At 44.3% G+C, this 71,486-nt stretch overlaps 3 protein-coding genes and 1 long non-coding RNA gene across 6 annotated transcripts; 1 reads left to right on the top strand and 3 right to left on the bottom strand.

The window, feature by feature from the left end:
* Positions 1-30,538: 30,538 nt before the first annotated feature.
* LOC125529464 (ABC transporter C family member 2-like) lies at positions 30,539-48,651 on the top strand. 3 transcript variants are annotated; one of them, XM_048693893.1, is made up of 29 exons: positions 30,539-30,661; positions 36,603-36,993; positions 37,365-37,546; positions 37,649-37,688; positions 37,992-38,151; positions 38,262-38,376; positions 38,453-38,533; positions 38,636-38,660; positions 38,788-38,844; positions 39,144-39,209; positions 39,338-39,412; positions 39,789-39,896; positions 40,024-40,158; positions 40,914-41,020; positions 41,111-41,204; positions 41,506-41,673; positions 41,896-42,036; positions 42,417-42,623; positions 42,707-42,805; positions 43,019-43,171; positions 43,827-44,221; positions 44,485-44,665; positions 44,808-45,131; positions 45,218-45,974; positions 46,125-46,246; positions 46,753-46,998; positions 47,457-47,558; positions 47,783-48,110; positions 48,242-48,651. In XM_048693893.1, exons 2-29 carry the CDS (start codon positions 36,661-36,663, stop codon positions 48,340-48,342), a joined length of 4,902 nt encoding a protein of 1,633 aa, XP_048549850.1. In that variant the 5' UTR covers positions 30,539-30,661; positions 36,603-36,660; the 3' UTR covers positions 48,343-48,651. The 3 variants fall into 3 exon arrangements, with proteins under 3 accessions (XP_048549850.1, XP_048549836.1, XP_048549842.1); XM_048693879.1 differs by lacking the exon at positions 30,539-30,661 and adding an exon at positions 35,886-36,413; XM_048693885.1 differs by lacking the exon at positions 30,539-30,661 and adding an exon at positions 35,886-36,447.
* LOC125529484 lies at positions 32,668-35,935 on the bottom strand. The gene is made up of 3 exons (XM_048693903.1): positions 35,809-35,935; positions 34,973-35,593; positions 32,668-33,152 (listed from the first exon to the last, which is right to left on the bottom strand). Exons 2-3 carry the CDS (start codon positions 35,436-35,438, stop codon positions 32,836-32,838), a joined length of 783 nt encoding a protein of 260 aa, XP_048549860.1. The 5' UTR covers positions 35,439-35,593; positions 35,809-35,935; the 3' UTR covers positions 32,668-32,835.
* A 4,142-nt stretch (positions 48,652-52,793) lies between the features above and the next one.
* LOC125539169 lies at positions 52,794-54,137 on the bottom strand. Its single transcript, XR_007296699.1, has 2 exons — positions 53,556-54,137; positions 52,794-53,474 (listed from the first exon to the last, which is right to left on the bottom strand). It is a non-coding gene; the product is annotated as an uncharacterized LOC125539169 (long non-coding RNA).
* Positions 54,138-55,896: 1,759 nt separating this feature from the next.
* Positions 55,897-57,959, bottom strand: LOC125539159 (putative F-box/FBD/LRR-repeat protein At5g56810). Its single transcript, XM_048702534.1, has 3 exons — positions 57,068-57,959; positions 56,846-56,980; positions 55,897-56,712 (listed from the first exon to the last, which is right to left on the bottom strand). The coding sequence occupies exons 1-3, from the start codon at positions 57,926-57,928 to the stop codon at positions 56,308-56,310; spliced, it is 1,401 nt and encodes a 466-aa protein (XP_048558491.1). The 5' UTR covers positions 57,929-57,959; the 3' UTR covers positions 55,897-56,307.
* Between the last annotated feature and the right edge of the window lie 13,527 nt (positions 57,960-71,486).

Here is a 71,486-nt window from a genome sequence, read left to right as displayed (position 1 = left end):
TTGAGTTGAGACATTGACGGACGATAACATCTAGCAACTCGCGCCGTGTGTACGTGTAGTCGATGTATTGGCTGATTCTTGCTTGGATTTTGACATTAGTTAAGTGTCCACATGATGATGAAACTAGTCAGTGTTGTTTGTATCATTCCCTATATAGAACCTTGGAGCGGAGTGGTCCAACTACTCAAAATCTGCCTCGGGGCTTTCCGATCAATAGTCAACACACTCACTTTTTTATCAAGCCACTGGACGAGCAAGTGGTACTCTATTTTGCAAAGGCTTCAAGAGACAAGCTGCTTCTGTAGACATTTTGCTTGTGTGTTGGTTACATTGCGATCTCTTTTCATGGCTCTTGATGGGCCAACTTTTTCATAATTTTCTTGTGCATCTTATGGTCTTCAGCTATGATCTTGTGTCCATGTGTTGACCCCAGATGGCAGAAATATGGTTACTAAGGATGAATGGTACGTGTAGGCTCTTTCTGCGACAAGCTTTGTTAGCTCATAGGGTTTGGTGCTTGGGACTTGAGGTGCTTTACATGAGCTGTCTTTGTTAGGGCATCTCCAATTTTTATGTAAGTATGTATGTATAGACATGCATATCATCAAACAATGGTATTTATACCCTTCGCAAAAAAACAATGGTATTTATACATCTACTCTAATTGTTCAGATGTACCACTAGTCCATAGTTATATATTTCATGTTATTCTTCTTCTCTTATGTTTCCTTCACTCTATTTTTTTGTTGTCTTGTGTGAAGACATGGCATGAAGTTTTACCAACAACAAACCATCGCTCTCCTATTTATTACCCTGCGCATAGGATTTAGATTATGTGGCAAGAGCCAATTGACATTACATGTCATTGTTGGAGATGTTGTCGAAGATGCAAGACGCGAACTACTTGTGTTACTAACTAGGCCATTTAGTATAATAATTGCCATAACCTGGAAAATGGGAGGTTTTATTAGGGATTTTTTTCTCCTGCGGGAGTTCCCGCCAGCAATGAGTTTATTTCTTCCTATTACTGCCAGAGTTTAATCTGCGGGGTTCACCAGGGTTAGTAAAGGAAGGCCCGAGTACCGATGCCCGTCATTGGCCTCTCAACAGCAATCTATCTTAGCGCTGATTCCACATCCTCATAGCAATCTTGGGTTCCATGGTGGACAACTAGGGCATGGGATCCAAAGGATGCAAATCCGGCATTCCCACATAAATTCATCATAACACAATGTCCCCGCCCCATAAAGGTGAAGTGACTTGTAGTCAACGGTCACACATTATAGGAAGTTACAACACAACATATAATAAAAAATTCAATTATTAATGTAATATATCAACTAGTTTTCTCCCATGTCCTTAAGAAGGTTATAGAACTACTCACAAGTCACAAACATGGGAAACACTTCCTATCTTTAGTGTGATAAGAAACAAACGCCAGACCACCCAATTTGTCGTTATCCCCTCACCATCCCACGACTGCTAGCTCGGGAAAAGAACTGGTCCAGACCACCCAATTACTACGCTTCCTCCTCCATTCCCAAATCACACACTTTTCCCGTTCCTCTGTCCTTCTCACCTCATCAACAAGATGACTACGGATCCATCTACGCACGCCGCCATGGTTATCCTCCGCCAGTGTCCGAACCCCCCCCCTTTCAAGCTCATTGTCCATGTCTTGCTTCCGACACACTGCACCGTCGACCTCGCAATCCTCCTCGCCTCCATCTAATTTGTCTGCTGAACTACCAAGGATTGGATTCCCTGCCCCACACCACAAGACGATGCGTCCTCCGATCCAGCCCCTCCCCCGGTGCTCCAATCCGATATTAGACGGCCATGCCCTCCATCACCAGGGCATTGCTAGTCTGACCTACCTTCGTGGAGGATAACTAGGCGGACAATAGTAGGTGGAGGCCAGAATCTTTCTCCGCTCATCTTCGCATCTTCACAAGCCCGGTTGGAAATGAAGCCAATACGGATGGAGGATTTTCACCAATCGCCTCCTGCACCATCATCAGTCGACCTAGGTTTTGGTTCACCTTGTTTTGATAACTTCTAATTTTTGCATAGCTAGTTGATCTGTAACATATTTTTTTGTGTGCTGAGTATTGATTGATAAGTATGTTGGGTGTGATTATTAGCATCCACTGCCTATTGGATCACTAAACTATCCCTGTGTTGGCCGCAACATATTCTTTTTGTTCCATTTTCACATTTACATGTTTCCAAGTAATACTAGTTATGTTTCCATAGAATCTTTTCTGTGATTCGTACTTATCTTGCTTCTTAATTGTAATATATATATGCTTCTGTCGACGAAAAGGTTTGCTTCCATTGGGCAAAAATAAGACATGGTGAATTGTGTACGTTGGTGACACGAAACAGCAAACATACACATGTTGGCTGCAAATTACTTTGTTTCCATTTTTAATGTTCCAAGCTTCCACTTTGATACCAACAAAAGTTTGCTTCAGAGCCTCTGTACTTCCTAGGTCCATATATGTGCTTCTTATGTATTGATCGATTGCCGCACTATAACTGAGAATTCTTCGATATTTGGCAGCTCCCATGGGCCTTGAACTCGACCCTTCATGCCCATACTCCATCCATTGAAACTGGACAAACTCCGAGGAATTCTCCACCAAATCATCCTACCAGATGTAGTTCTCTGGTCATCTTTTGCCTTTCGGCCCTACTAAGGTTAGGAAATCCAAGATCACCCTAAGTGCAAGCTCTTTGCTTGTCTTGCATGATAGAAACCTCATAACTGAGAATTTGGCAATTCATGGACGGCTTCATTACCCTATCTACCGCCTATGCGTTGCGTCCAATGAGATAGTTGCACATACTCTCGAAACAACCCTTTGTCACAGGAAAATTTGAAGGACCGCCAATGCCGCTGATGGGATGCCTTACCCGAGCCCGCCCGATCTTGGCATATCCATTAACCTGTGGTGGGAGGGTTATCTTGCTGCTACCTCGGATAGGAGCGTAGTGGCGTCACGATATATTCATTTTGGAACATACGTAAGGAAAGAAACCGCCTTGTCTTCACTAGCAAGAGGATAACGTACCGCGAGGTGGCACAACCTTGCATTAGAGGATATTTGTATGCACATATCAAGTTTTTTTCACGTTCGTGAGTAGTCTGTATGTTGTTGTATTTGGGGTCCTCTTGGCTTACCTCTCAAAAAAATGCCTCGTGTAAATTTTTTTGAACATAGTACAAGCATAGACGCTCATGTATACGCACATACAATCACACTTATGAACACACGCACACACACCCAACCCATATGAGCCTCTCTGAGAGACTGGGCCAGCACATCGTCTTAAGATTGAGAAAGTTCCCACAGGCACCTCGTAGTTGATGAGAACGTCTCCTCCCACTAAACGAATAAATTGAGGGCGAATAGCTCCTGTGCGACGTTTTTTATGTGAATTGGAAGGTGTGCGACGTTGTTGGAATGAATGGCTGTGATGTGACACATTTGAGCGTGTAAATAGCCCAGGGCCACATGGGGTGTTAAATGTGGTTAAATTGGTCGTCAACCAAGCCCGCCCGTTTATGTTAGGACATGTGGGTCCAACTTAATTATTCCTCAAAAAAGCTGACCGTGCCCTGCCGCCCGATCGTGCCGGGCCCGCCACTCTGCCCCCCCCTCCCTTCTTCTCCGGTGGCAGCGGATCTTGCGTTCTCGGTGGCGGCGGCGGAGCCCTCGTTCTCAACGGCGGCGGAGCCTTCGTCCTCAGAAAATGGTGAGTGAATTCGAACCCTGGTCGCCCTCCTGTTCCTCTCTCGGGCCCGTTGATACGTCTCCAACGTATCTATAATTTTTGATTGCTCCATGCTATATTATCTACTATTTTGGACTATCTTCGGCTTTATTTTCCACTTTTATATTACTTTTGGGACTAACCTATTAACCGGAGGCCCGGCCCAGAATTGATGTTTTTTGTCTATTTCAGTGTTTCGAAGAAAAGGAATATCAAACGGAGTCCAAAAGACCTGAAACTCCACGGAACCTGTTTTTGGACCAGAAGAAGCCCATGGAGTACCGGAAGCTCACCAGGGGAGTCCCGGGCTGGCCACGAGGGTGGGGGCGCGCCCACCCCCCTAGGGCGCGCCCCCCTACCTCGTGGCCAGCCCGGAAGTCCACCGACGTACCTCCTGCACCCATATGTACTCTCGTGACCTAAAACTTCCAAAACAGAGATTGGATCAGAAGTTCCGCCGCCGCAAGCCTCTGTAGCCACGAAAAACCAATCGGGGCCCTCTCCGGCACCCTGCCGGAGGGAGCCATCATCACCGGTGGCCATGGAGGAGTATCACGAAGGGGTCTTCATCACCATGAAGGCCAAGGACCAGAAGGTGGAGGCCATGGAGGAAGAAGCACAAGGGGGAGAACCTCTCCTCCTCTCATCCGGTGGCGCCGGAGTGCCATCGGGAGGGGAATCATCACCACGGTGATCGTCTTCATCAACATCACCATCCTCATCTGTTTTACGCGGTCCACTCTCCCGCACACCGTTGTAATCCCCTACTTGAACATGGTGCTTTATGCCACATATTATGATCCAATGATGTGTTGCCATCCTATGATGTTTTGAGTAGACATCTTTTGTCTTTGGGTTGATTGATGATCTAGATTGGTATGAGTTGTATGTTTTACTTTGGTGATGTCCTATGGTGCCCTCCGTGTCGCGTAAGCGTGAGGGATTCCCGCTGTAGGGTGTTGCAATACGTTCATGATTCGCTTATAGTGGGTTGGTGAGTGACTGAAACACAAACCTGAGTAAGAGGGATTGTTGCGTATGGGAATAAAGAGGACTTGATGCTTTAATGCTATGGTTGGGTTTTACCTTAATGATTTTTAGTAGTTGCAGATGCTTGCTAGAGTTCCAATCATAAGTGCATATGATCCAAGTAGAGAAACTATGTTAGCTTATGCCTCTCCCTCATATGAAACTGCAATAGTGATCACCGGTCTTGTTAACAATTGCCTAGGACAATTCCGCACACCGATCCACCATTATTCCACACTTGCTATTTATAATACTAAGTAATATATTCTAACTTTATGATAACAGCACCTACTTTTATGTTCTAGCTCTCCGTTACCTTGCAAAGTTATCCCCTTCATACCCACAACGTAGTTTTATTTCTCGTTGCTAGTTGGAAGCAAACGTCCGGTGCACGTAGAGTCGTATCAGTGGCAGATAGGGCTTGAGAGAATATTGATCTTACCTTTAGCTCCTTGTGGGTTCGACACTCCATACTTATCACTTCCACCTTTGGAAATTGCTACGATGATTCCTTGCACTTGGGGATTATCAAGCTCTTTTCTGGCGCCGTTGCCGGGGAGCAATAGCGTGGGGTTGATATTCTCGTGTGTGCTTATTTGCTTTCTTCACTTAGTAGATTTTGTTTTTCCTTTTTGTTTATGTTTAGTTGTGGGTGAAACATACAAAAAAAATTAAAAATGAAAATACAAAAAAATTATTACTTGCCTTTCATGCCTAAAAAGTTTTTCAAAAAGAGAAGTGATTGGAAGGTTTTGCATTGAAGAAGTGAGGGTCGACCTTGAGCACTTGTGCTCATGCTCACGGAAACAATGTAGAATTTTTCATGGAAGTTTCTCTGTAAATAATTATCCCCTTGTATATATTCATTGTATTATAAAAATAATGTGCCAAGCTTGGTTTTAGAATGATTAGATTGCTTGTTTGCTATGTGCAGAACAGAAAACAGAAACTTTGGCTGTAGTGCATGAATTTACATTTTTAACTGGAAAGTCAAATGGTTCTGATTCTTTTTTCACATTACTTTTGTACAAATTGTTCAAATTGTAAAATGTATTTTATATTTTTAGGAGTTACAGAAGTTTGCCAAACTTCCAGATTACTACAGACTGTTCTGTTTTTAACAGATTCTATTTTACATGTGTTGTTTGCTTATTTCGATGAATCTATGGCTAGTATCGGAGGGTATGAACCATAGAGAACTTGGAATACAGTAGGTTTAACACCAATAAAAATAAAGAATGAGTTCATTACAGTACCTAAAGGTAGTGATTTGCTTTATTACACTAACGGATCTCACAAGTTTTTGTTAAAGTTTTGTGTGTCCGAAGGTCGAGGAGCTATCAATATGAGAAGAATAAAGAGAGGCAAGAGTTCAAGCTTGGGGATTCCCAAGGCACCCCAAGTAAATATTTCAAAGTATACTCAAGCATCTAAGCTTGGGGATGCCCCGGTTTGCATCCCATCTTTCTTCTTCAACGATTATCGGTATACCTCGGTTTTTGTTTTGTTCACATGATTTGTGTCCTTTGTGTTTTTCTTTTTCTTCAAGAACCATGCTAGCATGAGATAGCCCTTCATTGGTTTATAAAATACTTCATGTGCTTCACTTAAATCTTTTAAGTATGATCTTATAGAATTGCTCCTTGTGCTTCACTTAAATCTTTTGAGTATAGTTTTATAGAATGCTTCATGTGCTTCACTTATATATTTTAAGCTTGAATATTAGTTAGTTGTAGAATGCTCCATGAACTTCACTTATATCTTTCGAAGTATGAATAATACTATCATTTAAAGTAGGTTGGAAGAGTGTCAACTTTAGGAATTAGTGATCCCACTATTTTGGAAGAGGTTGAATCTTAGTGTGATATTTATGAAAGTGGATTTGGAAGAGTGTCAACTTTATCTAGTAATAATTCCACTATTTCGGAAGAGGTTCCAATTGAGTATGAGAACAAAGTTGCTATCCATGATGCCTCTGAAAATTATTATGAGGGAGGAATACGTGCTTGTAGGAGTTGTATTAATATCAAGTTTCATCCCTATGTGCTTAAAGTTTTGAAGTTATACTTGTGTTGCCTTCCTATGCTAGTTGATTCTTGCTCCCATAAGTGTGTATACTCACAAAATCCCTAGGCATAGGAAGAAGGTTATATTTAAATGTGCTAGTCATATTCTTCAAGATGCTCTCTTTGTGTTTCAATTGTTATCTTTTATGTGAGCATCATTGAAATCATCATGCCTAGCTAAAAGGCATTAAAGAAAAGCGCTTGTTGGGAGACAACCAATATTTACCCTTACTGTTTTTGTGTGTATACATGATTAAGCTACTGTAGTAATCATGTTTGATAGCTTTTGTTTCAATAAAGTGCCAAGTAAGACCTTTGGGAAGACTTGGGTGAAAGTTAATGTGATCTTGCTGTAAAAAACAGAAACTTTGCACTCACGAGAATAGATGTCATTTTTTACAGAAGAGTGCTTTTGAGCTGATTCTTTTTGCAGAAGATTAATAGACAAATTCCTCACGTCCACCAATTTATTTCATAATTTTTGGAGTAGCAGAAGTACGGTTATTGTTCAGATCATTACAGATTGTTCTGTTTCTGACAGATTCTGTTTTCATTGCATAGTTTGCTTGTTTCTAGTTTCTACGACTTATATTCCTCAATATAATTTGTAGAAATGATATGGTACAGTAGGCATTGTGTGAAAACAATTATGAACCTTGTCTTTGTCAGTACCAAAGTGAATGGTTTGCTCTTTATCATACTAACCTATCTCACAAAGTTTGGCTAAGTTTTGTGTGATTGAAGTTTTCAAGTTTTGGGTGAGATATCGACATGAGGAGAATAAGGAGTGGAAGGACCCTAAGATTGGGGATGCCCAAGGCACCCCAAGGTAATATTCGAGGAAGACTCAAGCGCCTAAGCTTGGGGATTCCCCGGAAGGCATCCCCTCTTTCGTCTTCAAAACTATCGGTATACTTTACTCGGAGCTATATTTTTATTCATCACATGATATGTGTTTTACTCGGAGCGTGTTTGAAATTTTAATTGCTGTTTGAATAAAATCATTGGATCTGAATTACTAAATGAAAAAATAATCCTCCCATGGCTAGTTAATTATTTGACTACTCAATGTTCTTCACTCATATCTTTTGGAGTAGTTTGTCATTCGCCCATGTGCTTCATGTATATCCTATGAGTAAATGGTTGAATAAATTGAATATCATAAATCTGAATTTTTATAAGTTTCGTATGCTTATAACATGGGGAGTAATGGCTTCACACATAATAAGTATAGGTAGTAAACTTATTGGAAGTTAGCAAACGTAGAATTGGTTACTTGAACAATTCATGAAAGAATATTGAAGGAAGAGAGGTTTCACATATAGATATACTATTATTGACATCTTTTATGATTGGGAGCACTCATTAAAATATGACATGCTAAAGAGTTGATGTTGGACAAGGAAGACAACGTAATGAGTTATGTTTTCTTATATCTGAGATAAAGTATGTTGTCATGGATCCTCTAACGTGTTGAGCTTGCCTTTCCCCCTCATGCTAGCCAAAATTCTCAGTACCAAGTAGAGATACTACTTGTGCTTCCAAAATCCTTAAACTTGTTTTGCTATGAGAGTCCACCATATCTACCTATGGATTGAGTAAGATCCTTCAAGTAAGTTGTCATCGGCGCAAAGCAATAAAAATTGCTCTAAATATGTATGATTGATTGGTGTGGGAGAAAAAAGCTTTGTACGATCTTGTGATGTGGAAGTAATAAAAGCGACGGACTGCATAATAAAGGTTCATATCACAAGGGGCAATATAAAGTGACGTTCTTTCACATTGAGATTTTATGCATCCAACCATAAAAAGCGCATGGCAACCTCTGCTTCCCTCTGCGAAGGGCCTATCTTTTATTATTATCTTCTACCTTATGCAAGAGTCATGGTGATCTTCACCTTTCCTTTTTCATTTTATCCTTTGGCAAGCCCAGCATGTTGGAAAGAACATGATATCTAATTGGATGTAGGGGAGCATGAGTTATTATTGTTGACATTACCCTGGAGGTAAAAGGTTGTGGGGTAAAACTATAAGCCCCTATCTTTCTCTTTGTCCGATTAAAACTCCATAACCACAAGTATTGCGTGAGTGTTAGAAATTGTGAAAGATTAAATGATAGTTGAGTATGTGAAGTTTGTTGAATCAAAGCTCTGACATAGACTCTTCCCGAAATAGGATGAATTGCAATTGTTTGATGACTGATAATATTGTTTGTTAGTTTTCAAGAAAGTTTATGATCCATACTTTAAACTTGTGACTTGCTTGTTACTTGATCATGAAAAGTTTTATGAGATGAGCTATTGTTATGATATGTAATGATGCTAGAAAAAGTGATGAGAATTATCATTGATCAAACTTAAGCACTTACTAGCATTCCACATCAAAAATTATCTTTTTTATCATTTACCTACTCGAGGACGAGCAGGAATTAAGCTTGGGGATGCCTGATACGTCTCCAACGTATCTATAATTTTTTATTTCTCCATGCTATATTATCTACTGTTTTGGACTATCTTCGGCTTTATTTTCCACTTTTATATTACTTTTGGGACTAACCTATTAACCGGAGGCCTAGCCCAGAATTGCTGTTTTTTGTCTATTTCAGTGTTTCAAAGAAAAGGAATATCAAACAGAGTCCAAAAGACTTGAAACTCCACGGAACCTGTTTTTGGACCAGAAGAAGCCCATGGAGTACCGGAAGCTCACCAAGGGAGTCCCGGGCTGCCCACGAGGGTGGGGGCGCGCCCACCCCCTGGGGCGCGCCACCCTACCTTGTGGCCAGCCCGGAAGTCTACCGACGTACCTCCTGCACCCATATAAACTCTCGTGACCTAAAACTTCAAGAACAGAGATTGGGTCAGAAGTTCCACCGCCGCAAGCCTCTGTAGCCATGAAAAACCAATCGGGGCCCTCTCCGGCACCCTGCCGGAGGGGGCCATCATCACCGGTGGCCATGGAGGAGTATCCCGGAGGGGTCTTCATCACCATGAAGGCCAAGGACCATAAGGTGGAGGCCATGGAGGAAGAAGCACAAGGGGGAGAACCTCTCATCCTCTCTTCCGGTGGCGCCGGAGTGCCATCGGGAGGGGAATCATCGCCATGGTGATCGTCTTCATCAACATCAACATCATCATCACCATCCTCATATGTTTTACGCGGTCCACTCTCCCGCACACCGCTGTAATCCCCTACTTGAACATGGTGCTTTATGCCACATATTATGATCCAATGATGTGTTGCCATCCTATGATGTTTTGAGTAGACATCTTTTGTCTTTGGGTTGATTGATGATATAGATTGGTATGAGTTGTATGTTTTACTTTGGTGCTGTCCTATGGTGCCCTCCGTGTGGCGCAAGCGTGAGGGATTCCCGCTGTAGGGTGTTGCAATACATTCATGATTCGCTTATAGTGGGTTGGTGAGTGACTGAAACACAAACCCGAGTAAGAGGGATTGTTGCGTATGGGAATAAAGAGGACTTGATGCTTTAATGCTATGGTTGGGTTTTACCTTAATGATCTTTAGTAGTTGCGGATGCTTGCTAGAGTTCCAATCATAAGTGCATATGATCCAAGTAGAGAAAGTATGTTAGCTTATGCCTCTCCCTCATATGAAACTGCAATAGTGATCACCGGTCTTGTTAACAATTGCCTAGGACAATTCCGCACACCGATCCACCATTATTCCACACTCGCTATTTATAATACTAAGTAATATATTCTAACTTTATGATAACTGCACCTACTTTTATGTTCTAGCTCTCCGTTACCTTGCAAAGTTATCCCCTTCATACCCACAACATAGTTTTATTTCTCGTTGCTAGTTGGAAGCAAACGTCCGGTGCACGTAGAGTCGTATCAGTGGCAGATAGGGCTTGAGAGAATATTGATCTTACCTTTAGCTCCTTGTGGGTTCGACACTCCATACTTATCACTTCCACCTTTGGAAAGTGCTACGATGATTCCTTGCACTTGGGGATTATCACCCGTAGATCTCAGCTCGTTTCCTCTGTTTTCGCTTGTTGAATCGATAGGTTGTGAGGGGAGCCCGTGGACATACTAAGATGGAGCTGCCAGATTCAACTTCGAATAGGTAATGCGCCTCTCTCCGATCCAATTTTGCATGCAATTAGGGCCTCTTCTGCTCTTTCTCACGGGCTCACACTGTCAGCCACTGACAAAGGGGATGCTGCCGCTCGGACCTTCGAATTGACAGTCAATTTCTTTCCATCAAAGGCAAAATTAGTTGATGGTAGCATACAGAACATTGAGAGAGACACAATTGTTAAATGGGAGGTTGAGTTTACAGAGATTGATCCATAAGTTCTACAGAACATGGGAGAGACGACAGTGAAGAAATGGGTGGAAAAAATTGGGGAGAATATTGTTTGGGGTCCAGAGCAAGAAGTATCACTGTTGCGGTTTGATGATTGGAAAGGAGAGTATGTGAGAATAGAAGATGGTGAACAGATTGTTGAAGAAATCGATCGGCAAAACGGCTGGACAAGCAAACGGGCTAATTTTTTTGCTGATCTCGTTGATCTGAACATTTTTTCGAAGGTTGGATATGTGCCATCACAATTGGCTGCTCAGATGGTAGATGATGATTGGGCTACACAGAGGCCATTGATTCCCATGTGTATTGAACTTACAGTAATAGCCGAAGAGGGACAGGTGACTGGAACTGAAACTAAAACTGCAGCAACTGTTGATTGGAATGTAGTTGAATTAGATGAGCCTACTGATTTGGTCATTGCACCAATGCCTGACATTGAGATGGCCAAACTTTTTGGCATTCCAGTCGATGACAGAGATAAGCAGGAGAGGGGCGAATCTAGTTTGCCTGCTAATGCTGATGAAGAAGTAGATGGACAGTTGATGGAACAAGCTGCGGATGAAGTAGATGATGCACATGATGATGAGCTGATGTATGTGTATGACAAAGAAAACCCTGTCATTGAAGTAGGCAAGTTGTTCCCAAGCATGAAGGAGTTTAGGATGTGTTTCAAGATTTATGCAGTGAAACATGAGTTTGATGCCCAGACTGTTTGGACTGATAGAAAGAAGTTTTATGCGAGGTGTAGAGGATTTGATGGTAGTGTGAAGCCTTGCAAGTGGTACATATCTGCTAGACTGCAACCTGATGGAAGTACTGTCAGGGTTAACCAAATCCCCAATCAACATACTTGTATTACAAGTTCACAGAGAGTATCAACCATGACATCACAACTTTGGGTTGCAGAAAAGATCACCCCAATTTTAGCCAAAACACCAAACACTACTGCCAAGAAACTCAAAGTAGACTTGGAAAAGATGTACCCCATTAAACTGAAATATACCACAGTGTGGAAGGCAAAACAAAGGGCAATGAAAAATTTATATGGTGATTGGGCAAATACATTTAGGATGCTTTACAACTTCAAAGCATAGGTGGAAAAGAGGTCACCTAGCAGTGTTGTGGAGATAGATACAAAGGTATAAGCCGAAGGTGAAGTCAAGTTCTCCAAGTTTTTTATGGCTTTGAAGCCTTGCATTGATGGGTTCAAAGCAGGGTGCCGTCCATATTTGAGCATAGACTCATCATTTTTGACAGGCAAGTGGAATGGTCAGTTGGCAGCATGCAATGCTCTAGATGGACACAACTGGATGTTTCCTATTGCTGTTGGCTTGTTTTAGTCAGAAACAGAGGCTTCATGGACATGGTTCATGATCCAGTTGAAAAGATGCCTAGGGCCAGTGTCACCTTTGGCTATACACACAGATGCATGTAAGGGGCTTGAAAATTCAGTGAAAAATGTTTTCCCACATGCTGAGCAGAGGGAGTTCTTTGGTCATTTGTGGATGAATTTGATCAAAAAAATTAGAGGAGAAGAATTTGGGCGCATGTGGCCAGCAGCAAGATCTTACACTAGACAGACACACAAATATCATCTTGATAAGATAATGGCAGCATGTGATGAGTTTGGTCCATGGCTGAACACCTACCATTCTTTGTTATGGTACAGGTCAGCATTCAACACTGCCATCAAGTGTGACCACATCAACAACAATTTGGCAGAGAGTTTCAACAAGGTGAAGGAGTTAAAAGATTTGCATGTGCATGACATGGTTGACCAAATCAGGATCATGCTCATGCGGTTGTGGGAATTGAGAAGAAGGATAGGTGATTGTCTGCAAGGTGATAAGCTTCCAGCAGTGGTACAACAGGTGTTCGATAGGAGCAGATGTCTTTCACATTTGTTTGTTGAAAAATCTTCACCTTGGGGTGCTGAAGTTAGAGATAACAAAACTGGAAGGAGACATGTTGTTAACACTGAATTGCATGATTGCACTTGCCTCGAGTGGCAACACACTGGTAAACCATGTGAGCATGCCATTCTTTTCTTAGCATCCCAACCGAAGATAAACATGCACCCATATTTGCATGAATATTATTCGGTAGCAAGATTCAAAGCTGCATATGCTACTCCAATTCCAGCACTTACAGATCAGTCTCAGTGGCCTGAAGTGGACATTGAATTTTCCATGTGTCCTCCCTTGACGAAAAGAAAGGCTGGCAGGCCTAAACAGAGTAGATTCAAGGCATTGTTTGAGAAAGGTGGGAGTAGTAAGAAGGGAAAGAAAGATGGAAAGCCAAAAAAGGGCCCAAAAAGGTAACAAAAACAGATGCAAGTTGTGCCAGGAACTTGGCATAGAGTGGGATCTGTCAAATACTGTTACACTCCTGATAAGCCAAAGTATGTTCTTATTTATTTGTCTGTGTTTTGATTTGGTGCTTTTTTCCGATTACTATATCTATAACATTTTCCCAATGGCCAGGAGGAAGCGAGAAAGTCAGCCCCTTGTTGTTGAAAAGTGTTGGCCAACAAAAAAAGCAAGAGTCAATGGCGGTAGAAAGAAGAGAAGTGTGCCTGATCCTGAGCAGACTGAAGAAAATCCTGCTGCAGTCAACATTCAGACTGAAGAAACTGATGTGGAGGTGCACACCGAAGAAACTGAAATTGCAGCCAACATTCAGACTGAAGAAACTGCTCTCGAGGTTGAAACTGAACCTGAGCGTGTCGAGGTTCAGACTGAAGAAACCCATGTTGAGGTACACACCGAAGAAACTGAAACTGCTGTCAACATTGAGACTGAAGACACTGATCACGAGGGTGTTAGCGAGGTGTTGAAAAGACCAGTGAAGAAAACCAAGATGATCAGTGAACGTGTGTGTGTAGTAGAACCAAAAATAAGAAGTGCTAAGGCGAAGAAGGGCACACGACGTGGTAGGAAGAGGTAGAACAGAGAACAGTTTGAAAATTTGGGGCATGTAATAATATTTGTAACTTGGTGCATACTGGTAGTCACTATGTATCCCTGTATTTCTATTCGAACTTGTTTGTTGGTACCTTGTCTAAACCAGCCAAATAAAATTCAAATTTGGGCTCAAATTTGAATTAGGGATGGGGTATTGATGTTTTAATGCTATCTAAAGTACCTCAACTGAAATATGTTTGCTTGCTGATCATTCCGAGCCCTTTTGGTAAGTTGAACTCATAGTCATGAAAAGTGTGTCTCAAATGACCTCCAAAGGTAAGGTAATGTAACACCCCGGATATGACTTTCCCAATTTGTACTCCAACTCTTGCCGTTTCCGGCGTTAAGTTATTTTATTTTCTCGGGTTCGGGTTTTTGTCTCCGTGTGTGTTATCGTTGTCATGCATCTCATATCATGTCATCATGTGCATTGCATTTGCATTCGTGTTCATCTCATGCATTCGAGCATTTTCCCCGTTGTCCGTTTTGCATTCCGGCGCTTCGTTCTCCTCCGGTGGTCTTTTCTACCTTTCTTTTGTGTGTGGGGATTAAACATTTCCGGATTGGACCGAGACTTGCCAAGTGTCCTTGGTTTACTGCTGGTAGACCGCCTGTCAAGTTTCGTACCATTTGGACTTCGTTTGATACTCCAACGGTTAACCGAGGGACCGAAAAGGCCTCGTGTGTGTTGCAGCCCAACACCCCTCCAATTTGGCCCAAAACCCTCTCCATCATATAGAGAGTTCGATCATGATCGCGTGGCCGAAAACCGCACCTCATTTGGACTCTCCTAGCTCCCCCTATGCCTATAAATAGGTCCTCCTCGAAAAATCCGGATCCCCCTCGTCCAAAACCCTAAAAATCGTCTCCGCGCCGGCCGGACACGTCCGTCCGGGCCAGACATCGCCGCCGCCCCAACCAGGAGCTGCCACGTGGCGCCCCCGTGACCACATCGTCGCCCCGCGCCGCCAGGCCCGCTCGGGCCCGTTCCCGGCCCCCGCGGCCCACGTCGCCCCGCCGCCTCCTTCCCGCACCGCGCCGCCTCTCCCCCGCGACCGGCCGCCGGCGCCGCCGCGCGCCATCGTCGGGTCCTCGCCGCTCCGCCACTCCGGCCGCCGCCACCATCGCCGGGGCCGCCCCGCCCGGCCACTGCACCGGTCCCGCGCCGCCCGCTACCACCGGCGCCGCCCCGGCCTCTCCTCCCCTCGGCCTCCTCTTCCTCCCTCTACTCTGGCCGCCGCACGGCCATCGACGCCGGCAAGACTCCGGCGAACCTCGGGATCCGCGCCGGCTGGATCTAGATCTGGATCTGACGCGGTTGACTTTTGCCCCGAAACCCTAATTATCTTGTCATGTTCATCGCATCGTAACTTTGCATCCGTAGCTCCGTTCTGGGAATATAGCATATCAAAATGTTCATCTCAGAGAGTACATCATTTCATCTCATTGCATCATTTTCATTTGAGTTCATCTTGTTGCCTGAAATGCTGTTAGAAGAGGGCTACTTGAGATATTTGTCAGATCTGCTACTCCATTTGCATATTTGTCATTTTTGCCATGATTATTGTGTGCATGATATGCCCATGAGCTCTACATATGTTTTGTTAAGGGTTTTGTCATCTTTCCATATGTGCAACCCATGTATTTTTGTGATGTGTGTGGTGACTAGCACGAGCTTGCAAAGTGGTGCACTTGGTAATGCTGATTTCAGGGACTTAGCATTTCCACCAAGTCCTTGACCTGTTTATCTCATGATGCCATATGTTCATGTTGTTTCCTAGTGATCCGTGCCTCTTTTGAGGATGATCAGTAAGGATGTTTTGTTAATCTTGTAGTGCTCTATCCATCCATGTCTTTGTTTGCAATTATGGAGCACCCTAGCTTGAGTCAATCGAGCTCTACTTTTGCTACTTCGTGAATCTGGGCAGATTGTCTACTTGTTAGCGATTTTGCCGATGATGTTGTAGTTGATCCGTGCATGCTATGCTATTGTTCTTGCCATGTCTAGCTTGCATTTTGTGTATTCTTGATGGGAGTATGCTTAGCTTGTCATGACTCGCTCCGTAGTGAGTGCATCGAGCTCGTAAACATGCCTACTTGATATCTGTTTCAGCATGTGCCAGTTTTCACTAAGTCTAAGAACTGATTATGTTTTTGCCATGTTCACATGCTTGCAATTGTATTTTCTGATCCCTTTTGACTCAAGGTCACTAAGGGACTTTTGTTAAGCTCTTTGAGTAGCTCCATGCCATGCTTTACTTTGCCATGTTCAGGTCCTGTAGCATGTAGTTTTGTTGCTCCGAAGAGTGCTACCTGATCTGAAATTCCGGACAAGTGTTAATTTCACTAAGTCTGAGATATGTTTGTCATATGCATTTTTTGCCATGCTTGTTTGAACCTGTTAATGGATGAATTGGCCGTAGCTCAGTGCTAGACTTTTGTTAATGTCCGGACATGGGCTAAGTTGGGACTCCCCTGCAGGGATTTGAACTTTCTAAAGCCGTGCCCGCGGTTATGGGCAGATGGGAATTTGTTAATGTCCGGTTGTAGATAACTTGAACCTTAACTTTTTTAAAATGAATCAACTGAGTGTGTTACCGTGATGGCCTCTTCTCGGCGGAGTCCGGGAAGTGGACACGGTGTTGGAGTAATGCTTGCGCAGGTTGTTCTCTAGTTTCTCGCTCGCGCTTTGCCTCCTCTTCTCGCTCTCTTTTGCAAACAGGATAGCCACCATATATGCTAGTCGCTTGCTGCAGCTCCACTTATTATTTACCTTGCCTTACCTATAAGCTTAAATAGTCTTGATCGCGAGGGTGCGAGATTGCTGAGTCCCTGTGGCTCACAGATTACTATTACACCAGATGCAGGGCCTGATGATTCCGCTCCAGGTGACGCGCTCGAGCTCAAGTGGGAGTTCGACAAGGACTCTCAACGATACTATGTTTCCTTTCCTGATGATCAGTAGTGGTGCCCAGTTGGGGGTGATCGGGACCGTGTCGCATGTTGGGTTATCTTTTATTTTGGCGCCGTAGTCGGGCCATGTGTGTTTGGTTGATGTAATGTTTTATGTACCTTGATTGACGTGGCGAGTGTAAGCCAACTATGTTATCTCCCCTTTATTATTATATTACATGGGATGTTGTAAAGATTACCTTACTTGCAACATATGCCTTCAATGTGATTATGTCTCTAAGTCGTGCCTCGACACGTGGGAGCTATAGTCGCATCGAGGGTGTTACAAGTTGGTAATCAGAGCCTTCCCCGACCTTAGGAGCCCCATTGCTTGATCGTTATTAGCGGCCGTGTTGTGTCTAGAAAAAATGTTTTGAGTCATTCAGGAATTATATATCGGAGAGTTTAGGAATTCTTTTTACTTCCCAGTCTCCTCATCGCTTTGGTAAGGCATCCTGACATAGAGTTTTGACTCTTCTCTTCTCAAATTTCACTAAAAAAAATTTAGGATCACGCGGGTATCTTGGAATCATTCCGATGGTTTTATGATGAGAACATTGTCTTGGTGCCTCCTGTCAGGGGTTTTGTGGAAGTGTCCCGGGGAGTTGAGCTCTGAGGTGTTGTCGTCATAATTTTATCGTTGCAGTTCTGGAATACCTGAGTTTAGTACGCCGACATCGAAAATCTCTTTTATGCAGTTCGTTGGTGAGATAACCTTGACGCCACCCAGTACTGGGGCGGGAGTTCGGGAGTATCGCCATAACTTGTATAACGGATGTTTTTCGAAGGTTGAGGTAGATGGTTTCCGAAGTTTTTCTTGGTTATGTGTTGAAGGATGGATACAGCTGGATGTAGGATTTGCTAGATTTGGGTGAGATATTATGCTTCCCCTGTATCCCCAACACCTGATTGCATAACCGGAAAGGTTTGGGAGTTTCATAGGTGGGAATTCTCGTAGCTCTAGTTCTTCTTCCACGGATATTGGTTTGAGATTGGGATTTCTTACCGATTATTCGTTCTTGATCCATACCTTGTTGATTTATTTCTCTACCTAATTCTAAGTGGCTTCTCAATTTATGGATATGTGACCATTTCAAGAGGAATGCATTCGTTCATTTTGTTCGGATGTGAAGACTATATGTTGCAATTTTCTTTCCGTTGCATTCAGCTTCATTTTATCTGTCTATGTGCTAACGGTGTTCAACCTCTTCAGGATGGCTCCCGCTAAGAGCACCAGTCAGAATCAGAATCAAGATCGGCCACCACCTCCACCTCCTCCGGAGGCATGGCAAGCTGTGATGGCCGCAACCAATGCAAACACACAGTTGATCATGCAAATTCTTCAAGAGCGCAACCAAGGGAACCAAGGCAACAATCAGAATCACTCTACTACACTCAACTAGTTCCTTGCTAACGGGCCAAAGACTTTCAGCAATTGTGTTGAGGCAACCGATGCTGACGATTGGCTTGTGGATCTGTGCAAGCATTTCGAGTGCAGTAACGTCAGGCCTGAGGACATTGTCAAGTTCGCTTCCTTCCAACTCAAAGATCAAGCTGCAGAATGGTTCCAGCAGTACAATGATTCCAGAGGTGGACATGTTATCACTTGGGATGAATTCCGTCAAGATTTCCGAGCTCACCATATTCCTCAGAGCGTGGTTGAAAGCAAGCGTGAGGAATTCCGCAACCTGAAGCAAGGCTCTTTGTCTGTCTATGACTACAACAAGTTGTTCCAGAAGCTCGCCCGCTTTGCCAAGCAGGACGTACCTGATGAGAAGAGCATGATATACCAGTTCAGGGGTGGTCTCAGAGAAGAAATTCAGCTAGCTCTTGTTCTCTTTGAGCCCTTGAGATACGATGAGTTCTACAACATGGCATTGAAGCAAGAGGCTGCTCAACTGAGGTGTGATGCTTCCAAGAAGCGAGTCAGAGATGTTACTCCTTCTTCCTCTACTCAAGTGGCCAAGCAGCAGAAGTATTGGCTTCCTCCTCCTCCGTTCCGTCAGCCGTATCAGCAGAAGAGCAAAGGTGGCAGTGGTTCTTCCCCCCCCCCCCACCCTGGCTTTCAGAACAAGACTTCGTCTCAAGCTCCAAGATCGAGTGCTCCGTACCACCGTCCGCTTTCAGAGGTCACGTGCAACAAGTGCCAACAGAAGGGTCACTATGCCAACAAGTGTTTCAACCAGAGGCGTCTTCCTCCTCCTCCTCCTGTCAGATCGGCAAGTACAGCTGTGGTCAAGCATAACCCCAAGCAAGCCAAGGTCAACTTGATGAATGCAGCTCAGGCAGAGGACTCATCAGATGTCATCATGGGTAACCTTCATGTTAATGATATTCCTGCAAAAGTTCTTTTTGACACTGGTGCATCGCGTTGCTTCATTTCCAAACCTTTTGCATCAAAGTATGAGTGCGATTATCAATATCTACAAAGTTCCTTGCAAATTGTGTCACCGGGCAAGCAGATGATAGCTAGCACCTGCGTCCCGGAGGTTACTATCACCTTGGGCGACTACAAGTTCCTTTATTCCCCAATTGTTCTTGGTAACTCGGATATTGATCTTATTCTCGGAATGGATTGGCTTTCTAAGCACAAGGCACATCTTGATTGTGCTGCCAGGCAGATTCAGTTGACTCATTCGTCTGAGGATGTAATTGTCTTTGCCGCTCGGGATAATACTATTCGTCTGTTTTCTCTAAATGAGAAGGGTGAACTCGATGCCATCTCGCAAATTCCAGTCGTTTGCGAATATCAAGACGTCTTTCCAGAAGAGCTTCCAGGAATGCCTCCGCACCGGCCAGTTGAATTCGTTATTGATCTTGAGCCTGGCACGGAACCTGTGTGCAAGCGTCCTTACAAGCTCGGACCTGAAGAGTTGAAGGAGCTGAAGAAGCAACTCGATATTCAAGAGAAAATGGGTCTCATCCGGCCTAGTTCTTCTCCGTGGGGTTGTGGTGTTCTTTTTGTGAAGAAGAAGGATGGAACGGACCGACTTTGTGTTGATTACCGTCCATTGAACAAGAAGACCATCAAGAACAAATACCCACTTCCCAACATCAACGAGCTGTTCGAGCAACTCAAAGGTGCCCAAGTATTCTCCAAGCTTGATCTTCATATGGGTTATCATCAGATTCGAATCCGTGAGCAAGATATTCCCAAGACGGCTTTCAGGACAAGCTATGGTTCATATGAATACACTGTCATGTCTTTTGGTCTCGTCAACGCTCCTCCGACGTTCTCTCGCATGATGAACTTCATCTTCAACGCCTACACCAATGACTTCGTTTTGGTCTATCTCGATGACATTCTGGTTTTCTCGAAGAACAAGGAAGATCATGCCAAGCACTTGCGTTTGGTGCTTGATAAGCTAAGGGAACACAAGTTCTACGCCAAGTTCTCCAAGTGTGAATTTTGGCTCGATGAGGTTCTTTATCTTGGTCATATCATCTCTGCCAAGGGCATTGCCGTGAATCCTGAGAAGGTGTCTGCAATTGTGAATTGGGAACCTCCTTAGAACGTGAAGCAACTCCCTAGCCTCCTTGGTCTCACAAGCTACTGCCGAAGATTCGTTGAAAACTTTTCTAAGATCGCGAAGCCTCTCTCAAATCTTCTTCAGAAGCACGTCATGCACGTTTAGTCTCCGGAGTGTGACATTGCTTTCAACACTTTTAAAGAGAAATTGATCGCTGCTCCAGTTCTGACTCCGCCTGATGAATCCAAGCCGTACGAGGTCTTTTGTGATGCCTCTCTCCAAGGTCTTGGCGCAGTATTGATGCAAGAGAAGAAAGTTGTTGCTTATACCTCTCGCCAGTTGAAGCCCAATGAGAAGAACTACCCCACTCATGATCTCGAGTTGGCGGCAGTTATGCATGCTCTTTTGACTTGGAGACATCTCTTATTGGGAAGAAAAGTGGACATTTTCACTGATCACAAGAGTCTCAAGTACATCTTCACTCAGCCTAATCTCAACCTCAGGCAAACTCGATGGGTCGAAATGATTCAAGAGTATAATCCGAGTATCGAGTATACTCCAGACAAGGCCAATGTGATTGCTGACGCATTGAGCAGAAAGGCTTATTGCAACAGTCTAATTCTCAAGCCTTATCAACCCGAGCTTTGTGAAGCCTTCCGCAAGCTTAATCTACAAGTTGTTCCTCAAGGTTTCCTCGCCAACCTTCAAGTCTCTCCTACCTTGGAAGACTAGATTCGCCAAGCCCAGCTTCTTGATGCTATGGTGAAAAAGGTGAAGATTGGGATTGCCAAGAGTCAACCCAAGTACAAGTGCTACCGCCTTGATGACAAGGACACTCTCTTCTTCGAGGATCGTATTGTTGTACCCAAAGGTGACCTCCGTAAAGTGATCATGAACGAGGCTCACAATTCTCTCCTCTCCATCCACCCTGGGAGCACGAAGATGTATCAGGACCTCAAGCAGGCTTATTGGTGGACTCGAATGAAGCGCGAGATTGCTCAATTCGTGAATGAATGTGATGTCTGCAGAAGAGTGAAGGCAGAACACCAAAGGCCAGCTGGTCTCCTCCAACCTCTTGCCATTCCAGAATGGAAGTTTGACCACATTGAAATGGACTTCGTGACTGGATTTCCAAAGTCCAAGTGTGGCAATGATGCTATATTCGTTGTCATCGACAAACTCACTAAAGTAGCTCACTTTCTGCCTATTAAAGAGTCGATCACTGCAGCTCAATTGGCGGAACTCTATACCTCTCGAATTGTCTCTCTGCATGGTATTCCACAAGTGATCTCTTCAGACCGTGGCAGCATCTTTACCTCCAAGTTTTGGGATTCTTTTTAGAAGGCCATGGGCACAAACATCCGCTTCAGCACAGCTTTCCATCCTCAAACTAGCGGTCAAGTCGAGCGTGTCAACCAGATTCTTGAAGATATGCTCAGGGCTTGTGTGATCTCCTTCGGCATGAAGTGGGAGGATTGCCTTCCTTATGCTGAATTCTCCTACAACAACAGTTTTCAAGCAAGTTCGGGCAAGGCCCCATTTGAAATTCTGTATGGCAGGAAGTGCCGTACCCCTCTCAACTGGTCTGAAACCGGTGAACGTCAGCTTTTGGGTAATGACTTAATCAACAGAGGCAGAGGAGATGTGCAAAGTCATTCGAGATAACCTCAAAGCAGCCCAATCCCGCCAGAAGAGCTACTATGATAGTAAGCACCGTGATTTGGCTTTCGAGATCAGAGATCATGTTTACCTCCGCGTCTCTCCTATGAAAGGTACTCGTCGCTTCGGTATCAAAGGGAAGCTTACCCCCAGATACGTGGGACCTTTCAAGATCGTCAGCAAGAGAGGTGATCTCGCCTATCAACTCCAGCTTCCTTCAAACTTTGCAAATGTTCATGACGTGTTCCATGTCTCTCAGCTTCGAAAGTGCTTCAAGACTCCTAACCGCACCGTCAACTTCGAGGACATTGAGCTCCAAGAAGATCTTTCTTATCGTGAGCACCCCGTTGCTATTCTTGAAGAGACTGAATGCAAGACTCGCAACAAGTCAATCAAATTCCTCAAAGTCAAGTGGTCACACCATTCCGACCGTGAAGCTACCTGGGAACGCGAGGATCACCTCCGTTCTGAGAATACCCGGCGTTCTTTCAGTCCTAGATCTCGGGACGAGATCCTTTCGTAGTGGTGGAGTGTTGTAACACCCCGGATATGACTTTCCCAATTTGTACTCCAACTCTTGCCGTTTCCGGCGTTAAGTTATTTTATTTTCTCGGGTTCGGGTTTTTGTCTCCGTGTGTTGTTGTCATTGTCATGCATCTCATATCATGTCATCATGTGCATTGCATTTGCATACGTGTTCATCTCATGCATTCGAGCATTTTCCCCGTTGTCCGTTTTGCATTTCGGCGCTTTGTTCTCCTCCGGTGGTCATTTCTACCTTTCTTTCGTGTGTGGGGATTAAACATTTCCGGATTGGACCTAGACTTGCCAAGCGGCCTTGGTTTACTACCGGTAGACCGCCTATCAAGTTTCGTATCATTTGGACTTCGTTTGATACTCCAACGGTTAACCGAGGGACCGAAAAGGCCTCGTGTGTGTTGCAGCCCAACACCCCTCCAAGTTGGCCCAAAACCCACCAAACCCCTCTCCATCATCTATAGTGTTCGATCACGATCGCGTGGCCGAAAACCGCACCTCATTTGGACTCTCCTAGCTCCCTCTATGCCTATAAATAGGTCCTCCCCTCGAAAAATCCGGATCCCCCTCGTCCAAAACCCTAAAAATCGTCTCCGCGCCGGCCGGACACGTCCGTCCGGGCCGGACATCGCCGCCGCCCCAACCGGGAGCTGCCACGTGGCGCCCCCGTGACCACATCGTCGCCCCGCGCCGCCAGGCCCGCTCGGGCCCGTTCCCGGCCCCCGCGGCCCACGTCGCCCCGCCGCCTCCTTCCCGCACCGCGCCGCCTCTCCCCCGCGACCGGCCGCCGGCCCGCCGCGCGCCATCGTGGTCCTCGCCGCTCCGCCACTCCGGCCGCCGCCACCATCGCCGGGGCCGCCCCGCCCGGCCACTGCACCGGTCCCGCGCCGCCCGCTACCACCGGCGCCGCCCCGGCCTCTCCTCCCCGGCCTCCTCTTCCTCCCTCTACTCTGGCCGCCGCACGGCCATCGACGCCGGCAAGACTCCGGCGAACCTCGGGATCCGCGCCGGCTGGATCTAGATCTGGATCTGACGCGGTTGACTTTTGCCCCGAAACCCTAATTATCTTGTCATGTTCATCGCATCGTAACTTTGCATCCGTAGCTCCGTTTTGGGAATATAGCATATCAAAATGTTCATCTCAGAGAGTACATCATTTCATCTCATTGCATCATTTTCATTTGAGTTCATCTTGATGCCCGAAATGCTGTTAGAAGAGTGCTATAAGTTTGTCAGATCTGCTACTCCATTTAGATATTTGTCATTTTTGCCATGATTATTGTGTGCATGATATGCCCATGAGCTCTACATATGTTTTGTTAAGGGTTTTGCCATCTTTCCAGAGGTGCAACCCATGTATTTTTGTGATGTGTGTGGTGACTAGCACAAGCTTGCAAAGTGAGGTCACTTGGTAATTCTGATTTCAGGGACTTAGCATTTCCACTAAGTCCTTGACCTGTTTATCTCATGATGCCATATGTTCATGTTGTTTCCTAGTGATCCGTGCCTCTTTTGAGGATGATCAGTAAGGATGTTTTGTTAATCTTGTAGTGCTCTATCCATCCTATGTCTTTGTTTGCAATTATGGAGCACCCTAGCTTGAGTCAATCGAGCTCTACTTTTGCTACTTCGTGAATCTGGGCAGATTGTCTGCATTCGTTGAGCGATTTTGCCGATGATGTTGTAGTTGATCCGTGCATGCTATGCTATTGTTCTTGCCATGTCTAGCTTGCATTTTGTGTATTCTTGATGGGAGTATGCTTAGCTTGTCATGACTCGCTCCGTAGTGAGTGCATCGAGCTCGTAAACATGCCTACTTGATATCTGTTTCAGCATGTGCCAGTTTTCACTAAGTCTAAGAACTGATTATGTTTTTGCCATGTTCACATGCTTGCAATTGTATTTTCTGATCCCTTTTGACTCAAGGTCACTAAGGGACTTTTGTTAAGCTCTTTGAGTAGCTCCATGCCATGCTTTACTTTGCCATGTTCAGGTCCTGTAGCATGTAGTTTTGTTGCTCCGAAGAGTGCTACCTGATCTGAAATTCCGGACAAGTGTTAATTTCACTAAGTCTGAGATATGTTTGTCATATGCATTTTTTGCCATGCTTGTTTGAACCTGTTAATGGATGAATTGGCCGTAGCTCAGTGCTAGACTTTTGTTAATGTCCGGACATGGGCTAAGTTGGGACTCCCCTGCAGGGATTTGAACTTTCTAAAGCCGTGCCCGCGGTTATGGGCAGATGGGAATTTGTTAATGTCCGGTTGTAGATAACTTGAACCTTAACTTTTTTAAAATGAATCAACTGAGTGTGTTACCGTGATGGCCTCTTCTCGGCGGAGTCCGGGAAGTGGACACGGTGTTGGAGTAATGCTTGCGCAGGTTGTTCTCTAGTTTCTCGCTCGCGCTTTGCCTCCTCTTCTCGCTCTCTTTTGCGAACAGGATAGCCACCATATATGCTAGTCGCTTGCTGCAGCTCCACTTATTATTTACCTTGCCTTACCTATAAGCTTAAATAGTCTTGATCGCAAGGGTGCGAGGTTGCTGAGTCCCTGTGGCTCACAGATTACTATTACACCAGATGCAGGGCCTGATGATTCCGCTCCAGGTGACGCGCTCGAGCTCAAGTGGGAGTTCGACGAGGACTCTCAACGATACTATGTTTCCTTTCCTGATGATCAGTAGTGGTGCCCAGTTGGGGATGATCGGGACCGTGTCGCATGTTGGGTTATCTTTTATTTTGGCGCCGTAGTCGGGCCATGTGTGTTTGGTTGATGTAATATTTTATGTACCTTGATTGACGTGGCGAGTGTAAGCCAACTATGTTATCTCCCCTTTATTATTATATTACATGGGATGTTGTAAAGATTACCTTACTTGCGACATATGCCTTCAATGCGATTATGTCTCTAAGTCGTGCCTCGACACGTGGGAGCTATAGTCGCATCGAGGGTGTTACAGGTAAACGGCCTCATATTTAAGCAAGCTTTTTTGGCATCTTGTCTAAACCAGCCAAATAATTTTTCTACACATCTATTCTACCTGTATAGTGTAAATCTAAAGTCTCACTATTTATTGAATTAATTTTCTATTATTTTCTTTTCTTTTTGAAAAAACAAGGTTTAATAGAAAATTATATATATAACAAGTTTAAAACATGAAAATGAGAAAAGTAAGTTAAGATCTTTCTTAGTTAATCCAAAATAAAGTTTTGGTGAGGTTTTCACACTTCTGATTTTCAAAACCCCACCTACTCTCGGGTGCCCACTACTCTCTCCCTTGAACTCCATACTACATTGTTCGAGGAATGACAATTTTGTGAAGGATTTTTCGTAAAAATGTATGTAAACCATATTTATTTATTTTTCTCGTTACTATACGACATAATAAGACTGTGCGCAAGTTTTATAATTTTTTTGATTTTTTTGAATTAGTTATGCTCAACCCTAATCAGTCAAAACCCCTCAAAACCTCTCAAAACCCCTCAAAACCCCGCACACTACCGGGTCGTCGATCATTGTGCGTGGACAGTTGAGATCAGGCGCTAGGGTTAGCTACAGTGTGCATCGATCCGCATGAGACGCGCTGATTGGTTGAATCAGTGTGCATCGATCCGCATGAGACGCGCTGATTGGTTGAATCGGTGGGGTTTGGATCAGCCTCTCTCGTTGGGGCATCGGGACCGTTCATTTGAATTCAAAGGCAAGAGTTGACGTGGTGCATGGACCAAGCCTACGCAGTGCCCTTTCCATCGTTGCATGCATGCCCGTGCCTACCCGCAGCATGCATGCCCACCCGCGGAACTGCGCCCGTGCGTTGCATGCATGCCCTCGACATAGCCCTGCTCCACCACCCCTATCGACGCAGTAAGCTGTCGCATGCCTACCATTAGAACCGATGTAGCGTCGCATCAAAGCATGCACCCGGCCACAATGCAGCAGCCCGATGAAGACAACCAAAAAGTCAACGTTGCATGGCGTGATGTACATGGTGTGCTCCTCTTTGAGGATGCAATACTGGCATGGGGTATCGATGTGGGTATCGATGCAGTTCAAACGGCGTGCTGCCCGTTACAAGATGGGCAAATGAAGGCGTCCATTATTGTCACGTCTCCCATCGACCGAACGTTGCCCTCTAGCCAGGCCCTAGCAAGATGGGCAAATTAATGGGCTACGGCATGAATGCACGGGCGGCACACGCAGAGAACCCGGGGCAGGCGTGTCCCCTTGACCCACGACGGCACAGATGCGTGCGTGAGCCCGTCCCCCTTGACCCGCGACCGGTGGCACAGAAGGATCGCAACCCGTTTCCTATGCTCGTGTACACACTTTCATGGGGCGCCACCAAACGCCACCCGCCCCCTTAATTCTACGGGGTGAAACCACGTCGCACTTGGGCTATTTAAGCCGGGCACTATCGTCTTCCTCTCCCTCCTCATCCACACCCCATCCTCTGCCTCCTCTGCCCTCCTTCTTCCTTCTTCTCCATCAAACCCGATCGAGCCCTCGAGCCACCCCGCCACCATGCAGTACAACGCCCCCACCTACCGCTTTCCCCCAACCGTGTCGGAAAGGCTCTACCTGGCTGGAGTGTATGTAGAGAGAACCCTTAGGGTTTGGACGATCTCGAGGTGGAGGGGCGCAAGGGAGTTAACGGAGTTCTTCCTTGTGGCCGGCTTTCGCCACCTCCCCCGCGGCTCTCCTCGGATGTACCATCTTGAGGAGGTCAACCACAACGGCATTGTGGTTGGGCTCCTCGCCACGTTCACTAACCCTTTTGATGCTTTCCATCTCCTCGGGCGAGCGTATTGGGTTGGTTGTGAGTTCATAGCTTTCACCACCTACAATATCTTCACCGACTTCAACAGCATCTTCCCCAACAATGGCGTTATGCACATGCTTCCGTACCCCATCAACAACGGGGAGGAGTGAAGGGCGGCGCCCGGAGGAGTGAGGGCCCGAGGAGCGAGGTGGCCCCGGAGGAGGAGGAGAAGAAGAACCCGAAGAAGAACCAGCGTTTGGTGCCCCCCGATCTATTTAGCTTGTTATAGATCTATCGTATTAGTTTTTTTAAGTTCTAATCATTATGCTACTATTATTAAGTTTTATTAGTACTTTAAGTTGTAAGGCTATCATGGAGTTGTAAGGCTATCGTGGAACTATGGGTTGCAAACATTATGCTTCTATATAATCGTTATGCTACTATATATATTGTGTGTTTCGTGCTATTATTTGTGGATTGCTATGGGTTGTTCTTGCTTATTATTCGTGTATTGCTATGGGTTGCTACGGGCCCGGGTTGCTACACCCCAATCACCACACACACCATCTTGAAAATATTGTCCAAACCATGGACATGCAACTAGGAGCCCCATGCAAACCCACTATGGACATGCAACTAGGAAATGCAAACTAATTTACTTCGAGCACTTCATGCAAGCATGCAACTCATTTAGTTCATGGAACCGTAGACATGCATAAAAACAATTAACATTTAGTTTTAGTGCATCAAAAAATGACCCATCACAAAATTTAGTGCAAGAAAAGGCCAAAGTAAAAACAAGTAACATTTTATTGGGCTCCATTTTATTTGCCGATGTTAGAGGTGGGCTGGTGCATGCCCCTACGCTGGTGGGCTGGTCTTGGGCATGGTTATTTTCTCAGGGCCCATTTTCTCACGGCCCAACATCTATTCGGCAGCCCAGTTTTGTTTTTTACTAGAAACTGAATTTGGGTGGGGCGTGTACTCTATTAACTGAAGAACAAAAACAGAGGAAACAGAGCATGAACACTGAATAGGGCCCCTGAGAATATCATTACAATAATTCAAGCAAGTTTTGCTTCACACAAATTCAAATTCATCTAACAAATGATCCCTGGCTAACTCAAACTACTGGGCACCCCTGAAACTAGCTGACACACTAACTGAAACTCTAACAAATTCTGGCGATTGATGAACATCAAGTAAAATAAACCCATAGCAATGACACAACCATAAAATGCTCCAGCCATCATATTTGCTTGCTGCTTCAAATCGACCAGATGCTTTAGTTGCTTGCCAATTTTCTTCAATTCACACTTCAGTTCTGCACTGTGCATCATCGGATCGGCTCTGTCCGCCAAATTGGGGGCTTGTTCCACGGCAAGCCGCCCCCCAAAATTGAGCTCTTGGGTTCGGGTTGATCCCTCCAATTTCAACCTTTCAACATAGTCATCGAGCCACTCAAAATGCCCACATTTCTTCATAACCTGAAAAACAGGGGGCCGGCGGCGCATGAATCCTAGATCCACCACCCAGATCCACCGCCCTAATTCGAGGAAAAAAGAAAGAAATCGGGAGAAATTAGACCATAGGATTGGTCAAGAACACAGATCTAACCTGCCCCGGCTGTGGCTTGCTCAAGCATTTCACAAACTCGCGCCCACGGTTGCCATTTTCTTCCCTCACACAAGTCAAACGCTTCAGAGGCTCCATGCGCGGGCAATCGGGGCCTCTTGTCAACAGCAGTGGACCGTACTGCGTCCATGATTGGCGGGAGGCCGAAGTCGAGCTAGACATCACTCGCCGGCGGCGCGCTTCGTTGCCGGAGCAGAGGAAGAAGAAGGTGGGAAAGGAAAGGGGCAGGGCAAGCAATGGAGGGCGGGGGGGGAGGGGGTGGGCTGGCTCGGGTCGGGGCACGCTGATGAGCACGGGCATGCTTGCGTGGATAAGTTGTGGGTCCCACCCGCATGCGAGTAACTGCTAGGTCCCGCGTGTCATAACTCGAATCGCTAACCCGTCGTGTTTTTCATTTCATGGTTAAACAGAGCCATGTCGCATTGGAGCTATTGTTTGCTTCTAAAACGTCGCATCGCAACCATTCATTCCAACAACGTCGCACTCCTTCCAATTCGCATGAAAAACATCGCACAGGAGCTATTGGCCCATAAATTGAGGAAAATGCGAGCACCAATCCTAAGTTTAGAACTTGGAACATCTGAGCTAGGCTCGGTTCACTCTTTTCTTCTAATTGAATGGAGCTCTTACCGGTTACTCAAAAGAAAAATCATGACCAGAAGTAGATACTTCTGGACACAAATTTAATTGTATTAATTTTATATCAGAAAAAGTATATGCTAATGTGTAACAATTGTTTTTTAACGCAATACAATTGCAAATGCCCACATACACTCACGATGTGTAATAATTGTTGAAAAGCTTGTCCTAAAAAATACAATACGCCATGAATTTTGGGTTTTTGGCATAGAAAGTGACTTGGAGCTTGCCGAGGAATTAGCCCTCTTGGGACCGATCATGACATCCATGCTGACGATCGTTGCAATTTTCCTTCTTCTTTTCTTAGATTGTCGATCGTTGTCACTTGACTTGTCGAATCGTTAAATTTTTTTCCCTCTCTGACTGTGCTTTGTAATTTATCGTCAGCACGTTCCTGCTGGTTATAATATAATCCGAGAGGTTCAGACTTTGTGCAGCAGCCACCGTGGTCGTACCGGTGATGCTGGAAATGTAGCCCACGCCATAGGCCGTTGCCAGATGTTGGAGGCGTATTTTCCACAGCAGAGCTTTCGCTGAACTTTCTCGTGGAGGCTACAATATTACGTGAAAGAAGAACACCGTCGCAAACACTAGTTACCTTGCGACGTTTGCAGCCACGTTCGTCAAAATGGGATGCAATTCTTACCTGTATTTGCGAGACTACAGCAGCATTCATTCATCCAATCCAAACCTATAAATAATCCCTCCGTCTCACCATCCCTCCCACCCTCCACAACGAGAAGAGACAGAGGCCCCGCCCGCGACCTGACCGCGCGAGACGCCGCCGCTGCTTCGAGTGAGACGCCGCCGCTTCTCCGTCTGACCTGCGGGCGAGGTGAGCTCCCCCGCCGCCCTCCCGCTGCCGCTGCGATATGCTTTTCTCGTTTGATTTTTCTAAGGTTTTCTCGGGGACTTGGGCTCTTCTGATTTTGTTGTGTCGCCCCTCGGGTAGTGGCGGTGCTACAAACAAAAAATTGGGCGAGCCAAGCTACAGAAAAGCACAAAGTTTGGAATTGATTTGGGATGATATTTTATGTTTCATCTCCATACGACAGGTTAATCCTATGTTTGTTATTAAGTACACTCTCCGTAACAAAACAAGTGTCTTAACTTTGTACCAGTGGCGGAGTCAGGATCCGAGTATAGGGGGAGGCGAGTACATATATTGATCTAATCTCGTTGTTAATTACTCATCGCTGCTACTAAAATTGTCGATCGTTGACGGGGGCCAGGCCCCTGCTCGTCCCCCTGGCTCCGCCCCTGCTTTGTACTAACTTCAATACAAAATTGTACTAAAGTTGAGACTACGGGTTGATTATCTCAAATATCATGGAGTTCTCGGCAAACAACAGAACATTTTTTGTACTCACTTAAAACTAGACAGAGGGTTTATTTAAAGAAACAATAGGGATTTTATGCAAAACCCGAAACATTTTTTCTGGACTCACTAAAACTTAAAATCGTGGGTTGATTTCAAGAAATAGCAGGGGTTTCTAAAAAGCGTGATGGACCAGCAAAAGTGTTTCTCCATGATTAACGGGTAAAATACCATCACATTCAGATTTTACACATTTTTCTAATATAAATACATATATAACATGTTAAAATTGGAGTTGAGGTTTAAAAGATATGATTTTTTTAAAGCATTTGATATGGACTACTGGTTTATTATCCCAAATATTTGGGAGCTTTCGGCAAACAGCACAACATTTTTGTACTCACTTAAAACTGGACCGCCATTTATTTCAGAAAATAGTAGGGCCTTTTTTTTATTGAAACCCCAAACTTTTTTCGTCGACTCACTAAAAGTTAAATTGTGGTTGATTTCAAGAAAAAGCAGGATTTCCTAAGATAGCGCGAAGGACGGGCATAAGTGTTTCTCCATGGTTAACGGGTAAAATAACAACATATTCAAATTTTACACAGCGCAAAGCCTAGTGCCATTCCTAGCAACCGACACCTAGAGAAACACAGCTACCCAGGGCCGCCACCCAACGTCCAATGTTCCAATGTGCCTTTCATGCTCTGCCAACACCGCCCTTCGGGGCCGCCGCCTCCACATCCCCAAGACGACTAGAGCCACAGCACCGCATGACCTGGACATCTCGCAACCCACGCTACACACGACATCCGCTCCCAGACCACGACCCCCACGCTAATATCCGGGGACAACGCCCCCGTGTTCAAGTCATGCCGCGCCGGAAGGACATGACGCCCTGGTCGACAACCTCACAACCCACACGACACCAAATTGCCACCCAAGCCATGCCAAGCCATAACCCTACTTCACGGGGCCATCGCAGCATCACAATCCGAGGCTACCACCTCTACGTAGCACCATCCTCACTGATGGAGCCGTGAAGCACAAATCACAGCTCCCGTGGGCACCACCAAGGTCTTGGTCTGCAAAAGGTGATGCCTCCAAGAAGGTGTAGTGACATACCCACTGTTGTCGCCTACACTGGCAAAACTTGGGTTTTCACCCCGGATCCAAGACCATCGCGGCCCATAGCTGAGATCGAGGGCCGCTAACGCCACCTTGGGGAGGAGCCACCCCCAGCACCGTCTGGCAGTGGCTCCTCTACCGCGACGCAGTGCCAACGGAAGCAACGGTGAGGGAGCACGAGAAAGGAAGGGGCTTTGACAGCGGGCAGTGGTGTACCCAGTGTTACGAAGATAACTCGGCGCAGAGAAAAGTTCCGTTTCTAAGCCTTTGGTTAGGTCTTAAAGCTGCAAAGGCTCGTGGGAATTTCTCAGAGTTTTGTACCGTCTGGACACGTTGAGTAAAATGCACAAAACTACCGTAGTAGCCACGCGATTAGCACTTTGTGCAACATAAAAAAATGGCAATGACAAAATACACTGACGGCGAATATTGAACACTTTGATGACATCATTGACTGTTCAGGCCCGTCCGTCAGGCTAAGTTGGAAAAGGAGGTAATAGCACCGCAGGTCCTCAAACTTGTCTTACATGTGATGATTTGGTCCTCAAACTTGCAAAAGTAGATTATTTGATCCTCCAACTTGTTCTCAAGGTGCAAATTTGGTCCTGGGCCAATGAACAGCCGCCAAGTGGAGCCAGCTCGGCCGAGCCGGTCAGCGCACCCCATTTTGCATTCAGCCCCCTACTGTATATGGAAATTAACCCGCAGGACGCCTTGATCATGACGAGCGCCTGCTGCCCAGGTTGTGGCCGGAGTGGAGGAGGGGGAGCACGTCGGCGCCCGGCGATGGTGGCCTGAAGCTGCCGGGGCAACCGAAGCTGACCTCGTTGCCGCCCACGAGGAATGGCACGGAGGCGTCCTGCTGCTGCTGCCGCTCCACCTGCGAAGTTCAGCAGCACAGAATTTTACATAACCTGACTAATGATGCTCAACTCTAGACAACAAATCGATCAGCAAGCAAGTAAAAAGTACTATAGGAAACTAGTTGCATTTGCATTGTTCAACTAGGAAACTACCTAGTATGTTGATACCTCTTAGGTTCTTAGCCCATCAACCAACTCTGGGAAACTGCTTAATCAGACACAACTCTAGGATACAAACTACCTAGTAAGTTGACAGAAACTATAGGAACCAATGCTGAAACACTGAAGCATCGATGAACAACCGACATTTCTGGCATACAACGGAATAAAAGTGAGGTAATCTCACGAGTAAACCAAAACCAAAAAGGAGGGCACAAATACAACAAGAAGTTGATCCATCACGTACACAAAATGATGACCGGAACAAACTGAAAAATACAAAGAACCCATTTCTGAGTTGGTGTGACGGTACGAATTACTCTACTTGTACATGTGTCATGTGTGTGTGCTCTACTGTACGAAATTCAGAGCTCGAATACAACACTACTCATATTCTGTGATTCACAAATTAATGACACCAGGAAGGACATATACAGCAGAATTAGCAGTTTAAAACATGGTATAGAGGCAACGTTGCTGGGCAAAATGCAAAGTAGGGCTTGTGTACTTGACATGCATGTAATCTGAAACATGTTACTCTGCACGTCCTTTCACTGCCTTGTTTCCAAAAACAAATGCATTTAAACAAGAGTGGTAACACGATAAATAAAGACCATGTACGATGACAAGTTTATCAGTGCATAATTCTACAGAACCTGACCAACATTAAGTTGCATTTGCACAACTCTAGAAAACTGCTTGATCAGACACAACTAGGAAATTGCCTAGCAACCAACAGAAACTAACTTAGCCCAGCAACCAACTCTCCAAAAACTGTTTGATGGGACACAATTAAAGGTAACTTTATTCAGGTTTCTGTAGTTGATCAATCCTAAGTACTGATAAAATCATGAAGCTTAGCGCAGCTACCAACATTCTGTCATAAGCTAGAATTTAACCGTGGTGAGTTCATCAGTCAAAACCGAAAAGATGGGAATATCAAAGAGTTTCAGTAAGGCTGATCCTGTATCTGAATGACGTTCGTCCTACATGATCCACGGTGCAAAAACAGAACATGCAGTCGATCAATCATGCACACCTTAACAGATCAGAAACAAGATGAACACCGTAATTAAGTTGGAGCCATAACCGAAAGGGGACTGCCAAAGACATTCAGTTAGCAATTTAGCATGATCCTATATAACATTCACGTTGTATAATCCATGGTGCAAAACACATAAATATGCAGTACTTCGGAGTACATCATAATAGAAGAACGAAATGATCATTGCAGTGAGTTTGTGGCATCCGGTCCTGTGCCTGATCATCAAACGCACACGCTTTTCAAACAGAATCCTAACAAGTGAACAACATTCCTTATATGCATAGGATGATTCAGAGTAAAACTGGAAGTGAATTGAGCAATCTAAACAGTAACTGATGCATGCATGAAAAAATTAGCACAAGCAACAACAGAAGTTGAACAAACAGTCGGAACAGAGCACAAGAAGATCAACCAAATTCGCACCAAAATTCATTCAAGTCGTACTGGATAAGCTAGACAACAACCATTCGGTGCCACAGAATGCAATCATAAGTACATAACACAGTGCTCATCTCTCATCTGAACCTCTATTGAACTAAACGACTACCCAAATCACTCATCCAAACCACTACGCACTAATAGCAGTAAATCCTCCATGGCTAGAAACATAACAGAGCAAGACGACTCACGTACGCGTCACTCGGCGAGGCTGGCGAGCTTCTTGGGCTCCATGAAGTGGGAGAGGACGGAGACGGCGATGTCGATGCGCTTCACGGCGAGCGATCCTGCACGCGCAGTACATGTAGTCGAGCGACTTGCCCACGTCGCCGCCGCCGCCTCTGGCTGCCTGACGGGGCTTGCTGGAGCCGGACTTGGCGGTGGCGGTGGTGTCCGGGTCGTCGGAGAGGTCGACCTTGGCAAGGGCCTCGGTGGCGGCCACAACCGGGTCCGGGTCGTCCCTGTCGGGGCTGCTGTCCGGCGAGGAGGTGGAGGAGTCGGGGGTCTTTCCGGGGACGGGGGCCTTGCCTCTGGCGAGGCACTCAGCGCAGCGCGGGATGAGGTGCTCCTCCAACAACTTGATGGCCAGGACGGCGGCCATGACGCGGTCGAGGGCATGGGCCTGGGATCTGGGGCGGACCGGGAACTGCTGCGCGAGCATCGCATCGTGGCGTGGGCGTCGGCGTACGCGTCAGAGGTTGGAGGCGAGCTCGCCGAGAGTGGCGTCCGCGTCCGCAGGGGTGGCGGTGGGGGCGCCGTCGTCGGCTGGAGGTCCTGCAGGCGGTGCTGGAGTTGCAGGAGGCGGTCGCGGGTGTCCTGCGGGTTGAAAACGAGTAATGGCAGGGGGCAAAATGCAAAACGTTCGGCGTTGAGCAGCTCGGCCGAGCTGGCTCCACTTGGCAGCTGTTGATTGGCTCAGGACCAAATTTGCATCTTGAGGACAAGTTGGAGGACCAAATAATCTACTTTTGTAAGTTTTAGGACCAAACCATCACATGCAAGACAAGTTAAAGGACCTGCAGTGCTATTACCTCTTGGAAAAATAACTGCCACATGGACATGTTGACTGGGTCTTCATCTTCCTTCTCCCCTCACTCTCTCTCTCTCACATTACATCAAACACTTCGTCGCACTGTCGCGAACCATGGTGCCCTCCCCGCGCCAGGTCAGGGGAGCAGCCGGAAGCCCCCCATCCCGAAGGGCCCGTCCTTTCGCGCGCCGCCAGGACTACCTTCCACCTCGGCGCCGACAAGGGCAGCTCCATGGCGTTCTTGAGGAGGAGGAGCTCCATGGCGTCGGAGCAGCGGCGTCCCGAGCAGCTCCATGGCGACCTCTGTCAAGGCCTAGGTTGGAGAGGCCCCGAGCGAACCCTCGATCTAGCCATGGCCGTGGCGGATCTGGGACCAGCTCGCTCCCTTGATCTCCCTCCCTCTGCTACTGCTCCTGCCGCGACAGCACGCGGAACGCCGCGGCTGGACGGTGGGGGACCATGCCGCCGCTGCCTCTGCTCGCAGATGCACATGATGTGTTTGATGTAATGTGTGTTAGAGAGTGAGGGGAGGAGGAAGAAGTCCTGGTCAACATGCCCATGTGGCAGTTTTTTTTCTTCAACTCAGCCTGACGGGCGGGCCGAACGGTTCGTGACGTCAGCAAAGCGCTTAGCATTTACAGTTAGTGTTTTTTGCCACTGTTTTGGCCGGTGTAAAGTGGTGTTTTTCTGCTAATCGCGCCGCTATTATGGTGGTTCTGTGCATTTTACTCGGGCATGTTTGTAGGATATTGCAGGTCATTGGTTGAATTCTCTGCTTTCGTTTCATGAATTCAGGGGAAGATGAAGATCAGAACTGAGCGAGGACTGGGGGGTTGCTAAGAGAAGCGTTGAGATGGGGTTCAAACCACTGGAGTGGTACTGTCAGCCAGTGAAGGATGGGGCATGGTCTCATGCCGTCGAAAGCGCGTTTGGCGCATACACACCCTGCGGCATTGACACCATGGTGGTGTGCATCTCGTACCTCACACTTTTTGGCGTTTGCTTCTATCGGACATGGAGGACGACGAAAGACTACAAGGTGCAGAGGTACAAGTTACGCTCGCCGTACTTCAACTATCTGCTTGGGCTGCTTGTTGTGTACTGCATAGCAGAGCCGCTGTACAGGATTGCCACCGGTACCTCCATCATGAACTTGGATGGGCAGTCTGGCCTTGCTCCATTTGAGGTGAGAATCCTTCATATCACCGCTGTCAAATCTTTGCTTAATTTGTATGCTGAAATGGCAATTATATTTGTTGAGAACTGTGTAGCAATAGATTGCATTGGAGGGAATATATATTGTGTTTGGTATGCATCTCACAAGTCACTCGGAATGTGATTTTTTATTTTTCTGCTGCAAAATGATATGGGGTTTAGTTACGTGCCATCTGCAATATGCAGATAAAAGCTGAATGCGTAACCAATTATCTAAAGTTAAGCATTGACAATAGTTTTTCAGTGGCATTATATTATATGCTCTGCTTTCAGACCTTTACTTGTACCAAATACTTGTTCCCGTTACCCTTTTTAGTTACTTGAAGCTCTCCCTGTGTACAGATTACTTCACTGGTCATCGAGTCTGCTGCCTGGTGCTGTATGCTTATAATGCTATTGCTGGAGACAAAAATTTACATCACCGAGTTAAGATGGTACATCCGGTTTGTGGTCATATATGTATTGGTTGGGAAAGCTGCTATGTTCAATCTTGTGCTTCCAGTGAGGCAGTACTACAGTTCAAGGTATAGTAAGTACTTAATGAAGCTTATTGGGTGGTAACCCAAGGAGTTCCCCTGTTTAGATCTCTGTATATGTAGGCTAACTTTTTTACTTTGCTTATGCAGTTCAATATTCTACCTATACTGCAGCGAGATAATATGCCAGGTTTGCCTCTTGTGTTGTCTACTCTCTCAGTTCCTTCATGAAAGGCGTATTTTCTCTACCCAATTTCAAGCTTTGACCAATGGATGATCCATTAATATATGATTATGTTTGATACTGCTTGATTTGTCTCAGAAAGCACTACCTTATGATTGTGATTTTGTAACCATTAACAAAATATTTACAAGAAAATAACAGTAAAAAGAACTCATATAATATTTTACAAAAAAATCACGGTAAAACTCATACTTAGCCAAAATATGCCCTACCGGGATCTCTGCTGTATACTGAACGCATTTTGTGCAGTGCATTTTTGGAATTCTCATGCTGGTGTATCTGCCTAGCTTGGATCCCTACCCGGGTTATACTCCAATCAGGAGTGAGGTGCTTGTTGATAATACTGATTATGAACCTCTGCCAGGAGGAGAGCAGATTTGCCCCGAAAGGCATGCGAATATATTTTCCTGTGAGTAGATATAAATCATTGCACACTGTCAGATACTCACATTTTCTACTCTCATGACCTCTCTAGAAGTTTATTGATGTAAATTTGCTTGCCTTGTTGCTTTTCTACAGGGATATTCTTTTCATGGGTGACTCCTCTAATGCAACAAGGATACAGAAGGCCCATCACTGATAATGATATTTGGAAACTAGATAATTGGGATGAGACAGAAACATTGTATAGCCGGTATGTTCTACAACTGTTTTGGCTGAAATGAGTATACTTTTGTACATGCAAATCTGACATTGGGATCTTGTCTCAGATTTCAGAAATGCTGGAACGATGAACTTCAAAAACCAAAACCTTGGCTGCTACGAGCTCTCCATAGTAGCCTCGGTGGAAGGTAAATTTGTACATATGATACCTATATTTCTAAAAAATTCCGGGGTGCAGCTACTTGCTATTTGGTTTGTGCTAACATTTATTATTTTTCTTAACTTTCAAGGTTCTGGCTAGGAGGATTTTTTAAGGTTTGTACATAAATATCTAGGCTGTTATTTTAGAAGATCTGTCCTTCAGTTCAGTTTTTATATTAGTTTGAGTCGATCGCAATTATTGTGTGTTAATCTGGTAATCATCTCCCCTCCCAATTTGTAGATTGGCAATGATGCTTCTCAATTTGTTGGCCCAACCGTATTGAGCCTCTTGTTGGAGGTATGCTTCTCCTTTCATGACATTTCAGAGTCACTACGGCAAAATAATCTGTTTTATCAATTATTTATATCCATCATACTCAAACTACCACAGTTAGAACACACGAACCTTGCATATCTTAAATGCTACTCCCTCTATATCAAAATATAAGACCTTTTTTGACACTATGACAGTGTCAAAAAATGTCTTATATTTTGATATGGAGGGAGTACATCCAAATTTTTTATTCCCTTTGCTCTCACCTAGTAGAAATGCTATTATTAGTTCTGTGTGCCACTAAAGGTTGGTGATTTTGGCAGTCTATGCAAAAAGGCAATCCTTCTTGGAATGGGTACATCTATGCTTTCTCAATCTTTGCTGGAGTGGTATGGACTATTTTGTCTCTTCCATACTGTACATTGCATTTCTTTGCTAATGACGTGCACTTGAACTCCAAGATGCTGCTTGTGACTTGAAAAAAAAATCCTTTATAACTTTCTGTACCATTCTTCAGTTACTGGGAGTTCTTGCTGAAGCACAGTACTTTCAGAATGTCACGCGGGCTGGTTTCAGATTGAGGTCTACATTGGTAAGTCTTATATATAAAAGCCTAAAAATTACATCACATGCTTTTTAGCTTTCTGTTAAGAGGCAGAGTCAACAGGCAATCACTGAATCCCTTGTCCAACTTTGTTTTGTTGTCACTCTCATTTCTACTTATGGTTGATATGTTGATATGGGGCTTGCACTTCCTGATTCATGTAACAAGACATGTCTTACCTCGTGATTTACTAGTTTACTTTCCCTCAAATAAACTAGCTTAGCTGTCTCAGCTGCCCTAAAAGACGCATGGTTAGTTGTCATCCACTTATGACACACTAGACATGTGGACCTACTTACTCCCAATGATTCAACAATCATTTCATCAGTTTTATAGAAGTTTGTGGTTTCCTGATGTTCCGCAGATTGCTGCTGTTTTCCGTAAGTCCTTGCGACTGACAAATGATAGTCGCAAGAAGTTTGCTTCTGGAAGGATTACAAATTTGATTTCAACCGACGCGGAGTCCCTTCAGGTATGTCGTTTAGACTCAGTTATTGTTTCTATGTTAGGGAGGAGGGAGAAATTTAGTGCATACATACCATGCATGCTGGTAATTTGTCTCACTTTGCACACTTCTAATTTTATCTTCATATTTGCAGCAAGTATGCCAGCAACTTCACAATCTGTGGTCAGCTCCTTTTCGCATTGTTATTGCCATGGCCCTGCTATATGCACAACTAGGTCCTGCAGCACTTGTCGGTGCCATCATGCTGGCTCTTTTGTTCCCAATTCAGGTATATTTCTCTTTAGGGATGGGCAATTATGAAAACTCGTGTGTTACATATTGAAGGGTGTCTATGCCTTCTGTTCTAGTCCCAAGATTACTAAATATGTGATTCATGATGGCATTCGCTGCTACTTATGTTAGAGAAAGATGTTTTTCATATATAGATTCTTTTGCAGAGCCTAGAGTTCATATTATAGCCTTCATGTAATCATGTACTCTCTCCGTTCCTAAATATAAGTCTTTCTAAAGATTCCAATATGGACTACATACAAAGCAAATTGAGTGAATCTACACTTTAAACTACGTCTATATACATCCGTATGTAGTCCATAGTGAAATCTCTAGAAAGACTTATATTTACGAACGGAGGGAATAGCTGTGAACATGCTGAATTCCTATCTCAGAAACTCCTGGTTATGTTTTTTCTATGTATTTATCCCAATATGTAGATTGGAGTTGACCAAAGCTGCAATAAGTAATATCCAGAATGAGTAGTGGTTGAAGCAGTTCTCTCACTTGGGGTCACAGTTGAACTCCTTAATCATGGTTCAATCATTTTACTGCTTATATTTTCCCCTTTAAGCCAATAATGCCGTTTCGACAATTTGCAGTTGGATACCACTACCATATTCCATTTATAAAAATGATATATCTCCCTTAAATTATAGTAGTTTTACTCTTATCTCTTTCAATTTTAAATACACATTTATGCTTTCAACATTGGTTGTTCTGGCTGAAATTTTTGTGTATTCATTTTATCAGACAGTTATCATAAGCAAAATGGAAAAACTTACCAAGGAAGGGTTGCAAAGGACTGACAGACGAATCAGTCTCATGAATGAAATATTAGCTGCGATGGATACAGTCAAGTATGCTTACATCTACTTACAGTTTCATTAGTATTAATACTTGTATAATATATTTTTGGTATAAACTGTCCCAACTGTTTCCCTGTCTAGATGTTACGCTTGGGAGCAAAGTTTCCAGTCAAAGGTGCAGGACATCCGTGACGATGAGCTTTCCTGGTTTCGCAGTGCTCAATTGCTTGATGCGGTATGTTCCTCTTTTACCTGCATAAGGTTCTTGGAGATAAGTTGTCTTTCACTTGTTTCAAGCTTCATTGTGCAGCGTATTTGTCCGTTCTTTTTTATGTTGGTTGTCACACGGACTTCTTTGTTGCCATATGAGAATCGGAGTTCCGTGCTATAGCACCAACTCTATTGGTGGTTCTTAATCCCACGGGGTTTACTTTAAATTAGTGCTGTTACTTGACTTCAAAATAGGACTGAGAGTTTTTACATTCACTAATCTTTGCCTGTTACCCTCTTTCCTTACTTTTCCTTGCTTGTTGCAGCTAAATAGCTTTATCCTCAACAGTATTCCTGTCGTTGTCACGGTGGTTTCGTTTGGTGTTTACTCTCTGATGGGGGGTGAGTTGACAGCAGCAAAGGCGTTTACCTCTCTTTCACTATTTGCAGTGTTAAGGTTCCCACTTTTTTTGCTGCCAAATCTGATAACTCAGGTGAGCAAAATGATGCAAATCTTGTTTTCATGAAGTAATTTTGCAAAATACTGACAAGTTAACAAGTAACTTTGGATTATTAGACATTTATGATTTTTCTATTCCTTCAATTTCATTCTTCTGTGGCAGACATAGATAGCTAATTGTTGTAGTTAGCATTTTTATTGAAACAAATGATGGCTTGACATGGTTTGCTAATTGTTTTTCATTTCAATTTAACAGGCTGTTAACAGTAAGATTTCATTGAAACGACTGGAAGATCTCCTCTTGGCTGATGAGAGAATACTTCTGCCAAATCCACCTATTGATCCTGAGCTTCCAGCCATTTCTATCAAGAATGGAAACTTTTCATGGGAATTGCAGGTATATTAGGTCCAGATGAGTTTTCGTACTTGTCAATGTTCTTATTTTACTATTGCACATGCAACTTTACATTGAACACGAATCTTCTGATTTTGTGGCCCAAATATTATCTATAGGAAAGCATTCACACAGCTTGACACGGGAATAGAGTCGTCATAGTCTAGCAGCCTAGCATGCTTTGTTAATGGGAATGACAACTGCGAAAAAGCAGCTAATTAATGGATAGGCGAGGAGATGTATTTTACTAGTTCATAAGGAATTGGTGGTTATTTTGAGGGGTGCTATTCCCCATCAGTTGTGATATGAAGATATTTCCATTTTCCTAGTTCTACTATTATTCTATGATGTTGCTTGAGAACTAAATTTTCAAACATTGGCAGGCTGAGCGACCAACACTATCAAATATCAATCTGGATGTGCCTGTCGGCAGTTTAGTTGCAATAGTAGGAAGCACCGGGGAGGGGAAAACTTCTCTTATTTCTGCAATGCTTGGTGAAATACCACCAGTATCAGGGTCAGATACCTCAGTGGTCATTCATGGATCGGTGGCTTATGTTCCTCAAGTTTCATGGATCTTCAATGCTACCGTGAGATACAATATCCTTATTGCTATTGTTCTGCTAATCGAACCCTTTATGACTGTAAGGAGAATTTTTTGTGATGTCTACAGGTACGGGATAACATATTGTTTGGGTCTCCATTCCAACCTCCAAGCTATGGGAGAGCAATAGATGCTACTTCATTACGACATGACCTTGACCTACTCCCAGTAAGTTCCAAGTTCCAACTATCCCACTTTACAAAAATCAATGTGTGTAATTTTGGAAAATCTAGTTGTCATTTGGCGAAGTGACTTTGCTAGAGGACAACTTCCTAGTTTTTCATTTCGGCTGGTTATATCCAAATTGTGTCTTGGTACAGTCTACTTTGTTTCTTTTACCTGCCAACTGACAAATAATGGATTTTCTTGTCCTTGTTTCAGGGTGGTGATCTCACAGAGATTGGAGAAAGGGGAGTTAATATTAGTGGGGGGCAAAAACAAAGAGTTTCAATGGCAAGAGCTGTTTATACTGATTCAGATGTTTACCTATTTGATGATCCACTAAGTGCATTAGATGCCCATGTTGGTCGACAGGTGCATTCATCTTGATTCCGCTGTGATGCTTTCTATTTTTTAATCTTTGCGTACTCACAGTCTCGACGATTAGGAGTTGGGGATGATGTTTCTTTGGTTGAGTTTATTCATCCTTTTGTCTTGATCTCTTCATACCTACTCCCTCCATCCCAAATTACTCGTCGTTGAAATGGACGTATCTAGAACTAAAATACATCTAGATACATCCATACGTGCGACAAGTAATTCGGAACGGAGGGAGTAGGTGCCAAAGGACATTATTGGGCATTTTAAACATTGCCAATCTTTCTTCAGAAATAGTTAAGACGTGCATTGTTGTATAACTTTTAACTTGTTTTCAACAGATACCCAAGATATAACATCCTAGCTTGATAATATATAATGGATACACTATTTATGTAGTTATTTGAACTCCCACTTTATAGTGTATAGAACTAAAGTCCGGAACGAGAGAAAAATGTTGGACAACTTACCCTAATTTATTCCATATTTTGGGTATGACAAATAAAATAAAACTATCAGAGACTTTTGTGGCATTGTTTTGGCATGTATCAGAGCCATGTTTTTGGTGCTTGTGTAGATATTCATCCATGGCCTTTCTTCCTTAGTGTTAATACTACTACATAATGTTATTAATTGCCCTTTATGAATGCAGGTATTTGATAAATGTATCAAAGAAGAGCTACGACATAAAACTCGGGTCCTTGTTACTAATCAGCTGCATTTTCTGCCATACGTGGATAAAATTCTGCTGGTCCATGATGGAGTAATTAAAGAGGAGGGTACATTTGATGAACTTAGTAACTCTGGGGAGCAGTTCAAAAAACTTATGGAAAATGCTGGAAAGATGGAGGAACAAACAGAAGAGAAACAAGACGAAAGCAAATCACAGGACGAGATAAAACACACTGAAAATGGGGGCGTTGTAATAGCTGATGGTGGTCCGCAAAAGAGCCAGGATAGTTCAAGTAAAACAAAACAGGGAAAATCTGGTCTTATTAAGCAAGAGGAACGTGAAACTGGAGTTGTCAGTACAAAGGTCCTTTCACGGTAAAAGCTACTACCATGCAATATCATATTTGATATATAATACAGAGTCGAAAAAAGGTGTAAAGTAGGCTGATGATTATGCATATATCTATATTAGCATTATCTATGTTGCCTGAAGCTCAGTATTTTTTAAATTATTTTTATCAATGTATAGATATCAATTAGGTTGGTAGCGTCTTTAGTACCTTTAAATATCCTATAAGACTTCATAATAGATCATAAAGCCCTCGAAAATATGCTTACTTACTATGTTTATTTTGCAGCTACAAAAATGCAATGGGGGGTATTTGGGCGGTGTCCGTTCTCTTCTTGTGCTATACACTGACTGAAACTCTACGGATTTCAAGTAGCACATGGTTGAGCATTTGGACTGATGCGGGTTCTCTGAAAATCCATGGCCCTGGTTACTACAACTTAATCTTTGGCATTCTTTCTTTTGGGCAGGTACTTATACCCATTGCCTTTTCTTTTTTCCACCTTGTGTGTGTGTGTGTGTGTGTGTGTGTGTGTGTGTGTGTGTGTGTGTTTTGTGTGTGTGTCTGATTGATCACGTGCGAGCTGACGAACTGACAATATCTTGGTTTAGGTTTTAGTCACTCTCACGAATTCTTACTGGCTGATCACGTCAAGTCTTCGAGCAGCCAAGAGGTTGCATGACTACATGCTCCGGTCTATATTAAGAGCTCCCATGGTATTTTTTCATACCAATCCACTTGGACGGATCATCAACAGATTTTCGAAGGATTTGGGTGACATTGACAGGAATCTTGCTGTCTTTGTCAACTTGTTTATGGCACAAATATCTCAGTTGCTCTCAACATTTGTTCTCATTGGTGTTGTCGGCACTATGTCTCTTTGGGCTATCATGCCACTTCTCATTTTATTTTATGCAGCCTACCTTTATTACCAGGTAATTTCATGCAAGATGACAATTAAGCAACTGTATTTTTGTTTTTACGTGTACCTTCTTGACACTTTATAACCTTGTTTTCTCAGACTACATCACGTGAGGTAAAGCGCATGGATTCTATTACTAGGTCTCCTGTGTATGCCCAATTTTCAGAGGCATTAAATGGTCTGTCGACAATCCGTGCCTACAAAGCCTACGATAGAATGTCAAACATCAATGGGAAATCAATGGACAACAACATCAGGTTCACACTCGTGAACCTGAGTTCAAATAGATGGCTAGCCATCCGGCTGGAAACACTGGGTGGCATCATGATATGGTTCACCGCAACATTTGCTGTGATGCAAAACCAAAGAGCAGAGAATCAGAAGGCCTTTGCTTCCACGATGGGTCTTCTTCTTACTTATACCCTCAATATCACCAATCTGCTCACAGCTGTTCTTCGTCTTGCTAGTCTTGCTGAAAATAGTATGAATGCGGTTGAACGGGTAGGAACATACATCGAGTTGCCTTCTGAGGCTCCTCCTGTCATTGAGGATAACAGGCCACCTCCTGGTTGGCCATCATCTGGTATCATCAAGTTTGAAGATGTTGTGCTTCGGTACCGACCAGAACTTCCACCTGTTCTTCATGGAATATCATTCATTGTTAATGGAAGTGAGAAGGTAGGAATAGTTGGCAGAACAGGTGCTGGTAAATCTAGCATGCTTAATGCTCTGTTCCGCATCGTGGAACTGGAGCGTGGGAGAATATTGATTGATGATTGTGATACATCTAAGTTTGGAATTTGGGATCTGCGGAAAGTGTTAGGAATAATACCACAGACACCAGTCCTGTTTTCAGGTTTGTTACTATACATATAAGATCTTCATATGTGTTTTTTGTAAATTAGTACAATAGTTCTGTACAGAAATCCAAATATGTGTTTCTAGCTTATTCTTCCGATGACTTCAATTATTTGTTTGAACGATTGTTTAATGTATGGCTATCCAGGTACTATTCGATTTAATCTGGATCCTTTCAGCGAGCATAATGATGCGGATCTCTGGGAGGCTCTTGAAAGGGCTCATCTAAAAGATGTCATAAGGAGGAATGCTCTAGGACTAGATGCTGAGGTAAGCTGTTAATATATTCTTTGGTATCCTGTTAATATATTTATCTTATACTGTTAATATATTCTTTGATATCCTGTTCTTTATTTGTTTTACTGTCTGCCACTCGGTGACTGGAACTTGATTCATGTTTAATAATATGGCTGTATGCATCTTGTGATGCCGAGGCCGGGTAATCCCCTTTTTGAAGAAAAAAAATCTGTTCTTTTGACAAATGATAAATTCTTGCACAAATTTATCAGTTTGTGGTGCCAGACTAACTGTGGCACATGGAACTGGTAAGCATTTGTCAATCTATGTAGTTCTAGGAGTTTATTTACAATGTTAGAAAGGGGTTGCTAAACAGTAAACAATAGACTACTGCTGTTTTTGACATGGTAGGGAATTTAATGCGGAATAAACATTTGGACCAGACATTGGTTCCTTTTACCACCTTTTACAATAGATCCCTTTTTCTTTCAAGAATAATCAATATCGAAAGTTCTTACTGAGCATCACTCTGTTAACAGGTTTCTGAGGCCGGTGAAAATTTTAGCGTTGGACAGCGGCAGTTGCTGAGTTTAGCTCGTGCATTGCTACGAAGGGCAAAGATACTTGTTCTTGATGAGGCAACAGCAGCAGTTGATGTTCAAACTGATGCTCTTATACAGAAGACAATCAGAGAAGAATTCAAGAGTTGTACAATGCTTATAATCGCTCACCGTTTGAATACCATCATCGACTGTGACAGGTTGCTTATTCTAAGTTCTGGGAAGGTATGATACTGAATAGAGCTTTGCTCTTTCATTCTTGGGCATGTGTCTGTTTTTTCAAAAAGGGGAGTAACCCGGCCTCTGCATCCCAGGATGCACACAGCCGTAACTTGGGCATGTGCCTGTCTGCAGCTTTTGTTCTTTCACTCTTGGACATGCGTCTCATTTGAATTTGTATGCTAGTATATTCATGTCATTTTTATTTCATGCCAGTCAAAGCCAGGATTTGCTAGCTGGGGTGTGGACGTTTTTTGGGATCTAACAAGAGTTCAAGGGTGTATTATATACTTAAATATTTTACTAGCTGTGAGATAGATTGCTGCAAGTAGATCTGTTCACTTCACCTGAAGAAGTTTATATATACTGCTCTTTTTTCATATTCAGTCATACTTGCATGATTTATTCTGTTTGCCTCAACTGCACAACTCAAACTTAGTTTAAGGTAATACTTTTTGTTTCAGATTTCGGAATTTGACACCCCCGAGAATCTTGTGAGCAACGAGGGAAGTGCTTTCTCCAAGATGGTTCAGAGTACAGGACCTAGCAATGCAGAGTATCTTAAGGTAATCTGCAGATGCTACCATATTTATTTTCTATAATCTTGACATATGCACTTGTGCATAGAACAGAGCTAATAATGAGTATCATCATTAACTTTCATTAACTTGGGCTACTGCACGCAATCCATTATCTATTCCTTGGCTCAAGTAGTATACATCGTTGGCCTACTTTCAGTGCAAACATTGATATGCATTTTGATTCAAATTTTCTGTGAAAAATCCAACAGTCTCTTGTGCTTGGCAATGGTGAAGAGCGGCTGCGAAAGGAAGAAAGTAAGTTGCAAGATATTCAGAGGGAATGGGCTGCGTCTAACCGATGGGCTGTCGCTGCCCAGTTTGCGCTTGCTGCTAGCCTCGCGTCATCCCACAGTGACCTCCTCTCATTGGAGGCTGCGGACGGAAACAACATCCTCAGGAAAACAAGGGATGCAGTAATCACCCTGCACAGCGTCCTTGAAGGGAAGCACAATACTGAAATCGAGGAATCACTCGCCGAGTATGAGGTTCCGCTTCTGCCTGATAGGTGGTGGTCGTCACTTTACAAAGTCATCCAAGGTAACTGCTTACTTTCACTTGCTGACAAGCTTTCACACATTTCCTTTTCACTAGTAATTTGAAGTACTACATAATGTCTTTTCAGTATTCAACGCCATGCATCCTCAAAATTTGTAATTTATTGCTTTCAGGCCTTGCCACGATGAGCAAACTGGGTCGCAACCGTCTACGGCAACCTGGTTACAGTTTTGAAAACCACGGCTCATCGTCTATTGACTGGGATCAAATTTAGGTGTAGGAAACTGCATTGCAGCACCACTGAATCCCTGGAACCTGCGTTCGTGGAATAGTTTGAAGGCGTGCAGTTATTAACCATGGTCGGTTTAATTTTCTACAGTCTTGTAGAACGTTTTGTGTCCAGTACATTGTGACGTGCAAGTCGGGAATTATAGCTGCTTTAACCGCTAGATGAGTTGTTTGATCTTATCTCTAGTCGCCAGCACATCTCTTTCTAGGTTCCAGCCTAGCTACACTATGTAATATACGAGCCAGACATTTATGGTATAGTTCGTTTCCAATAATTCTTGGTGACATGCATGCTCATCTAAGTTTTCACGGAGTTCAACTGATTGTGAGATTGGCAGTGTAAGGTGTCTGCTGAGTTTGCTGATAATTGAACTCGGCAAACATCACAGTTTGCCAATGCCACACAAAAGGAACTCGATATCAAGAAGAAACTCGGAACTCGGCAAACATCACAGTTTGTCTAGTGCAACACAAAAGGAACTCAGACATCAAGAAAAAACTCGGCAATGTTGCACATTCGCTCAGTTCCTCTTGAAAGAAACTAAGAAAGCAGTGTCCTTGTTAGAAACAATGGGCTAGGCCCATATAAAATTCCTGAAATCTCAAAAAAGAAGGCTCGTGGATAAAAGTTTAGTCTCACCCTGGAATTTGAAAAGACGTGAGACCTCTTTATATCACTAGTGCAGAAATGCCTACTAGCGGCGTTCGGAGAACGTCGTTAGAGGTGCTTAGGTCCAACGCCACTAGTATGACGCAAGTGATGAGGGTTCACTAGCGGTGTCAAGACCCAATGCCACTAACTGACTGCACATTACCTTCGTCGGTACTCAACATCCTGCTAACATGATTATAGGTGGCGCAGGAGCCACAACGCCATAGGTAAAGAAAATAGTAGTGGCGTTCATACTGTTCGAGCGCTGGTAGTCAATGATTAAATAGTGGCATTCTGCTTCTTTCCGGCGCCGCTAGTAAATGCTGACGGTTTTACAAAAAAAGATGTTGCCCAGGCAATTTTTTCTGTAATTAGACACATGCTACTATACATAACCTAAAGCAATGACAAGTAAATCTTAGTTGTGCATCACATCAATTAGTAATTTTATATTAGGAGTAGTATTTGTTGCCAACAATTGCAAAAGATAATGGCATACAACTAATATGAAAACATCACTTAGTAGCATGGTATCCTTAGACTTGAGCTGCAACTTGTGCATTCTAGCAGTAATCTTCCTCTTCATTTTGAATCTTTTGTTTTCGGCCTCTTTATCTCTTAGTTTCTACTCAAGCATCAAATTCTGGCTGGCAAGCTCAGTGATAACACTTCTAGTCCTCCCCTCTTTCTTTGTCAACCCACTTGACATAAGAGAGTGGTTCTTCTACACCCACTCTCGATGCACCCACGGTGCACCCACGCAAGAAAACATATCAAAACATTTCGAAAAAATCTGAAACTTCGTGGAAATGATCATCAACAAATGTTATGGGGGCTTGCAAAATTTGGTGGCCAAATAACATTCGAGGAGCTCTCTATAAAAAAGACAAAATCACTGAAAATTAGTCAAAATGTATGTGCACTGTTTGAGCAGATTTTGCAATTTTGTCTTTTTTGTAGAGCGCTTCTCGAATGTTATTTGACCACCAAATTTTGCAAGCCCTCATAACATTTGTTGATCATCATTTCCACGAAGTTTCATATTTTTTCGAAATGTTTTGATATGTTTTCTTGCGTGGGTGCATCGAGAGTGGGTGCAGCCACTACTTTCTACTTGACATAATCACATGCAGTGGAATAATCCTGCGAAGTGCAACAAATATACAAATTACTTTACACTCATAAATATAGGGGTTGTACGAAAATCAAGTAGGAATAAAATTAACCTCGTAAGGGCACCCCAAAAACCTCCTTCCAGAGTCACTTCCCTGGGTGCACACACGAAGAACACAATCTAGATGATGTTTACACTTTTGAACCTTATGCTGCACACGACTGACATTGCTACTGGGGTCACACTCTGGCAGCACATCATTGTCAACATCCTCGGGGGCTCATGGTCCTCAGGGGCCGAGGCTGAATTACATACATCCTGCCAATACAGTACGAAGGTAGTCTCCCATTGTTCCTCGTGACCGCCCATTGCACTACTGAAAAAGAAGACGGGTAACAAAAGATAAATGGTATATAGCTTAATTGCCAGGACTTCAAAATGATTAAAACAAACTCCATAATTAAAATTTTGACTTCAAGAAAAATATGACACGTTTTGCAGGTCAAAACGATCTACAGTAGTAATATACATTGCTCCGCTTCATGTGTACAACATAGATGAGCAAATCTAAGCCCATGAACTAAATTTTCGCTAACAATTTTGTCTAAGCGCCGACGTTGACATACTCCGCCTGCAAGCATCAAGATAAACTCAGAAAAGCACACGGAATCATCGGAGACTCATGGTTTTTCTAAACATGGATAATTAACTTGGAACAACTCCATGTTATTCATATTTGAGAGAAGTGCATATTTCAACTCTGAACTTTTGGACTAGTCTAATTTACAACCCCGAACTCCAATACCGTCTAAACTACAACCCCCAACTCTCAAAACCGGTCAATATTCAACCCTCCCCTCTTTGTTGACCGGTTTTGACCTGGTTGACCGGTTTGACCAGTCAACAGGTCCAGTCAGCATGCCACATCAGCAAAAAATGCAAATTTTCCAAGGAAACAACCTGTAAAATCGAAGAATATACAGGAAAAGAAATAATAAATCCAATTTCCGAAAAACACGGAAAATAAAAAAACGAATTTCCAAAAAAAATCATAAAAAACCCAAAAACTCAAATTCCAGAAAAAAAATCATTTTTTATTTTCCCTAGCTTTTTCACGAACAATTTTTTCGGAATTTTGCTTTTTTATATTTTTTTCCTGATCTTACAGATTTTTATTTTCTTTTTCTTGAAATTTTGAAAAAAAAATCTCACGTGGCATGCTGATTGGACCCGTTGACTAGTCAAAACTGGTCACCCCAGGTCAAAACCGGTCAACAGAGAGGGGAGGGTTGAATCCTGCCCGGTTTTGAGACTTGGGGGTTGTAATTTAGACGGTATTAAAGTTCGGGGTTGTAAATTAAACTAGGGCAAGAGTTCAGGGTTGAAATATGCACTTCTCTCTTCATATTTAGAAGAACGAGGAGTCACAGATGATTTATGTGAATTCTTTGATACCTATTCATGTTAGCTAGGGAGGGCAAATCAAATGCGGGAACTTAAAAAAAGTTTTAAACAAAATATAGAACAATGACTCGGAACTGCCCATCTGTGTTGTACTGATGAAAAAGAGCAACATATAGTGCTACTGATTACGAGAAGTGCAGCGCTGCACGCAGTGGCAGCTGCACGCGCGGCATCAACGGCGGGAGGACCATCGCGATTCGCACCAAGCTGTCACCCTGTGCGTTCGGTTTATTCGGTTTACATGATTCGGTTTATACGGTTTTTCGGTTTGTACGGTATTAATACTTCGGTAAATACGGTATGAAATTAAAATACGGTTCGGTTTTGATATATACCAAATTATTTCGGTATGGTTTCAGTATATACCATAAAAACCAAAGTTGACGCGAATTTGAAAATGACGTAATAATAATTTTCAAATTTATGACTCAAAACACATACTATTTTACACAAATAGTATATGACTATATATATAAGTATATATGCATGCATTAATTCATCTGTTGATGGTTATGGACGTGCTTAGCATTTTAAAAAGAGAAAAATGACTATGTTACAAGAAAATTTTACATGCTTATTAGTGAATTTGACTCATGCACAAGAAAAATGACAACTTGTATGGTTGTTCATCTCAAGAAATATAAATTTATTTTCACTTCGGTTTATTCGGTTAACCGTTCGGTTTTTCGGTATATACCATAAAAATCAAAGTTCAAATCGGTATGAAAAGTTCATACCATACCGAAACCAGAAACCATAAAAACCATAAAATCGGTTCGGTTCGGTTTATTTTCGGTATGGTTTTTCAGTTCGGTTTTGAAATGCACAGGGTGACCAAGCTGGCATGCTTCCTAGAGTATAGTCGTGCGGGGATGGAGAGTGCCGTTTTATGCGTATTTAGGAAGGGACCGGGCTGACAGTACTTACTGACACACTGGTTTGCGCAGCACGGCCATGGTACATGCGGAGCACAGCTATCGTCAGTGCCATCCCCATGTCCAGTGGTTAATAGATTTCACAGCCCTTGGAAAAAAAAAAAATCACTGCCACAAAGCGATTCTTTTGCCGATAATGACACCACGACTTGGAATGGAGAAGGCTTGCAGTTCGCATCTAGTAATTCAATTATTGGATGAAAAACTCCACCTGTAACACTCCCATCCAGTCTGGTAAGCTCAAACTACCAAGGAAATACAAACGTAATTCGTAGAAAACAAATGGCTTTTATTAATGAACCAGAACATAAGTCTTTCGAATCCCAATCGAAAGCAAATAAACCAGTGCAAATACAGACCTTCAGGATCAAATAGGGATACAAAGACACAAGACAGATGACTAAAATCGGAGATACAGACCCAAGTAACTAGTTTTCTTGCGCCCAGCGACACCACCGCTGCAGGTAGCCGCGGCGCCCAGTGAGCTGCCGCCTGCACGCCCGACGAATGTGTGCCAACCCCTATGTCCGCCGATGGCTAAGCGCCGCCGCCAGAGCTCAATGTCGTGCACACCCCCGATGACTCCACATCTGACGCCGGTGTGCCCCCCAACACATGTGCTTCGGGGACCGGCGGCTCGACGCCGCACCCCGCGTGTGCACCCCCGACCACATCTGGAGCGCTCGCCGTGCGGGCCAATCTGCAAAAATTGGTTCGCAAAAGGCGACAGGACCATGGAGGAAGGAGGATAGCATAGACCAGCGCGGTCAACCGGCAAGAACAGAGCCACAGATTTTTACTAACATGTCGCCCAACGACGGCACCGCCCTGATCCGGCTGGCGCATATCAAGAGAGAACGCTCGCACGACCGAATTCGGCCGCCGCGGCGCCGCCACCGCCCGAAATGGACGCCCCCAAGCGTGCTCCTGGATCGTTGACCGCCGACATCGATCTGCAGTACCGGCGAGCGGAGCAAGCTCGTAAGTTATAGATTCCAACGACAAATGGTATAAAGGAGCAGAGTTCCACTCACCCAGATTCTGCACCAGTCGCCATGAGCAGAGCCTGACGAACCACGGGCGCCACCACTGCCTCCGGCTTGGCGTGGTCTTTGCCCCAGATGTGAAAAGGGATCCCGTGGTCTTTGCCCCAACCTGGTTACACGCCACCAAGCCAGGGCCCGCCTGTCAAAATTAATAATGTACCCTCTGCACGCTCTGAGCGGACCGACCCTGCGTACGTCAAAAGTCAAAACCTGTACCAGGCAAGCCCACCGGAGGCGATGTGTGCGGTGTATTTGCTTGTATCCAGCAATGTATGTCAGCTTTAGTTATTTTCACGTTTTCTTTTGCACACATCACATCGCGCAGCACGGCCGTCGATGCGCTGCGTGCAGGAAGGCCGCTCTCTACTGATTACCAACTTCTCATCATTGGTCAAGATATAGTCTAGTCCAACATCGATTCATAGAAATCTATTTCAAAACAATTACAAGATAACCTCAGGCAATATTATGGACCTTATGTCATACCCAAATGTGCGCCCAACTTTCGACACATAGTTAGGAATTCAACTAATTCCTAGACAGGCTGCTTAATTGAAAGATAGGAAAACACTTAGCAGGTGTGTAGGTCTAAAGTAGTGCTAACCATTAGTCTTCCTATCTGTACAACAAGATAGTAAGACAATTAATACTGCTCATTCCAACTTGTTGTACAGATAAAGAAGTTAATGATCGGTCCAGTGGAACATCATAGTGTACAAAGAGTTAATGATCGGTCTCTAAATATTCTTACTCTCATGGTTTGAAAGCTTGGTTTGCTCTCGCCCTTTGCGTCATCGGTGCAACGGGTCATCTAGTTACACTAACAAACAAGGGAGCCACATAATATATATTTTTTGATGGGGAAAAGCTAGTGTTGGACTGCACATTCTATAATGGATATATTTATGATATTATCCTCAAATATGAACCCGATATGAACCAGACTAAGTTGTCTGTGAGGGGGGGGGGGGGGGGGCATTTGCACCATGATATCCTGGTTGGCATATTGTTTATATTGCACATTATCCATGTTACTGCATAAATAAAGGGAGGAAGCAGAGTGAGAGGATTCCACCGGACGAGCCAGTTGCATTTTTATGTTGAACAATGACCAGATTTCTAGCGAGGAAGGATCTCTGTTTAACTTCATCTCAAGTTGAGAGTTTTGTTTCCTGAAAGAAACATGCATTAGTTTTTAACTGAATAAGTTCAGATAAGACGTCAGAGCATTTTGGCGGGAGGCCAAGGCCACATACGTTCCAACAGCAAAGTTTGAATTTTGTATTAACCATAGGCAGACAATTGCACCGAATTGAGAGGAAAATGGGTAATGTAAGCAGCAAATCGAGATTGAAATTAAACGAGAGTACCGTTTTTTTACAGACTAAAGGGATGAAAGCAAATACTGAAACGAGTACTGGGAACCCAAAAGAGCATGGCATGGTCACCTGCAATGGCGCTAATTGTCTATGATTGACAACATAAAAAGATCGACTACCTGGATGGGCAGCGACGGATGGCGAAAGGCGCGATCGTCTAATATGCTGCAACTTGGCGATCATGCAGTTTAACTGAAACTGAATCAGTCAAACATATGATGCCAGGAAACAACAAAAGATGAAAAGATCATTAACGAATCAGCCTATTCTCCACGCCAAATCATTTGCTGACAAAGGACTGCAAAATATAAAAAAGGAAACAACCAAAAGTATATATATACACCACTGATCTGTTCTACGTATCGACCATAGCATATTATTAGTATTTGAAATGAGCACTTGTAAAATGTAAGCTCAAATTGAATAATCAGTAGCAAGGAAGCTCTGAGTACTCATTTGGTTTAACTCAAAGTGCATCAGCCAAACACTTGAGGCAAAACCACAGCGTCAGAAAAGAACCAAATATTAACGAATCAAGCTGCCTGCTCTCAGAGTTCAGAAATCATCCTCATTCACAGTAGCTGCGCTTGTTGGCATGGGACAGTTCAACTCATGTAAATATGATAAACTGATAAATCAAGTAGTATAACATTTTCCCATTTTCACATTCTGTGTCAGAATGAGCTCAGGAAACCATTAAAAACAGATAAGTGTAGCTTTTAATGGCACCTAAATGTACACAGAAGAAACAACATGTAAAGTTTACATACTTTTCTTTATATGGCAATAGAATAAGTAGCGACAAGTGCAAGAAAACGAATTTCAATTGTGTGAAATAAATGGTTCTGACACAGAAGATACATTCTTGCCTAAACATGCAGAGACAGGGTTGCACATATTACTTGTGTGTTGCAATTTCAAATAGTGATCATACCTGCTGATAAAGTTGTAATAAATTGCATCCAATGAAATAAACTCTGTACTGCATATTTCTAGACAAAAGTTACAAGGTTTCTAGACAAAAAATACAAGGGTGTGTTCTTTATTAAAGCAAGAGTAGATACACAGATAAATTAGCTACAGCCAGCAGGTGCTCCCAGTAACGACCCGACATAGAATAGGAGAGAAACAATGAGTATTAACCAAACAGAAGACACAATACTAGCAACATTCTGGCTGGGTCAGGCACCACCTCCTCAGTCCTGTTTTCCCCCACAGTGAGTTACAAAGCACTGCATTGTTGAATCGAGTAGAAGACCATTTTGCAGAGCTTCACAAGAACCATTATATAGACTGAAGAACAAGGGAGCCACATAATACCATTGCTTTGGACAGAGAGGGTGACGCCAGCATCAAAAAGGCTAACTATATCTAACACACTTACCACATCCACACGAGGACTTGTCAAAGGGATCAGCCATTGACAAATCATGGGTATGCCCGTGGTTTGCTGGGATCGCCTTTCCATCCCTTTTTAGTTCAATTCGAGCATTTTGAGAAGCTCTGTTATCCAACTGAAGCGGCCTATGTTGATCACGCATCCATTTGTCACACATACATCTGTAGCTGCCGTCGTCAAGAACTCCGATTTCCATTTCCTCCAGCACTTTGGCATTCAAAATAAAGAAGTTTGCAAAGTCGACTGATGGACTCTTGTCAGCATTGTAATTCTTCAACACCACTTTTTTTAGATGGAGTTCAAGGCATTCAATTTGCTCGAGTGGGTCAAACTTCCGCACATTATTCATAGCCTTTTGGGGATGCGACTGGGAATAGCAAAAATAAACGATATAGTGTCAGGTGACAACAAATTAGCAACAAAATACTACTAGTTCACTAGATCATAAGTCTGAACCACTGCTAAATTTGACATTTGTAGCAACAGATATAAGCACTCACAATGACATGGAGCTTCTCCAAGCAGGGGAAGCACTTGAGAAAATCAATAACTGCATCCAGATTAGGGCCAATTGAGTCAAGAGCCAAAATCTTCATTGTGTACATCTTGGTTGTCAAGCTGACAGCAAACATTTTCTGAAGAAAAACAAAAAAGTGTGTGATATATAAGAAATCATAGCCTGAATATAGGTATGTTGAATGCGATATTGTCCTGGCTGCTACCTGAAATACTGTCGTTCCAAATTGGAGTGTGGATATGCCTTCCGACAAAAAACCCAATATCTGCAGTTTAGGAGCCCGAATCACTCGTATAGTCGCGGGGCCATCATCTGGATAAATTGGCAGCAATCTATCAAGGCAAGGGGCATCCTCGATTACCAGCTCCTGGAAAGTGGTGACGCCTTGTGTGCGAGGAGCATAGAAGCCGATGCTCCGGAGGGTGGGCGACCTGATGCAAAAGCGACCAAAGCCCATGTTGTGCAGCGAGACGCTTTGCAGAACAAGGCAGCCCGAGATCACACTTTGCAGAGAGCTCTCCGAGATGCCGACATCGTATAGGATGAGCTGATTGAGGTGCGGGAAGCTCGGTGGCCGGGCAAGGTCAGGGAACCGGCAACCGCCGAGGCTGAGCACGCGCAGCGTCGGCGCGAAGCGGACCAGGGCGTGCTGCGGCAGCGGGTAGTAGCTATTCCGCAGGTTGGTGGCCTCGAGCTGGTGGAGGCCGGCGAGGGTCCCGGACCGGAACCAGCCGTCGACCTCGTCGAAGCTCTCCGGCAGGAACATGAGCTGGATTGAGAAGCGGCGGGCCGGGCCGGGGGGATCGGCGAGGATCCTGGAGACCAGCGCCGCGCGCGAGTCCTTTTCGGAGAGGTGGTAGTCGGCGATGAGGTTGAGCGGCGCCATGGAGGAGCGCCAGAGCGGGCGCCAGCGGCGGGAGAGTAACTGCGTGCGCGCGCCGTCCTTGGTGGGGAGGAGCGAGACGACGGTGCCGAGCAGCTCGTCCGGGAGGCGGCTGATGAGGTCGAGGTCGAGATCGAGATCTTCGGCGCCGTCGCCCGGTGGCCCCTGCCGGTCGTCCTCCATGGCCTGCGGTCGGCGCGCGCGAGGGTTTCGGCCGAGGACTAGGGAATAGACAGGGATCGTCTTCGGGAGAGACGGAGGGCGTAAACGGACGGCGAGCCACGGCACGATGTGGCCCAGCCCAGGCCGAACGAGACGATCGCCTTACCATGGCCCAGTGGTGTCAGCCCGTACAAGAACGGCGGCCTTTTTTGCACTCTCGTGATTTTTGTTTTATTTAACCAGGCGCCGATTTGTGGGAGCTACTAGTTAACGAGCGCTCTTTCGAGAACCTCGCAACGATCAGCGCCACTTGGCGCGCTCTAAGCCATTCACCACATGTCACGCTCTGGGCGCTCCCTCTGGATTTTTTTTTATTTTTTGGCACACGTTTTCGGCTTTTTAAACAGTTTTTCCGGATTTTTTGATGTTTTGGTTTTCCACCGGTCTTCCTTAGTTTTTCAATCAAAAATTTTTTAAAAAAAATGTGTGAAAAAACGCATTTTATTTTTTTCCTTTCGAGAGAGACATGGTTTTGCTTTCGCGAGAGGCACGGTTTTACTTTCACGAGAGTCACGGTTGTGCCTCTCGAAAACGAAAAAAAAACGCGTTTTCTATTATTATTTTTGTGAGTCATGGTTTTTCTTCTGCGAGAGGTACGGGTGTGCTTTCGCGAGAGTCACGACCGTGCCTTTCGGAAACGAAAAAAATGTGTTTTCTGTTTTTTTTTCTTTCACGAGTAACGGCTTTGCTTTCGCGGGAGGCACGTTTGTGCTTTCGCGAGAGTCATGGCCGTGCCTCTCGGAAAGGGAAAAAAACATGTTTTCTGTTTTTTTTTCTTTCATAAGAGTCACGGTTTTGCTTCCGCAAGAGGCACGGTTGTGCTTTCACGGGAGTCACGGGCGTGCCTCCTCGAAATCGGAAAAAACGTGTTTTCTCTTTTTTTTTCCTTCCGCGAGAGTCATGGTTTTGCTTCCGCGAGAGGCACAGTTGTGATTTGTGAGAGGCATGGGTGTGCCTCTTTCGGAAAGGGAAAAAACCCGTGCTCCCGGTTCGGTTTTTTCATCCGGTTTTTTTCGTCCGTTTTTTTCGTGAAAGAAAAGTTCGTCAAAATCTATCAACATAGGATCTAGTTTCGAAGATCTCGACGCGAGGAATCCAACGATGAAACCGGTTCGAGATTTGGACGCACGGTTTGAGAGATAAAACATTTTGACAAAAAAGAAAACTCCCAGCTTGCGACAAGTGGCGCGCTGCATGGGCGCCACTTGTCGCAATCAGAGAAATTGGAGTGATCTTCGCAACGAATACTCCTTTTTTTGGGGGTTGCAACGAATACTCCTGAATTAGTGATTTCGCCGATTTGGGAGTTGGCGCTCACGTGCATGCCAACGGCGGGCGGCCCAATCTCGCCCCCGGCTCACTCGGCTGCTCGCTTCGCCCCACACTGGCCCGGGCACGCTGGCACGTTTTTAACGCTACTTACTTGTGTGACAAATTCCCTCAAAAGACATTGTGTAAAAAAACTGCTAATGTTTTTTGTCCTTTTAGTTTTTTCTAAAAATTTGAATGAACTCAAAAAAATTCTGATTAAATGAATGCGGTTTTGAATTTTATCACAAATATGCAAACGTTCATGAATTTTGCAAAAAAAATCTAAATTCAAAAAAATGTGGATTTGAAAAAAAATCATGGATTTAAAATTCATGAATTTGTAGAAAGTTTGCGGATTTAAAAAATCATGATTTCTAAAAACATGGATTTGAGAAACTTTAGGAAATTGGAAAATTATTCACCAATTTGAAAAAGTTCATGAATTCAAAAAATGTTCATGAAATTAGAAAAACTAGAAAACATATAAAAAAAGTACCAAAAATAAAAATGGTAGATGAAAAAGGAAAGAACAAAAGAAAACCCAAGCAAAACACAAAGGAAAAAAAACCTGAAAACACCGGGCCGAAAACTTGTAAAAATTTCTAAGAACCAGGCTCGAAAGAGCAAAACCGAGCAAAAAGTTGTGAAATCTTCTGGAAAACGAGAGCGTGCGAGACCTTTATATATAGGTCGGCCCATACAAGACATTCAATTGGCGCCGTGTACAATTAATTCATTATTTGGCGGATCCCCTGGCGACCTCTTTCGGGCGCCAGTGGTGCACGCGCTGCTTTAGGCGAGCCTTGGAGACGACAGCCGGCGGCGGTGGCCCGTGGCGGCACAAGACGTACACGGCGGACCAGCGGCTTTGGCTTGGTGCCACTATCGGCGGGAACCACGGCAGGGACCGCCATGGGTTCGACGGGAGGAGCAGTGAGACCGGCTGGCGAATCGGCGGCGGGTGGGATGTGGACGGGGAGCGGAAAACTTTCGCGGGGCCGCTGGGTTTGCGCGTGGCCGAGTTTAGGCCTCCTTTGGTTTGTAGGAATTTTATAGGAATTCTATAGGATAAGATTTGTAAAGGAAAAATTCCTTTGACGCCCTTTGGTTATAGGAATGGATTCCTATTCCTATGTAGGATGGGATTCAATCCTTCACATTTTGAAGGAAAAAAAACATTCGCCTAGAGTCAATGGAAAAATTTCTATTCTTTGCATCAAATGACATCTCTTCCTTTATAGAAATTGAGATGCATGTCATCTCACTTCCTATAATTTTCCTATTTCTTAAAAATTTCTATCATATGAACCAAAGAAGGCATATAGTTTTTGTGGCAGCTGCATGGTTGCTGCGAATATGCAGCAGCGGGGGCACTGTTTGGGCATGATGGAAAAAATCGAAAGATCCAGCTGATGGCTGGCTTGTATTTCATTGATAAGCAGGGAGCAGACTGGGAAAAAAAGATACATACAGTTTCCACTAGTGGAGATAACTGCAGAAAACACACTCAAAACGTTGCACTCACTACTCCCTACTGTCCCCCATGGGGTGCTCAATGCAGATCGCTCCAGCTTGCCTCCAGAGCTCAACATCTCTCTTAAATAGCGGCTAGTATATCTTCATGGCTAGCGACAGCAGTTCTGAAAGTGCATGCGTCTCTGCTTCCAAATTTCCCAGAGTATGATCAAGATCATAGTCCGAATCCCTTTCCTATGTTCAGGTTTGGTGGTCCCGATCTTCTCTGTCACAATCTCCGTTGTGTTTTTCTTTGTATACCATCTGGCCGGTTCAATCCAACCCAAGCCGTTGTTGCTCACCATATAGCAAGGGAAACATTATATTCGCAGAACAAGTGAGCCAACTTATTCAAAAGTTCGAATTGATGGAGAGAGATGGGCAATATATTTTAACACTCTCCCTCACGTCTAGACTATTTTAGTCCTTAGACGTGGGATCGATGTAACACCTACGATGCGGCTATATCTCCCACGTGTCAGAGCACGACTTAGAGGCATAACCGCATAGTAGGCATGTCGCAAGGGGGGTAATCTTTACACATCCCATGTACTGAATATGAAAGGGATAAAGAGTTGGCTTACAATCGCCACTTCACACAATACATGAATATAGCATTACAACATCCAGAATACAATCAAGGTCCGACTACGGAATCAAAATAAAAGAAGACTACCCCTAATGCAAAAGATCCCCGATCGCCCCAACTGGGCGCCACTACTGATCAGCTGAAACGAAACAACACAATGAACGAGATCTTCATCGAGCTCCTCCTTGAGCTCGGTTGCGTCACCTGCACGAAATCATCGGCACCTGCAAGCTGGTTTTGGAAGTATCTGTGAGTCACGGGGACTCAGCAATCTCACACCCTCGCGATCAAGACTATTTAAGCTTATAGGAAGGGTAAAAGGTTTGAGATGGAGCTGCAGCAAGCACTAGCATATATGGTGGCTAACATACGCAAATGAGAGCGAGAAGAGAAGGCAAATGCACGGTCGAGAAAACTATGATCAAGAAGTGATCCTAGAACAACCTACGATCAAGCATAACTCCAACACCGTGTTCACTTCCTGAACTCCGCCGGAAAGAGACCATCATGGCCACACACGCGGTTGACCCATTTTAATTAAGTTAAGTTTCAGGTTTTCTACAACCGGACATTAACAAATTCTCATCTGCCCATAACCGCCGGCACGACTTTCGAAAGTTCAAAACCCTGCAGGGGTGTCCCAACTTAGCCCATCACAAGCTCTCACGGTCAACAAAGGATATTCCTTCTCCCAGGAAGACCCAATCAGACTCGGAATCCCGGTTACAAGACATCTCGACAATGGTAAAACAAGACCAGCAAAGCCACCCGGTGTGCCGACAAATCCCGATAGGAGCTGCACATATCTCGTTCTTAGGGCACACCGGATAAGCTAAGCGTACAGGAGCCGACGTAACCCAAGTTGCCAAGGGATGGCCCTGCACGGTGCTCTAGTTTGGACTAACACTCAGAGGAGCACTGGCCCGGGGGTTTAAATGAAGATGATCTTTGAGTCTGCAGAACCCAAGGGAAAAAAAAGGCTAGGTGGCAAATGGTAAAACCAATGTTAGGCCTTGTTGGAGGAGTTTTATTCAAGGCGAACTGTTAAGGGGTTCCCATTATAACCCAACCGCATAAGGAACGCAAAATCAAGGAACATAACACCGGTATGACGGAAACTAGGGCGGCAAGAGTGGAACAAAACACCAGGCATAAGACCGAGCCTTCCACCCTTTACCAAGTATATAGATGCATTAATTAAATAAGAGATATTGTGATATCCCAACAAATATCCATGTTCCAACATGGAACAAACTTCATCTTCACCTGCAACTAACAACGCTATAAGAGGGCTGAGCAAAGCGGTAACATGGCCAAACAACGATTTGCTAGGACGATGTGGGTTAGAGGCTTGACATGGCAATATGGGAGGCATGATATAGCAAGTGGTAGGTATCGCAGCATAGCAATAGAGCGAGCAACTAGCAAGCAAACATAGAAGTGATTTCGAGGGTATGGTCATCTTGACTGAGATCCCGCAAGGAAGAAGAACGAGTTCATGAAGAAGACAAACGGGCATAGTCGAACGGATCCTCACAAACGCGACGTTATCGGAACCAACCTGAAGAAGCAACACCGGAAAGAAGCAAACTGTTGGGTTTCGTAGTAATTTCAAAAAAAAATCCTATGCACACGCAAGATCATGGTGATGCATAGCAACGAGAGGGGGAGAGTGTGATCTACATACCCTTGTAGATCGACAACGGAAGCGTTAACTTGGTTGATGTAGTCGTACGTCTCCACGGCCCGACCGATCAAGCACCGAAACTACGACACCTCCGAGTTCTAGCACACGTTCAGCTCGATGACGATCCCCGGACTCCGATCCAGCAAAGTGTCGGGGAAGAGTTCCGTCAGCACCACGGCGTGGTGACGATCTTGATGTACTACCATCGCAGGGCTTCGCCTAAGCACCGCTACAATATTATCGAGGACTATGGTGGAAGGGGGCACCGCACACGGCTAAGAATATGATCACGTGGATCAACTTGTGTCTCTAGGGGTGCCCCTTGTCTCCGTATATAAAGCCTCAAAGGAGGGGGGCCGGCCGGCCATCATAGGGCGCGCCAGGAGGAGTCCTACTCCTTCCGGGAGTAGGACTCCCCCCCTTTCCTAGTTGGAATAGGATTGTGAAGGGGGGAAAGAGAGAGAGAAGGAAGGGGGCGCCGGCCCCCTCTCTCCTTGTCCTATTCGGACTAAGGGGGGAGGGGCGCGCGGCCCATCCCTGGCCACCTCTCCTATCTCCCACTAAGGCCCACTAAGGCCCATATACCTCCCGGGGGGTTCCGGTAACCTCCCGGTACTCCGGTAAAATCCCGATTTCATCCGGAACACTTCCGATATCCAAACATAGGCTTCCAATATATCAATCTTTATGTCTCGACCATTTCGAGACTCCTCGTCATGTCCGTGATCACATCCGGGACTCCGAACAAACTTTGGTACATCAAAAATGCATAAACTCATAATATAACTGTCATCGTAACCTTAAGCGTGCGGACCCTACGGGTTCGAGAACAATGTAGACATGACCGAGACACGTCTCTGGTCAATAACCAATAGCGGAACCTGGATGCTCATATTGGCTCCTACATATTCTACGAAGATCTTTTATCGGTCAGACCGCATAACAACATACGTTGTTCCCTTTGTCATCGGTATGTTACTTGCCCGAGATTCGATCGTCGGTATCCCATACCTAGTTCAATCTCGTTACCGGCAAGTCTCTTTACTCGTTCCGTGATACATCATCCCGCAACTAACTCATTAGTTGCAATGCTTGCAAGGCTTCAGTGATGTGCATTACCGAGAGGGCCCAGAGATACCTCTCCGATAATCGGAGTGACAAATCCTAATCTCGAAATACGCCAACCCAACATGTACCTTTGGAGACACCTGTAGAGCTCCTTTATAATCATCCAGTTACGTTGTGACGTTTGGTAGCACAGAAAGTGTTCCTCCGGCAAACGGGAGTTGCATAATCTCATAGTCATAGGAACATGTATAAGTCATGAAGAAAGCAATAGCAACATACTAAACGATCGGGTGCTAAGCTAATGGAATGGGTCATGTCAATCAGATCATTCAACTAATGATGTGATCCCGTTAATCAAATGACAACTCTTTGTCCATGGTTAGGAGACATAACCATCTTTGATTAATGAGCTAGTCAAGTAGAGGCATACTAGTGACATTCTGTTTGTCTATGTATTCACACATGTATTATGTTTCCGGTTAATACAATTCTAGCATGAATAAAAAACTTTTATCATGATATAAGGAAATAAATAATAACTTTATTATTGCCTCTAGGGCATATTTCCTTCACAAACAACATAGTAAACAACCATCACATAAGCATGGCATGATGCACAAACAATTATGATGCATGTCCGGTTTAATGAAGAGTGGCAAAGTGCAACAACTAAAACTACAAATTAAGTGGAGCTCAATATGCAACGGGTTGCATATTGACGAAACACCACATCAATTATTTAGTTCTCTCCCGGTTAGGTACTCAACAATATTAAATGTTGGTTAACATGGCAAGAGGTGAGGCATGACAAAACTACACCATCTAAACAATTTAAATGGGGCCGGATATAACAAATAACGAATCCGGTAAATCTCCATATGCCTTAGTAATTTATTACAACAACAATCTAAACATTTTAATTGTTGTTATCATGATGCGGATGACATGAACAAGTTTATGCAATTTTTATTAAAAGTTGACAAGAGCATCATGAAGCATTTGTCACCGTGGTGGAAAGGAAAGGGGTCCCACGGCAACGATAACGAAAACGGTGCCACGGCAGCGTTCCGGTTCCGGTAACTCGATTGAGATACCAATGCAAAGGAGAAGTGTGCGGATGAGTGCAAAAGATGGTGGGGCGCTCCCGGATTCCGGGTGTCCCACGAGTTGGCGACAAGAAAACGAGTGACAATTTGGACACGGTGCAAACACGAGCATCTCAAACATCGCAAGCATTCGTTAACGCACGTCGTCAACTCAAGATCTCTTGGCTCTGATACCATATTGAATTCATGCTCCAGCCAACTTATCCAAAAGTCCGAACTGAGGGAGAGATGTGGGCAATATATTTCAACAAGCCGAACTCTCCAGGTTTTTGAAACAAAATTGACAGAAGTAGTTGTTGGGCCATCCCCTCCTTTGAAGGCCGTCATTGCACCATAGCCTGTCCCTATTAAGGATGGCAATTTTACCCATGGACAAGGATACCCATGGATATCCGACCCGTATGAACAGGGTTTGGATATGCTTTTGCGCCCATGGGCAGCGCCCAAACACGACCCGGTTACTTGTGGGTAGGGCATGGATATAATCTGGTACCCATGGATATACCCAAACCCGATCCGGTAGTTTGACATAATGGGCAATATTCTGCTATCCCTACCCTAGAGTCACACGTCCCACTGTAATTTTTCCCATTATTATCTAAAACATGCAATACAAATTGCACAATCCACACCCTAACTTTTATTAGTTGACATTCAATCCCCACCTTAATATTACTTCAGCCCTCCTTCTCATCCTTTTACCTCGTTGCTAAATGACTCATCATTAAGTATCAGCTCTGTCTCCTCTTCTTACTCCTCCTGCATTCTGAGAGATGGTCGGCGGTGTCAGCTGCTACCTCCATGTATGGTGGAGCACTGCAACAACCAGCACCATCGGCCTACGACAAAGCAACTCCGTATCCCCTCGACCCCTCTGTCTCTGCTTTTTCACACACGCATTGACGCATGGGTGTAATAGCTTATGTGCACATTGTGCTATGTCTTATGTATATGTCTTGAGAGGACCCGATGGACATCGAATGGGTATGGATATCCATCAGGTTTGGACATGGACACAAATTTTCGCCCATGGGTTTTTTTATTGATGGGCAGAGACTGTCTTTATGGATATGGATATGGATTTGATATTTTTTAACTCGATCCAAACCCGACCCATTGCCATCCTTAGTCCCTATGAAGCAGCCAGGCGAAAATCTTGATGTGTCCTGGCGCCCATGCTTTCGAGAAGATGTGCCTGTAGTCCGACAAGCTGAGGCCCTGAAACTGTATCTTGAATGCAGATGTTGTGGAGTACTGTCCCATGGACTGGTGTTTTTGCCCGTAGGTGCCTAAACGACAGTTTTTATAACACAATGGTGTTTTTTCATGACCGCGGTGGTGCTTTTCATCACCTGTTGGAGATGCTCTGACTGCTCAACGTTGCCAAACAGGGGCAACAAGCCAACAATGACACTCCACACCGGTGCGGTGTTGGCAAGGAAGCAATCGCAGGTGGACACATGATTGACCAATCGTTTGCTTGAGCCTTGCACGCACCATTTTCGTTTTGGACGTTTCCAGATCAATTTGCGTGCATGCATGCATGCCGATCGAGCGCAGTTGGTTCTGAGCCGTCGGTGAGTTGCGTGCCGCCGGAGAAAACAAAGACATGTGTACGAACGACGTAGCACGTACAGCGCACCGATGCTGATCAAGTGATCAGAGCTGGGAGAACGTACGTGCTCCGGCTCAGATCATCAGGAGCTGCAAAAACGTTCCACCAGCACAGTTCCTTGGCGTAGCAACAACGTGCATGCGCGCATGTTCGTTCATGGCAGTGGCACGTACGTACGGTGGAGCGGACCGGAGTTCCTGCTGGCGGGCACCGACTGACCATCTTCCCGATCGAGGAGCTTTTGTCGTCCACGCTTCAACTTGTCAGATTCATGTTGTGTCTAAAGAGATATCGGCCTTTTCCCGCAAAAAAAAAGAGTGAATTCCACTTTTTACTCCTTAGTTATGCATTTTTGACACTAATTACCCTATCGAATGAAAAATTGTCAAGATTACCCCTTTTAAAAGCTTTGAAACCTTGTTTTTTTATGCGTGTCTATTGGGCAAGGTGTAAGGTGTTGACCAGAGTTTAAAAATATGAAGACGAGGAGGAGGATTTGAACATATGGGTAAGAGAAATCTGAACATAAATATCGATTATGCCCTCAGATCTTTACGCATTTTACCGTGCCACGTCGGCGTAACATGCCGGTACTATCTAACAGAAACAAGCAAAGTGCTAAACTGGGGTAAAACTGTGTTCAAAATCTTCTAAATGAAATATTTGGTAGAAGTTGCACTAAATAGGGTAATATGTGTCACAAATGCAGAACTACAGAGTAAAAAGTGGAATTCACTAAAAAAAAAAGAGATATCGGCCTTCATCGTTTTTCCGGAGAAAACGGGTCAAGAAAGGACTGGACGGGATCGGGCTGATCTGAGGCCAGCCACGCAGCGCCGTTCATTGAGAAAGCGTCTGCGATCTTTTGCCAGAACCAAGTCGCCGGTCACGGTCAGTCGACGGCACTGCCCTTGGATCGCTCAGGGCATCCCACTTTCGGTGGATCTCCCAACAGTGATACTCTTGGCCGAAAATGCGACCAAGTGCGCGCAGCGGTAGAAAAAAAAGGGCAAGCGAAAGGACGGGGAGAGCGACGAGACGTCGCATTGTAGATGGCTTGGGAAGAGGCGGCTAAGAAAAAGCATGTTTGGGGAGATCTGTTTTTATTTGACAAAACTTATATAAGCACGGGTTCTTTTTTGACACCCTATTTATGCATAAGTTCTCTATATATGGGTAAATGTTGAAATGTCGTCCGAGAATTGAGAATCGTTCCCTCATCTATTAATTATGGAGAAAAGGGTTATTCAGTTTTTTTTGGAAAACTAAATGAAAACCATTACAAACTTGGTCATGAAAGTCAACCAAGCCAAAAGCCACAATCCCACGATGCAAACAGACTACTCCAAATTATGAGGCCACGAGACCACAATGATTAGACAGGCAAACGCCCCGGCGCACTACCCCTACAACCCTCTTGCACATCAGACTCAACTTCACGAGTGAGCCCAAACAAACTCGTGGTAACTCGAGAAACAAACATCGGCAGAGGCAACGGACACAAGCATAACGTGACGGCGGGGCAAAATACAAATAATCGTCCATCAAGCAACCACAGACACCTTTCTCATGTTATCACCTTCTTGCTTTTGCACTTGTCTGGTTTCTACTTCAAAATGATACTAGGAGGGCTAACACCACCTCTCTTCTTATTTTTTATGGCCTTGTCCTTCACGAGACAATCAATCATCTTGCTGGATCCAGGGTTAGCAGCGTCCAAAGTAGTGAGGAAACTGCAAATCTCTTTGACGAAGAGAGCCTCGGGCACATATGCCAACCCTCTGGACGCAACAACCACATCACCTACGGGAACCACATGCCCAATGGTCTCGGGCGAGTGAGAGGTTGTAGTGGTGATGTTGAGCAATGTAAGCAATGTATGACCATTTTGAGAATTTGAGAATCGGGATATACTATATAGACTAAAGTCAGATAATCTATGGCCATTTTGAGAATTGGAGTAATGAGAATTTTAACTTTTCTTTTAGAAACATGGTACAAACGCATAAGCTCATACACACGCACACACACTCACCACTATGAGGTTATGACCACAAGACCTATTTTACGGGAATAAAAACACAAGAGGACTAGCTACAAGTTGGCTTCCGTTGCCTCCCTCCAATAAAAAGAGAAGACAACGTTTGCTTTTTATAACACCACATTCACGCTCGTTGCATAGTTAAATTGTCGGTGTGCGATACTGTCAATAAAAAAATTAGTGATCGTCGGTGTGCGACAGATAATAATCCAAGAAGATACAGGGAGGGATAATAGTAATGTCAGTGTCGCAAGCATGCTTGCCAATTTTTATGCGAAACAAAGTAGTAGTGTTTCGTTTGGTTGAAAAACAAGTTTGGGGTAACATTTGGTGTTCAATTTTTTTTCATAGGCCAAAACATCTAAACCTTTTACCTAAACTTTGCAGGTGGCATTTGGATGTGACTATGAATACATCAAAGTTTTGTTGGGACCTTTTTGACATTTTGAAATCATTTTCACGTGCAGGAGCACGTGCTCCAAATTGGATTTCCGCACATTCACACTAGCTGGTTTCATAGTTAAGTCGTCGGGGGGCGACACTCTCAATGCAAAAAAAAAAATAGTAATAGTCGGTGCAACAATATAATCCAAGAAGATGCGGGGAGGGATAATTTTTCTGTCCGCCTTATCTGCCCAACAAAGCACAACAGATATTTACATAAGTTGGCCAATTGTTGCACGCAGTTGCTGCAACCTCACTTTTCTTTAGTTGCTCTGGATCTGCCTAGGGCATTCCACTTTGGCGTCGCACCAGCGGTGGTGGGCCGCAGAAGATGGAGTGGAAGCTAGCGTTGCTGTCGTACACAGTCGATGGCTACGTGGTGCATCGACGATGAGCAGAAAACAACAGCCGAACAAGTGGACGGCGAAGAGGGCAACGCGACGGATTTGCTTTGGTCCTGATCGGCCTGTCGATCGGGGTAAAATGGGAAGAGCTGCTTGTTTTTTTCACGTGATGTGATAGGCATGGACTGTACGAGCCATCCTACGGTGCAGAATTCAGATGAGGTACTGGTACTTTTTTTTAGGGGAGATGAGGTACTGGTACTTTGAGTCGAAGCATTCTTCTTCTTTTTCCTTTTTTTTTTTGCGGGTGGAGTCAAAGCATTCGGATAAATAAAATTTCTTTGGTTTCAAAAAAAGAAAAACTTTGCGTGGCGAGCATTCAGATCATCAATGTCATTGTGTTTTCTTCGAAGGGGACAAGGTATATTCTACTCTGATTCGCAGCTTGTAGATATCATAGTTGTATACTAGTTGGACGGACGTGCACGGGTATTTGAATATTGAATATCAGCTCCTACAAGTTGACTCTCGCCTAGCCTTTATCCAATGCCAGAGAACGCCCGGTTTCTAACAGCTTGTATTTTTCTACTAGTATTGGCTAGGAGTACATAGCTAATGCTGATTCTTTGGTTCATCGCGAAAAATATATATATATATATATAAGTGCTGGTTCATTTGGTGTGCGAATGTGCGATAAAGATATTCAGGCCGGAGCACGCATGATTTGTCCACCTTATCCATCTGCTCAAACAAAGTATAGTACACCCACTTTTTTTTATATACTAGAAAGTAGCAGACACCCCTTATCTACTACCACTATAAAAGAAAGAGAGGGCGGAGAACCAAATCATTCTATCCATCGAAACCTGCAATCTGATGATCTATATCCCTCCAGAATACTAAACGCGTTTTACGCTTTAATTACCCACCATGCCATTACTTAATTAATTACCAATCATTGCCATTGGGTTAACATTGTTCCCGGCCACGTCGCTCCCCTCTCCTCTCTTTTTTAATTACCCACGTCGCTCCCCTCCGCCCCACCCCTCGCCCGCCCGCGCCGCGCCGTCCGCGCCATCCGCCTCGACCGCCGCCCGTGCCACCCGCGCCACGCACCGCCGCGCCGTCCATGCTCGCCTGGACCGTCGCGCCGTCCGCGCAGCCGCGCAAGGCGCCTGGACCGCCGCGGTAAGGACCATCTCGAGCTTTAATTAGCATCTTCGGAATGCTTCCGACCATCTCTACTGTTAGACATTTTTATTCTGCTCCATCTCGAGCTTTAATTTTGCTTGAGCACATGTCAGTCAGATGTCTCTTTCTAGAGGTGCTTCGTCAATGTTCTTTTCAATCAAAAAACATGTTTCACAATATAGCAAGAGGTACCCCATCTCCCTCAGTATAGTAGATATGACATAACCTAGATACCATTGAGATTTGCAAGGTTGACAATACAATTCAAAGAATGTGTGTATGTTTACTAGCTATATTTGTTGTCGTGTTCCAGGGTTACGTGCAAGATAGTGCATATGTCGTTGGGTTGCTCCTGGGCACATATCCTTGTAACCCCGAAACTGAAACTGCAATCAGAAATTACTATAATTGATATTCTGTGGGCTACCAGCACTGATATTAGACATTGAGTGGATCGAGATATTTGACGAAATGTAATACAAACCCTATTAGGTAAGCATGATGAAGTTTCTGAAGTACTCAACAATGTAGTACTCCGCACAGTTACATAGTTTCATATCCTTTCGGTTTTCTGTATCAGAAACTTCCATAGTTCCAACTTGAATTTA

This window comes from Triticum urartu, chromosome 1 (assembly GCF_003073215.2).
Source record: "Triticum urartu cultivar G1812 chromosome 1, Tu2.1, whole genome shotgun sequence".
Classification (NCBI taxonomy): Eukaryota; Viridiplantae; Streptophyta; class Magnoliopsida; order Poales; family Poaceae; genus Triticum; species Triticum urartu.
This window is presented reverse-complemented; position numbering and strand designations above follow the sequence as displayed.

What these genes read in the sequence shown, in the direction of transcription:
- LOC125539159 (XM_048702534.1), bottom strand. Translation starts at nt 57,928, where the DNA reads ATGGAGGACGACCGGCAGGGGCCACCGGGCGACGGCGCCGAAGATCTC. An exon ending in TTGGAACGACAGTATTTCAG is followed by an intron (nt 56,981 to 57,067) that starts GTAGCAGCCAGG and finishes GTTTTTCTTCAG; the next exon opens with AAAATGTTTGCTGTCAGCTT. An exon ending in TGGAGAAGCTCCATGTCATT is followed by an intron (nt 56,713 to 56,845) that starts GTGAGTGCTTAT and finishes TGCTATTCCCAG; the next exon opens with TCGCATCCCCAAAAGGCTAT.
- LOC125529464 (XM_048693893.1), top strand. Translation starts at nt 36,661, where the DNA reads ATGGGGTTCAAACCACTGGAGTGGTACTGTCAGCCAGTGAAGGATGGG. An exon ending in CTCTTTTGTTCCCAATTCAG is followed by an intron (nt 40,159 to 40,913) that starts GTATATTTCTCT and finishes TCATTTTATCAG; the next exon opens with ACAGTTATCATAAGCAAAAT. An exon ending in ACTTTTCATGGGAATTGCAG is followed by an intron (nt 42,037 to 42,416) that starts GTATATTAGGTC and finishes AAACATTGGCAG; the next exon opens with GCTGAGCGACCAACACTATC.
- LOC125529484 (XM_048693903.1), bottom strand. Translation starts at nt 35,438, where the DNA reads ATGCTCGCGCAGCAGTTCCCGGTCCGCCCCAGATCCCAGGCCCATGCC. An exon ending in CCAGCCTCGCCGAGTGACGC is followed by an intron (nt 33,153 to 34,972) that starts GTACGTGAGTCG and finishes TGAACTTCGCAG; the next exon opens with GTGGAGCGGCAGCAGCAGCA.